Genomic DNA, 67,799 nt, shown 5'->3' with positions numbered 1-67,799 from the left:
GCCACCTCCAAATACTGTACATTTGCAAATGCTGTCTATAAATATTACAGATTATCATGTTTTATATTCAGGAGGCTAATCAGAAGGTGTGAAAATATTTCTGTCCTTAATCATTGATCTGTTTATTCCCGAACAATAAATAAACAGATCAGTAGATGATCACTACTTTTTCCCTGTGTTAGAAATAGACCTATATACATGCCTTACCTAAACATTTCAGTTTATTTTACAGAAAACAAATAAAAAATGTGATTAAAGTAAATATTTGCAATCGTCTGCAGTACAATAATTTAAGTCCACAACATTATAAAATCATGGCTGTTGTTCACAAGTAAGAGGAAAAATGCATGATCTATTATTACACTGGACATTTGTAGATGTCCAAAACATAAAATCAGACTAAAATTATTCATGTATGATTTCCAACATAGTTATTGTCAATTATAATCCCCAAAAATGTAGTTTACACCATACACTACATATTATTTAATTAAGCTTCTTCAATGATCATTTTCACTTGAATATTAATTTTCTGATTTCAAAATGTTACAAACTTAATTTAAAGTCAGTTATAACTTTTATATACATATATATGTATTTTTTTTTTTAAGACTTTCATTTTATTTCATTTTGTATTAATTGCCGATAAATTCATTTTATTAGACAAATCATGTGAAACACAAAGTGAGATAATCACTGAACTCCAAGTGACTCCTGGAAGATGTAGTAAATATTAGGATTCATGTTTATCAATTTGGTAAAAACAAGCTAGTACTTAAAACATTACTATATGCCTTTGTGAGAAGTTATTATTGATAGAAACTGTAGTTGAGTTTGTAAAACAGTGGTTCCCCCTTCAGACTTATTTTAGTGGTGAGAGTCCAGCATTAAGTTGTATTGGAGTTGACTGAGCCTCATCAGTGGATCAGGTATCGTCTATGATAGTGAATGTCTCCCCTTTATTTACAACAATTTGAGTATTTTAATTGGACAATGATATATGTACACACCAGACATGATCCATTTTTGTTGTTTCAGAATAAGAGAAAAAATAAGTAACATATTAATATTTAAATAAATTAATAAGTAGCCCTGCGATGAACTGGGGACACATCCAGGGTGTACCCCACTTTTGCCAATAAGTAGCTGGGCTAGGCTCCAGCACCCCCCCGACCCTCTCAAGGACAAAGCAGTTCAGAAGATGAACGAATGAAATAATAAATAGTTAAAATGAGCTCAACTTTAGATATTTTATATAAGAAAAATGCAACATGCACTCAAATAAAAAGGTAAAATGAATCCAAAACATGCCATATGATAGTAAAACACTGATAAAGAACAGTTTACTGCACAAAGAACACATTGACTTCATATACTAAATATCTACAGTACATAGAACATACTACAATGCTTACATACTTATGGTTATTAATGCAGTATTTTCAATGTTGTATTAGCTCTTTAACTTGGGCAAAGACTCTGAATACTTCTACTGCTGAGCGAAAAAGGAAAAATAGGAAGGAAAAAGGTAAAAACCAAAACTGTTCTAACATTAGTGTTAGGTGGCCCTCTGGTGGATGTAGGAGAAAAAACAAGGTGGTTGTACAGACAATAAGCTATATAAATATTATAAGAATATGAAACAGTGGGCTCAAAAAGAAGTTAAAAACTTTATTAATTTCTTTAGATTAGAAAATAGTCACATCATCAATTATTTTAACCCCAAGTTGCGATTTTTTTGCTTTTGTTTGGCTTTTTTCAAGTGAATATATTTTATAATATCAAAATGAAATGTCCGGTGGGAACATGTTGGAGTATTTTCCTTTCTTCGGGATTTAATCTAATCATGTTTTACCATTTTCACACATTGTTGAAGTTTAGTGGCATCTAAGAACTAGGAGTTGTAATGTGGACGTCGATGGTTCCAGTGATGAATGGAAAACATTCAACAACAGAGTCTTGTTTATGAGCCTGGTTTTGTAGCTGCAACACATGCCTCCTTCAGCTCGACAGGAAGTCCACTGACCCCTAATGTGAGACTCGGACATTTGAATGATCACATCACAAAAAAACAAAAAAAAACACATTCCCATGTTCCTCTAGTGACAGTCATGCAGATAGTTTGGACTTTATTCTCTTCTGGCTCTGTTTGGAGAAGCAAACAGACTTATAACTGAAGCAGCTAGTTTCATTAGATGAGCTCAGAGGGGTTTTAGATAGACTGGAGGCCCGTACATCTGGCTCTTTATGCACCATCTGATTCAATTATTTATAAATATTGCTGATTATGTTTGTTATTTTGCATATTTATGTTGGTTTATTGTGATGTAGATAGATAGATAGATAGATAGATAGATAGATAGATAGATAGATAGATAGATAGATAGATAGATAGATAGATAGATAGATAGATAGATAGATAGATAGATAGATAGATAGATAGATAGATAGATAGATAGATAGACAGACAGACAGACAGACAGACAGACAGATACTTTATTAATCCCGAGAAGACAAAACGGGCAGGTTATAGTAATCACTTTAATCTTAACATAAAGGTTAGTATACACTTAAAAAAATACTTGCTGTACAATACTATGAACAAAACACTTCAAATTTGAAAATCTGTAAAATACTAAATGTATTAAGAGTCAATGTACAGTATTTACACATTTCAAAGGCTCAGTGATTTAAAGTGTTTTAAAATGATCTAAAGAGATTTGACAGGTCATGAGAAAAACCACTGTAGTAAAACTACATAAGGTGCATAGTGATTTGTATGATGTATGCCTTAAAGCTCAGATCTTTAATATTGTGCTTAAAAAAAGAAAAAAAAATGCTTCTAAACATTCTATACATGTGAAAATAAATTGTACTTTGTACTCTTCATTTTCACCCTGGACAGAAGACATGTCCCATTTCTCTATTTATCTCTATTTAGCAACACTGCCATCTAAAAAGAAGTTCATAGACATAAAATAATCTAAAGAATGTTATATAAAACAAATGTATTTTATGTTAAAGTTTTCTGATGTGCTAATACCAATGCACTTAATATCAATGGAATTGCTATCAATGTAGTTAATAAAGAGGTACGAGATTTTTGTTTATTAGGATTGCTTTGGTTTGTGACATTATTTGTATTCTTACATAATTAATGTAACAGGAGGATTAAGAGGTATTTGTATATTAAAAAGACATACATATGCAGAGATAATAATTTCTTAAATCTGTTATTCAGCAACAATTCAATGTTATCTTTCCAGGAAAACAGACGGTCCATTGTTATACTATGACTATATTGTGACATTGTGTGTTATTATGGTCTTTATATTATTATATATTATATATATATATATTTTTTATGTTGTAGCTATTTTCTTACAAATCAAGTAAGACAGGAAATGACCATAAAGTCACAAACAAACATGAGGGTGAATGAATGTTATGTAATGAATGATGCATACTGGGGTAATAAATTAAAATTAGGAATAGTTGAATGTTTCTTATAGTTCATATGTATTTGAGCAGTGGCACATGTGTTGTAATGTTGTGTCTGTTAATTCAAGGGGTTTAACAGAAGTATTATTGCATAAAACCATGTAGGAATTAAACCATTTTGAACATACAGTCCCTCCATTTTCAGAGACTCAATTGTAATTGGACAAAGTCAGATTTTTCCAACTATGAGGACTGGTTTTCATACTGAACATTACCAAACACTGAGTCTCCTCTTAGAGATGCTTTTCCAGGTCTTTGCTACAGCCTCTGCTTGTTTAAAAGAACAATAAGAAGAGTAATAAAGAGGAAATTAGTCCCTCACTATAATTCCAGTCTTGCGCTCCATAGTGATTTTATACAGTCGTGGCCAAAGGTTTTGAGTTTTGGGAATGACACAAGTTTTGGTTTTGCATAATTTGGTGCCTACATTTTTTCCATGTGTTTCTGGGTTACATTGAAGAACAATAATTAGTACTAACTTCAGACTTTTTAATTAGACTTTTGTTGACAAATAAATCACATGTAAGCAAAGAATCCATCTGTGTCATTCCCAAATACACATACATACAAAAATAGGAACACTATACATGCTTTCAATGTGTAGAGAGGTGTCAGAGCAGGTGGGGCTGCCACATGGTTCCACATCCTGAGCAGCTGGGGATTCTGTGCTTTGCTCAAGGGCACCTCGGCCATGCCCTAGTGGTGAACTGGAACCTCTACATCTATCAGTCTATATGCACTAAGTAGGTTATGGGTCTTTGTGCCCTCAGTTTAGTCATCAGTCACTGAAAAGCTGCTCAGTTTGTATCACTGTTCTAATACTTATGGACCTGACTGTGTCCCTTTATTTTTTAACTTTTAACCTTTTAATGTCTGGTATTTTTAATGCATTGTACTTTTGTTGTGTTGTTCTTTTTTTGTACCATTTTTAAGTTTCAGTGGTGATGTTTTCTGTTACCTGCCTAGAGATTACAGATGCAAATTAGTATATTTATCACAATCCAGCATATTTACAGCTGATGTTATTTAACCCACAAAGAGCCAAACCTCCCCAAACATCTCCAAAAGCATCTGCTGATCTAAAATGTTTAATAACTTCTGATCCATTAATCCTATCAATCCATGTAAATAATTGGTGTAAAATGCAGTTTGTCACCTTTCATGGTCATCAGATATGACCCATTTGGACATTCAGAGGCTCCGTAGTGAACGCAGAAACACCGTCATCTTCTACAACATTGATTCACCAGTAAAATCCATGGAGTTTGATCAATGACAGTGGATGGAGACACTTGTTTTTATGCTCAGTTTTTGATATATTTGCTGAAAAGTCACTTTTTCTTGAGTTTTACCCTCAACTTTACTCTGAGCTTCAATGAACAACCACATGATTAGTAAATTAAATATAGGAAAATACAGGATTTACACTGGAAAAAAAGCAAAATAAGGGAGATAATAATACAGTCAACGGTGATAAATCCCTTAAGAAAGGTTAAATATAGAGAAAAATTCATTTGGGAACTGCCACAAACGTAGCACTGGGTCTTTATGGATTAATACAGATGATCATTAATGCACATTGTTCTCACCAAATAAACTAATAAATAAATAAATATTTACTATGATGTAATATGACATATTTCCCTCCTGACCACATTATACCCAAACATTTATATGTAAAAACATGCTGGATTTGTTCATCTTGGAATATGTCATTTTCTTCATGTCAGCATCAACTGTCTATTTAATAATGTTTGAATATTGGTACTGATAAAGAAATAGTTCCAGTGCTGACCAGTGCAAAACCTCTTTTCTACATCCCATTGGTTGGTCAGAAGACAGATTTTCTATGCTGTCTGTGCAGGATGAGGGTCACGTGTTGGACTGGCAGAGACTTGCAGGACTGCTGGTTTTATGAAGAAGATTGAGGAAGACCTTGTCTTACCAGATGTCAATTAAAGAGTGTGAAATCATTGACAGGTGAAAGGACTGGGAGGGCACTGACAGCTTTACTGAGTCTAATAAGACGTTACACCTGGCAGGTGTTATCGCTCACTTTCAACAAAACAAGACCAGTATGTGTGGACTTGATATTTGATAGTATTCCTGACATTCCTTTATTTCTTTTTGAGTGGAGGAAGACTTCCTCAGAAAGGCATAAAGGATCCCTGTGGGTGGGGAAACTATCAGACTGACATGCTCACATACATCGTCTTCAGTCACAGAGTTCACTGATAAAATACTCCGAACTGTTGTTATTGATTTTGATTCATCCAGTTTTATTCATTGCTCAGTGTGATCTGCAACTGCATGGAGAATTCATTTTTACCTTCAGGCGATCTGAGTTTTTAATCTCACCATATTGTATTTCTGGCTGTTCTTTTAGCTCCTTCATCTGCCTCATATTGTAATTGCTTTAATTAACTTCCACTTTGGAACTTTTTCAGGGTTATAAAAAGAGAATCATGAGGTCAAAATGCATCTATCAGACTTCTATCTATCTATCTATCTATCTATCTATCTATCTATCTATCTATCTATCTATCTATCTATCTATCTATCTATCTATCTATCTATCTATCTATCTATCTATCTATCTATCTATCTATCTATCTATCTATCTATCTATCTATCTATCTATCTATCTATCTATCTATATTTGTTTATGTCACTGTTGTTTATTGTTCTTGTGTACAGGGTAAGGGAGACTGCTACGTTAGTAACGTTTGGAATAAATAAAGATTAACTGAAAAATATACAAAAGAATGTGAAAGGAGAAATATTGCATTTTGAAATGTTGCTGCAGATTAATGTGGCGTTCAGTACAATCTACAAATAACTGTTGTCAGTTCTGTCTATTATTCCTATTTTATTCCCTGAATCTGATTTTTTTTCATTCTATCAGCTATTACCATGTTATTACTTTCACTGACATATTACTATTTCTGACTCATCCTTTAAAAGTGCATTAAACAAATAATAAACTATTGTTCAACATCATCTAACTTTGCGCCCATGTGAACATTGAAACAGGTTTTGCTTGTTGGCATCATTCATCAGTTACTCAATGATTAATCAAGAGTACAAAGCACAGGCTGTTTACAACTAAACACCCTTTTTTGTTCCAATTTTGTGCCACATACAATAACTACAGGAGGAATTTGGTACTAAGAGAGGCCATCACCTGTGACCTATCTGACTGAACACTGATGACTGATTTATTCATACAGGGGTTTTGTAGTTATCAACAGACACTTCATTAAACCCACAGACAGATGAAGAATAGAAGGAAAAATCTACATAAAATGTCTCAGTGAAGTATTGTTTTGCTGCTGAAGTATTGATTTGCTGCTGGTGGAATGTGACCAAATACTGCACTTAGGTGAAAATCTGAGATGCCTTTCTAGACTATTTTCATTTTCTGCAGCCTTATGCTTCTACATTTCAGAGGCAAATATTCTATTCTTTTTTCACCTCTTATCTTTAGTTACAACAGATTACAGGTTTTCATCTCAATCCTTAAAAATCATGTTTCTTCAAATGTATCGATTATGAGTGTGATGAAATGAGTGTTCTTTCTTTCTTTCTTTCTTTCTTTCTTTCTTTCTTTCTTTCTTTTATTGATTGATTAATTGAGTTAGTTAGTTAGTTAGTTAGTTAGTTAGTTAGTTAGTTAGTTATACCTGGCCAATAGGCAACATTCAGATGCAAGACAATATAAAATACAGAAAACGGTTTTGCACAAGGCAAAGCAGTTTCAACCCATCTTGTATGACTCTTGGATTTGCTTTACAATGCACTGAGAAATAGCTGAAACAGGTCTGTTTTTCTGAATTCATGAAAAGTTCTCACACAACAGCACGACTGCAAAATTATGATGGTCATTACAGAATACAGTGCATATGCATAGAGAAACAGATTTTTTTTCTACCCTCAGGGGAGAGTAATGTTCCACCAGCTCAAGAAAGGAGAAGGAAACCACATAAAAATGTATTAAATGCTAGAGTAGACTAATGTATTGCACTAAACTACTCATGACTAAATGTAACTAAGTACCTACAGTGAGTATACTACCCACAAAATATAAAGTAGGGTGAATTGTCCTAATGTGGGACACTTAGGCTTTACATTATTATTATTATTATTATTATTATTATTATTATTATTATTATTATTATTATTATTATTATTACATTATCATGTTGGCTTAACATTTTAATATACTACAGAAGTCCAAAATCCTAAAAATGTCCCACATTAGGACAATCCACTATAGTTAAAATCTAAAACGCATCTTAAAACACAGATGGTGATTATTCTACTGCACAGTGACTATTTAAACTTTTAATTCTCAAAGTGCACTTTGCAAAAAAAATAAGAGCTTTTCCCTGTAGTGGAGTTTATTTTCACAGTGTGCATCAGTACTTGTACATAGGTTAAGTCATCTGCCCAGTCCAGTATGTGAATGGGTCTTTGTGTGAAGTCATGATCTCATATGTGAATGTGGAGGAAAATGATGAATCTGTCCCCTGAAGCCTCCGTGTTGTGTTTCTGCCTCAGTGGGACAGTCTGATGCTATTTTCATCTTTGCAAGATACACGGCTCTTCTCGTGCACGCGCGTACCAGGGCATCTTCTCGACGGTGTGTGCGCGCATTATAAAAACCCTTCGGTTCACGTGCGGAGGGAGAGCAGAGGGTGGGGAAGAGGTGGCTTGTGGGATGCGAACTGCGAAGTCGCCGGCGGCAACACAGACGGGCAGAAGGGGAGAGTGACAGAGAGGCGGCCGGAGACCAGACAAGTGCAGCTGGGGAAATAATAACCGGCTTTACGGTGAATTTTTCGCCTCGACGTTCAGGTTTGGCGCAGCTGTGATATTGGAGAATCAGCGGAAGGAAGGAAAAGTTCAGATCCCACGAACCAACGCGTGGGAGTGGGGAAGAAGGATCGTGACTGACTGAGGCAAGCCCCACTGTCTGTCTCGTCATGGCAGGTAATTAAATTAAACACCGCGCACATAAACACCACAGACACACCGGCGTTTTCACAGCTAGCTCCCCGCTGCGAGATTCCGCGACCGTGTCACTGGAGCTAACAGCGGCTAGCCAACTAAACTTAGCCTGTGCTAATGTTAGCCGAGTATCATCGCCCATCTGGCCTGTCTCTACCGGCTAATGCTAACTAGCCAAAGGCTGTTAGCAAAGGTAGCTGTTTACCATTATCGCCGGCCTGGGAGCAGTCATGCAGCTAACTTTGCCTAGCTAAATATAGCCATCATCGACATTTTAACTTCACGCAGCAGTAACGGCTGTTTCTCAGATTTATAACACCCAGGATTGAGTTGACGCACACATCGAGTGACATTAGCTAATATGAGACGAATAGCTGTGGGTCTAGCGTTAACTGGCGGTTCACACTTCATTGCACTCATTTCTCAAACATGCCATGACTGGCTTGACAAGCCCGGCTAGCTAACGTTAGCTCAACTTTTGACATTGCCCACATGCAGGCTAACACACCAGGCCTGCTGCAGGCTGATGAAACTGCTAAAAATTCAATGTGTTTTCTATACTGACAGTCTCAGACGCAAATATTATATATGCACAACTAAACACATCAACTAAACTTAAATTTTCACGGCTTTATTTAGCCCAACGCAGCTTTTTGCTTTCCCCCATTAGCTGATGCAGATGAATGTACAATTAGTCCAAAATGCACGTTCAGTAACTCTTGTGCATCCATTTAGATTGACGGCTCTTTATTTAGCAGAAATGGGTCAATAGTTGTATATTTAGACATGCTTGTGGTCCATTTGGGCGGGGAAATGACAGTGCATATCAATCTGGAGTTGAATTCCATTTGTGGGGTGATTTCTCCATTAGTGCTTCATATGTGTTTTTCTGAGGTGGATGCAGGATGTCTGACAGAGATCTGCAGATTGTCTCCACCAGTAACAGTCCTGGCTTCTTGTTCTTAAACTGTGATTCATGAAACTATGTGCATGATGACTCAGAAGCGTCCTTGATTTGTTTTTTTCCCCTGCAAAGCTGTTCTAGTGTGTTGGACATTTTTCTCAACCACTTTTCACCAAGTGTTATATAAAATATGTGGAGCGACAATTTATTTATTATGCAATAAGCTATGGTGATGGGGAACCTGTTGAGGCTAGTGTTAGAGGTAATATTAACAGAACGGGTAGCATGCTTTCTCTTGTTTGTGTTTTTAACTCTAGATTGTAGTATGAAAGCATCTTTATTTTTATCAAAGTTAGACCACAATACATTTCATCAATCCTCAAGATCTATTTTTTCTATCTAGAAATTGCCATACTTAAGTATAAAATGTCATTTGTGCCCATAGAAAACCCCATCTGGATTCATGTTTGATCTTTTTTCTTTGAGGCCAGACTTGCAGAAGTTGTGAGAGGATGTGTACATATGTATGACCAAGCAGGTTTTGCAATGGGCATGTCTTTGCTGTCATTCCAACATCATTACAGTGTTTCTGATGTGGAGTGACTGGGGTGCTGCTGGTGCACAGCACAAATCTGAAACCTGACTACCTTCTCTGGCAGGTGTTTATCTCAGCCACATAATACATCACGTCAAATGCCTGCCACAGTTGGCTGACGCATGAAAAATTAAAAAAGCATGGGAATTGTGCAACTTTGTCAAAATTTCACCTGAATATTATGTGTCTCTGCAGGACCTGGAGGTGACATGCAGTGGTGCTTCTCTCAGGTGAAAGGAGCCATTGACGACGACGTAGCTGAAGGTACATTATCATTCAGTGCAGCTCATGAAGAGAAGAGTTCTGTATTTTTTTTACTCATAAAGCACAACCATTTGTAGTACACAATCCGACTATACGTTTCCCACATTATGATCAAATTAAAAACTTACTGACGTTATCGATTACTGCCATTTTATTTGGCTTGGTGGATGCCACAGGTTTAACTGCGGTGCCTCTTAATAAAACTCTGTGATTCTGTTACTGCCTGCATTTCTAAGAACACAAAAAGTGAGCTTGAACTTTTACTTTCCAGGTGTGTTGTGGTTCTCCTTACATTGGCCTGTAGGGATAGGAATTGATTTAATTGATTTGTTGAGAGATTTTACAGATACCAGTGCCTAAGGTTCTCGTAACATAACGGTACAGCACTCAGGTGGGAAGAAGTGGCAATTATACTCAATAACCCAGTCCCATGGAATGTAAAGGCGCAGGTACTGAATCCATAATAATCATTTAGTGTTATTTAATGGACAAGACAAATAATCTGTGTTTAGTGTGTATTTTAAATTATTTATGAACAGGAATTGTGAAGGAAGCAGTTTTAGTCATTGAAATAACTGAAAAAAAATCTGTGTGCTAGAAGTAAAACTACCAGTGTACGAGATAGTTGAAAATGGGTTTAAGCATCTCCATAATGCCTCGTTTTTGCAACTTTATTTAGAATGGTCATTTTACAAGCCTTGCAACTGTTACTGTTATATTTCTTAATCAAATGTAGTCCACTTGTTACCAGTTCTTCTCTTTTCCATGTCTCCTTCGTATTGCAAGTATAAATTTGATATCACTGTTTCCAGCAACTGATGGGAGGAAAAAGGCCTGTGTCATTAAAAGGAATTGATAAGCTTAGGGGCATACAATACTGATGGTAAAAACTGGAACCAGTTCAACTGGAACCTGTTCTGGATCCCCATCCCTATGTACCTGTCTTTGCTTTTGAAATACAGCAGCCTCTATTTTTCCGAACAGTATGCTCTGTTGGAGCTGTAATTGTTGTGTATGGTACTGCTAATGCAACACAAACACCGCAGCTGTCGGTGTCTTATGTAATAAAGTGTCCACTGGTGAGCCACATATTACTACAGGAACTGCAGTCTGATTGGTGACTAAGATTAGTGCCTGAATGCTCAGTCCCTGTTGATTAGAAAGTGATCTACACAGCAAATGTAGACTGTTTCCCAGAACTGTGGTAATGTATTTCATAGAGAACATGTATTCAGCTGTGCTTCATAATACATGTGTGGGTTTGAAGACTGATATGGCACGGCATTTGATATTGTAAAGGGTAGATTTTACAAAACATTATACACCACTTACGCTGCCTGCAAGATCATCTACTCTTGCTGTGTGCTTTATCACAGGCCACTTGTGATCAGATCACCCACGATGCATCGCGTTAATGTCAGGTGTGAACAGGGCCTTACTGTGTGTTGGTCGATGATTCTTTCAGCGTAACAGTTCAGTGAACAAAGAAACAGCTCCTTATTCAGAGCTTTTGTTGGATGGAAAATTTCCTTTAATATAGTGTTAGTCACATATTTTTATGCGCATAATAAGTTATTATTAGAGATGCAGTGTTTAATGGGGGACAATGTTTAACAGTTTTGACTAAGTTGATGAGTTATTTCTTAAGCTCAAGCAGCATGTTGTTTGTTTTTAAAATGTGTTGCATTTTGTTTTATGATATTCAGTGAAATATCCAGACTCCAGAGGATGGGTTGCATTGAGGAAGATTATAGGGCTTTTTTTTTCACTGTGTTTTTATACAGTCACCAAATACTCAATCACTAAAGAAAATAATGCGCACATTAGTTGTTCTGTAGAGCCATACATTCATTGTTCTGTTTGTAAGCCAAAATTGTTCAGAGGCTCTGTATGTTTTCTATAAAGGAAAAGGAATTGCATCATGTATGTGTGTAGTGTAGTCTGTTGCATGCTTTTGTGTTGTGCAGTAATGTGGTGCAGCCCCTTTAACACATTCCTCCAGTGGAGTGACAGAATAATGGTTCACTATCCTTTTGTTTGCACACTTTCTCTCACCATTCTTCCTGATCTGCAGAACCCGTGCATAGATTAATAACTAATGCATTTTTTTTTTACTCCTAATTGCTGTGGCCTTTGAATTAGACTTCACAGTTATTCTGTGTGTTTATTTGTTGTAACAAGTTGTGATTACAGAAGGAAATCTGAAGAAAAAGGCAAATATTATCAAAGGGGAAAAATGGCCACACTGCACTTGTGATGAAAGACTGTTTTCTGACATCGGCCCTTTTTATGTCCACACAGTTGTTCGAACAGAGCTGCAGTGCTTGAATTCCTTCGCGTATAGATGCTTCCAGCTATAAAACTCTGTGGTAGATATGATCTCTGTTTCTAGTCAAATGTTTTCAAGTCAGGTGAGGAAACGATGACTGTCTCTTGGAGTTAGTCTTCTTATTCTGTACTTTATAATGAATGTCATGATACCAAACTGCCATTTTAAAATCGGCAACAAAATACAGTCTTACCTGGAAACGGTAACATCAGGTATACAAAGGCTTCAATGAACACAGTGTGAAAGTTCATCTGGCATTCAGCCATACTGAATTCTAACCACAATCATGGTCATCTTCCTCCGCTTTTCTTAAAGTGAGGGCATTATGAGTGATATGACAAAATACGGTTCATGTGACAGGGAGTAAAACAGTAACTTCCTCCAAATCGTGAGTTTCCTTCTTTGTGATGGCCAAAGGAAGAGAAATATAAAAGATTACATTTTCATTTGTTTTTTTGGATTAAGCTGCCAAATCAGGAAGTGAGGATAATTACTCAGCACATTACCAATGACAGTTGCATAACACCCCCATTCTTATTGTTTACTGAAATTTAAGCAGTTCACGTCAACTGAAAGACCTGAAATCAAAGAAAGATATGTGAAAAACTGCTTATGTTACCAAAAAGCTGAAAAATAATCTACATTTAGGGGTTTTACAGAGTTTTTTTTTTTTTTTTTTTTTTTTTTTTTTTTGAAGGCAATAAGTAATGTGGCAAAAACTTAAGTTTTTTTCTGCAGCGGTGCAATTGAAAAAGCCTTGAAAGCTGATTCAGTCTATTGCTACATTAGTTCTGAGTTTTGCAGATCACTTACAAACCTTGTGCAAAACTACTATTCGAATTGAGCCATATTTGGACAATATTGCATGAAGAAAGTTGGTGAGAAAAGGCAATTGAATGCGGGTGGTGTGTTTCCTATAGAAAGCTTCTCACAGGTAGTATCTGTATATGCACACCTACTAAACTCTTATAAATAATGATTTTAAATAACCTGCTCATTAGCAAATGATCCAAGCCTCAAATATTATTAGCAGTAATCTTTGATATTATATATGGATCAATTAAAATGATAACATCTAGGGGCATGTTTTTGTTCCCAGTGTGCTTCTGTGTCAGTTCTATGGAAGAAAGTAATAAAAAATAATAGAGAAGTAGCTGATCTGAGCCTCTGTCTTTCAGATAAGTGACCCCCCGCATTGGGCCTCAGGGAGTATGCTCCTCACAAAGCCCACCTCCTCTAACTGATCGCAGCATTGTCTTTCTGCTTCAATGGACAACAAAGGGTTAAATCGGCGTGTACATACGCGTGCACGAGCATGCATCGGTTTGTAAAGCGGCATACAGCTGCTGGGGGGTGATGTCTAATGCCGTCTGAGTGAGTGAGGGGGAGAAAAAAAAGGGAAAGTAGGTTAGTGATCACTTTCCGTCTGCTCTACATGCTCTGACATCCTCCAGCTCCGGCCTGCGCGCTCAGATTCACAGAAGAGATAAATCCAGGGTTAGTTGGGATTAATCTGATGGCTCCGCATTGTCTTTACTATAAGAGGGCGCTTGTTGTGGGGTTAAATATAGTAGTAATGCAAATGCTAATGTTTGTCTTTATTTTGTCTTTGCAGCTGACATCATATCCACAGTCGAGTTTAACCATACAGGGGAGCTTCTCGCTACAGGAGACAAGGGTGGGCGTGTAGTCATCTTCCAGCAGGAAATAGAGGTGCATGTTTATTCACTTACGCACTTCTCATTTCACATTTCATCCGAAAAGGTCAAAATCCAAACTGAATGAATAATCTCATATTCCAATAAAACTGGTTTAAAACTTTTATCTATTAATCTGGTTCATATCAGTGAAATGTAATATTTCTTTGTAAAAGCAGCTGTCAGTTTTACTTTTTTTTTTCTTTTTTTTTTTTTTTTAATAAAGCTCATCAAATATAGAACAAAAATCATCAGACTAGTTTGTTGTTGTCTAACGTCTGCTCCTCTCGTCTTTGTCTGAATTGTGTCCCGGCAGAATAAAAATCCGCCTCAGTTCCGGAGTGAATACAATGTTTACAGCACTTTCCAGAGCCATGAGCCCGAGTTTGACTACTTGAAGAGTTTGGAAATAGAAGAGAAGATCAACAAAATTCGCTGGCTTCCTCAGAAGAATGCTGCTCAGTTCCTGTTGTCGACTAATGGTACATTATCCTCAGTTATTTATTATTTTTTTGACTATTCTTGTTTACATGTAGGTGTAATTGAACTATGCTTTCACACCTTTGAGGCAAGTGTGAATACACACCACAGATAAAAAAAATTTCCTGTTCAAGGCCTCAAAATGTCTGGAAAAGTCATTCATTCTGTTATCTACCCAACACACAATAGTCAGACTCTGTTCAGCATTTTTCTAGCCCTTTGAATTATGTGGTAAATATATTTTCAGAAAAACAAACGCTCCTCACTCTGTATAAAAGTTTCTTATTTAAGCATTGTCTTAAGAATAGCTGCTTGAGGACACACCAGTCTTGTCAATTTATTAAGCAGAATTAAACTGTAAAGGTATAAACAATAGAAAACTGGATAATTTAGATGAGCAGACTCCTAAATCAGTTTGTGAATAATGTATCTGTTGTCTTTGACACTTTTTGTGCTTTCACAATTTAATCAAACCTATATGCAGAGCGGTAGAAATCTGGTAGTTGTTGTCATCTATATTTTTTTTCCCCTTTTGACAGATAAGACAATTAAGTTGTGGAAAATCAGCGAACGAGATAAGAGACCAGAAGGCTATAATCTCAAAGAGGAGGATGGACGCTACAAAGACCCCAACACTATTACATCACTGCGGGTCAGTGCTCGAATCGCACACAACTTTAAAGTGATGAGATTACTCAACCGGAGCAGTGTTTCCACTAGCGTTGCATAAGTGGAATTTTTCTGCTTGGATATTTTCCCCCCGAGTTAGAAAAAAAAAAAAAAATCCTGTCCACGCATTTTTTCTTTCCATCAAATTTTTTCTCCATCCACAGAAACAATGCAAAAATGACTTGAAATGCTCATACAAGCGTACATTAGATATCAAAGAAGAGCTTGAGTATCTGTAGATGGGTTATTTTCTTGATGGTAAAACAAATACAATAGCAGACAATTGATTTATAGCAGTTTAGCGTCCATGGTTGTGTTTTTTCCTGACACATGGCTTAAGGTACTCAGTTGCAATGTTATAATTGCTGTTGCTAATTACATATAAAGAAACAGGTGTGTTCATTGTTATTTCAAGTTCTTTGTCATTGAATGAAACAACAATAGACGTTTTAGACTGTTTTACATACTAGCCCATACTCTGAGTTCTTAAAAATCCATTCTTAAGAAAAACAAACAAAAAATCTTTGAGTTGCTTAAAAATGTTCGTGTAGGGATGAGATGCCAAAATGTAGGGTTAAAATATCTGAGTTTGGAGAAGATATGATCCTTAAAGCATTTCATTTCACTCCTGTACAGAGCACTGCCTTTAGTGATGTTTTGTTATTTATGTATCAGCTACAATGATGGAAATATGTTATTGACTCCTCTGCCTATATAGAGCTTTGAAACGGATAAAAAAAATTCCACAATGATCTTTAACAGCTTTGCATGAATTTTTTTTTCACTTGTTTCTGGTGAATATTATTCATATTTCAGGTACCAGTTTTAATACCTATGGATCTCATGGTGGAAGCCAGTCCACGGAGGGTGTTCGCCAACGCTCACACCTACCATATCAACTCCATCTCAGTCAACAGTGACAACGAGACTTACCTTTCAGCAGATGACCTCCGCATCAACCTGTGGCACTTGGAGATCACCGACCGCAGCTTCAGTATCCTCAAACATCTGAGTCTGGGAGGGTTTGTCTCCTTATATCCCCAGTTTGTTAAACAGTCAGCTGAATATACACATGAGTAAAACTGGAACTGTGGTGCTTTTGTTTAACTGGGTTCACATGTGTTTCTTTATGAAGATGACATGGACACATTGTCTTGTTTGCTCTGTGGAAGGTTAGTTCCTCTTAACGCGGTTCTCTTCAGACATTGTTGACATTAAACCAGCCAACATGGAGGAGCTGACGGAGGTGATCACAGCCGCTGAGTTCCATCCTCATCAGTGCAACACCTTTGTCTACAGCAGCAGCAAAGGCACCATCCGTCTGTGTGACATGAGGGCTTCAGCATTATGTGATAAGCACTCCAAATGTAAGGACCTGCCTGGTTACTTCTATCCCCACACCCCAGCTGATCTCTGAAGTCAGATCATGTTCTCATGTTGATTATCCTCATCTTTTTTTTTTTTTTTTCTCCTTGTCAAGTGTTTGAGGAGCCAGAGGATCCCAGTAATCGCTCATTCTTCTCCGAGATCATATCATCGATCTCAGACGTGAAGTTTAGCCACAACGGCCGTTACATGATGACCAGAGACTACTTATCGGTTAAGATTTGGGACCTGAACATGGAGAATAGGCCGGTGGAGACCTATCAGGTAAGACCACTAACAGATGATGCTGATGTTTTCTGGCAGTTTGATCTTTAGAGCCGGTAACTGATTATGACAAAAAATATAGCAGTGGCTAAACTTTTTATCCCATGTTCTATATTTATCATCAAATTATTTGCTGATGCCACCAGCTGGAAGAAGCTCAGATGATGCCTTTAGGCTGAAGAAGCATTTTCATACACTGTAACAGCGGATGGAAACCTCTTTATTAAAACAATAGAATCCTGTTTTGAACAAAGTACGAGTCTTCTCTTTCAAGTTTTATGAGTCAGACTTGTATGCAACATACCACCTCTTAGAGGTGTCGCCCATACATTTTGTCATGATTGTGCCATGTTTCCAAGGCCGACACAGACACCATGAGATAAATGAGACCAAAAAGCAGAACAAGGTTTTGTGCACCCTATGTGGGCATTCTTGGTTGTTACTGTTATTTCTTCTTTTTGACAAGCTGAAATCATACCATGTAAAAATGTCCAAAGCTTATCATCGTCATTGTCCAGCCATATTTTACAGTTTTTCCTCAATTGCTTCAATACAGTTCTCAAATAATCGATGATACCTGTAAAAGTATAAGTGCAGTTCTAACTACAACCTAGCAACAGCAGAACACAGTAGGTCATCTGCAAAAGCCCCTAACATGATCAAAATCTTTCATTTATCTGATAAAACTAGTTTGTATCAGTGAACTAGGGCTGGCTGACCATCGCTATCCTCCTTATGAACTCTGATTTACACAGATGCTGGCTTATCGTCAGACTTTGGGACAGTCAAATGTTGCATCTCTCACAGCTGTATGTACAAGAAAATATTAGTGTTTTTTTCATTTAGACATTTTCAATTTTATTATAATGTCGACACAGGTTCATTCTCCAGAAACCAGAGGAAATCTTGTAATAGTTTGGTTGTCACTCACCTACATTTTATATGATGTGAGAAAACTGATTTCAATCATGATTCTCCCTCTTAAGATCGTCATATGATCTTCAGGCCTGATTGCCTAGTCCTACAGTGAACAGTAGAATCAGAATGAGAAATCCCTGTTATTGCTGGATTGTTTTGTCAGAATGTGGAGCCGTGTTGTTAATATAATGGTGTAGAAATCTGGAAAAAGTTGAGATGACTGTGACTGAAAATGCTTGAGGCTGCTCTCTCTCTATTTGGCACATATCAGTTTCAGTACAGAGTTACACATTACTGTATGTGGGAGATTGGACAAGATTCACATTTACGCCTTTGCTGCTTAACTTATCTTGTTACTGTAATTCAGAAAAGAAAAAGACAAGATTGCTTTACAGCATTGGATAGCACAAAGAAAAAACACACAATTACAAATGTACACATTAGGTACAGCCCTGAGGCAGAACAGGAGACGCAGCACTGTTTGGGGAATTACAGTACATGCTTTATACACATCCTCACATTCATGTCAGAGCAATGAAAATATGCTCAACAGACGATAACTGCATCAGACATTTAACATGTAACAACTTATACAGTGAATGGATGCCTTAGCTGTTTTTGCAAGGAAGATGATTCAGCAGTATAATGTAATTTTATGATGTGCACAAGGAACTAGATGGTGTGGAGGTTTATTTAGGTTGGAGCTGCATTTCTGATCTTAAAAAAAGTGACTAAACATAGAATCTAAATTATCATTATTCGTATCAGTACAGACCAAAGAAGGCACAGATTGAAACTAAACACTTGAGTCATTGCACCAGTTGAACCAAAAATAAAGTGGTAATTGACTCTAAACTATCTAGGATTAATAATAAAAAATAGGAGACATGTTGCCTATAATAATATGTGTATGAAGAAAAAAATGTTTTGTGTTAAACTGTTTGACTCAAAAACACAATAATACATTTATTTTTGCACGTTTGAGATGATATTTCCTTTTGTGATATGCCCATTATTTTATATAGCTAAAAACAAACTATTGATTGCACCAAAGTTACTTTTTATATTATCAATCTATTGATTATTTTCTTGAATAACTGTATTGTCTATAAAATGGAAGACGTGTTTCCCAAAGCTCGAGATTACATCCTCAATTGGAATGTGTTCAGTTTGCCTTCGTACAGAGTGAAAGATACTAGAAAATCTTCCCATTTTAGTGGCTAGAATTAGAGAATCTCACTCAAACCGATGAGCAGTCATCAGAAGAGTTGAATGATTTTAATTCTTGGCAAATAGTGGATTAATCCCTGCAGTTCTACACACATTTATATATATTTTTTTTTAGTATTTATCAGTTGGTCTATATGAAGAATACACAGTACCTATAGGAAAAGATAACAAAATAAGCAGCTAATCTGAGTTTGTCGTATCTCTGGTAAATAGAGCTGAAATTGTTAAAATGCACTGTATTTAGGGATATTAAGTTACAGAAAATGGAAGAGAAGAATTGAATCACATGAGTGCATATATTGCTTTTCTGTCTGATTTCTATGTCAACGTGTTTTGGTGAATATGAAAAATACTGATGTCGCTTTGTAGCTGAATCAGACTGACCACACCTTTTTTCCTGAATCATCTCCTGCAATTTCAGATAATGACCGCTAGATGGTGCCATGGAGCTGTTTTTACTAGTTTGCCTTATTTGGTCTAGTAACACACTTGCTCTGAATGGTTGAAGATGTTTCAAGTTAAAATGTGCCGTGATGCTGACAGTGTTTGACAGTTGACCCCTCCCTCTGGTCGTTGCAGGTCCATGAGTACCTGAGGAGCAAGCTGTGCTCGCTCTACGAGAACGATTGCATCTTTGACAAGTTTGAATGCTGCTGGAATGGCAATGACAGGTGAGGACATGCAAAACGGCTACACCTTAGGGTGCTGAAATATGTTCGGAATTGAACTTGTGGTTTTAGGTCTGCTACCCTAAGAATGCACAAATTTCTCTTTTCTTTTTTGTTTTAGAGAAATGCACCTGCACATCTGGACAAATCTGAACGTTTCATTAAACTGTTGGTTTTATGAAGTCATTATATGAGTTTGTACAGATGGACAAACAAGTACAGAACATATATTTACCTACTGTCAGCTAAGTCACAGCTCCGGTATGAGTAAATATTGGCAGAAAAAACTGTTGCGTATACAGTTAGGAGTGCAAATAATAAAAACATGAAGTAAGATGTGCATCCAGAAGGGTCAGTTCAATTCAGGTCTTGCATATTATAAAGTTAAATATAGTGTGACAAGTGACATATAAGATGGATGAAGTTGGAGAGTTCAAATTATTGGATCAGATGTCTTTATTTGTCCTCAATGGGAACACTGGTTTGCTTCTAATTACAGACAATAAAAAAAAGACATTGCAGCAACGCCATATAAAGCCATAAAGACCCATTTGAAACATGATTAATGGATTTTAGTAGATCCATAGCTTCTCTCAGCTGTTAGATTATTAAGAGGAGCCTCTAAATGTATATGTAATGTGTTCAAATGTAGCAATAATATAATGTGTAAAAGCTGTGAAAGGCTATAATGTGCTCTGTAGCTTTCCATTTTAATGCAACAGGTTTCAATAAGACGTGAGAGTTGCTCTGCACCTGTTCGGATTATTATCATGATTGGGTTCGACATTTATTTAGCCAAAACATTCAGAGCATCCATTCTTCTCAGATGTCAGGACTGCCACTTTATTTTTGTTAGAACGTTATAAATAGTACATGTAATGTTTTCGATGGGGCACTAGGGAAACTACTGATCTACTGCCTAAAGGAGCAGATAAATAAGGCCATTTGTCACTTTCATCCAACTGATGCCTTCTTTTTAAGCTCAGTGCCCTGATGTTCACTGGTAATCCTTTGAGTAACTGCATGTAGTAAATAGCCCTGTCACAGTTAGTATATAATCACCTGATGGCGGGTATTTGTACCGTCTGTCGTTATTTTGCACGGTGATGAGACTGATTCACCTGTAGAAGAAACAGCTGGAACAGAAATGTCATTTAATTACAGTTTCCATTTTTCATTGTTGCTAATGTCTAGGGTTGGACCAATGTTTTGTTTATGACTGCATCTTATTGCTCCCCTCCTTCTGCTGATTTAATTAATTAACTGTTTATCTAGTTGTGCGTCATTTCTCATATGATTGATTACATTTCAATGAGCAAACGGGGCACTAATTTAATTTTATATTGCATTCAGTGACAATGAAGTCCCCCTCTTCCTTTTTAAGGTGAATGTATATCACTGAACTCACTCAGCTGATTCTATAATGGTAGCATAATTGTATGTAGTGATAATCATATATTAATCACATGATGATTTTCAAAGTGTTCAAATCCCCTCGTGTCTCCAGCCATTTGGGTTGAAGTTTTTCATTTGAAAAATCTTTAATTTCACATAATTTCTGACCACGTTATTATCATATTTGCATACAGAAATTTGGAAAAGCTTCAGCAAATATGCAAAATGTACAAAAAGTCACTTCATTTTTGATGCTCTCCACATTCACTTTACATTAGTTTAGTACAGTGGTGGCCAGAATGATGTAGGAGCTGCACAAATGTCTTCTAATGGTAATATGAAAACATTTAAATAATTGATTATCATCATCATCATCATTAGTTTTTACCTAAAATACACACAAAGCCACATTATCTGGTCAGATATGAAGTGTTTCTCCAGGATTTCTACATGCCTATCATTGTTTTATGTGACTGTACGCAAGTCATGTTATTAGTCACAATTATTTGACGATCATCATCTAAATTCCATGACCGCCACCACCCTAATGATAAAGACTCACACATTTCTCTTGCGTTTCGCTTTCAGTGTGGTGATGACCGGCTCATACAACAACTTCTTCCGAATGTTCGACCGCGGCCACAGAAGGGACGTGACCTTGGAGGCGTCCCGAGAAAACAGCAAGCCCATGCAGGTCCTGAAGCCACGCAAGGTGTGCGCTGGCGGCAAACGCAAGAAGGACGAAATCAGCGTGGACAGTTTGGACTTCAACAAGAAGATCCTCCACACTGCCTGGCATCCCCAGGACAACATCATCGCAGTGGCGACAACCAACAACCTCTACATATTCCAGGATAAAGTGATCTAAGCGCAGGGTGAGCGTGTGTGATCAGGTGTGGGTTACATCCTGTGAAGCACCCGCAGCCTCTCAGCCTCATCCAGGGTGGTCTGTGGAAACAACCAGCATCCCTGTCCGTCGCTACCGGTGACCAGACTTTGCCACTTTGTTCCTGATGTGGACAGAGGACGCCTCGCTCTTGTCCGTCATCAGTCTGTCTGCAGCAGAGTGACACCTGCCTTGTTGTTTAAGTGATGTTGTGCCAATTTTTTTCTTTTTTGCCAGCCCATCCTGCCCTTTCCTTCCCCAGGGGTAACATGGGTAAATCAATTTAATTTCCTTATAACTCTGAAAACAGACACACTTATTTTTTATATCATTTCCCCTCCCAAAAGCTCTGTGGTTGAAACACTTAATTAGTGTATCCTCTTGTTGTCCTGTGCCATTGTAGTGTTTATTTTTCTAAGAGAGAATTGCCAGGTTTTTTTGTTGTTATTTGTACATCTTTTATTAATTCATCCATTTTACTGTCATGGTTCTGTTGCAGTCTCTTCACGTCAATCCTCCTCATGATTAAAACATTCATCCAACAGCCACAAAAGTCCGGTTCTTACACTTTGCTATCCTCAGTTTGTACCTTTTGTTGTCCTCACACATTCAAAGCCCTTCATCCTGCTCACTGACACTGTGCCTCAGGTTCTGAGTGGCCACATTAGGTCCAGACATTTACTTTTTTTCGTCTCAATTGGCTCTTTGTCTGACATCTTTGTGTACCGAGTCCTCTTTGTTTTGTGTCGAACAATAGTCAGGTATAAGAGATAGCATATTCAAAGATAATTATTATGATTGTCATATTTATATTAAAAAAAGTTAAAAAAAAATGTCACCAGATCTGTTCCGTCCTATTTTGTGAAATGAAGCTGGACCTTGACTTTTTTCTTTGTTTTTCTTCACTGATCTTAAGTATTGTCTTCCCATGGTGCACCGCGGCTCCGAAAAAGCACTTCACAACAGGGAAAACTTTTGATTTAACACTGGACTCTTATTCCTTCACCAACTAAAGTACTTGGATGTCTGTGTTTTAAGTCTGCGGTTTAAAATAAAACATTATTTGAGGCATTAGGGTCACTTAAAATGTTAAAGCTACTGCAGACATGAATACCGCTACTGTATGTGATGGTACAATAAGCTGCACAAGAATCTGCAGCAGTTTGATGTCTCCACTCCTTATTTAAAACGTGGACAATTCAGACTATATTGATGCCTCTAGTAATGTATAACTACAGTTTTAATCTATGACAGTGAAGATGATAATAATAAAGGAACTACTTTTTGCATCTGTGTGATTTTACTAATCATTGAGATATTTTAAGCATCAACAGGTCAATTAGTTATGACTGCTTGTAATTAAGATACAGACATATTTAGCAATCATTTGCTCTGAAAATCCATCAGTTATTAGCCAGTTATAGACCCTTTTCTTTGTTTTTTTTCTAAATGCTTAGCTTTTTTTTTTTTTTGTTACACAAACAAACAAAAAAACAAAAAAAACAACTGCACAACCATTCAAGTTTCCAAAATGGAATCTTGGGAAGGTGGAAATAAAGTAAAATTAAAAAAACAAAAAACAACAATTGTAAAACAGACCATTTTCATTTTACTTTGGTCATATCAATTTAATATTTCAGTGACCATTTTAAACTAATCCATACCCTGACCACATTGGTGTCACTGTATCCTAGAAAGATGCAACCTGCATATTTGGACGTTTTTTGCTTGCAAAAATTATTCCAGGAAAGTTTCCTGACTCATCACTCATGTTGTTGGCTGATACACCCACTTAATTGAACTTTTGATTTAAAAAGTCATCTTTTAATAGAGTTTAGTTTCAGTTTTGGATTGTAACTATAACTTTTAAATTTGTTGATTTCATGTGCCTTCACAGCTCCACTGTACTACATTTAGAGGGAAGAAATGTACCTGAAAAAGCACTTAACCCCCCTCAAAAATTTTGTTTCATATGCATACTTTGGCAGGTTTTAGTTTCAGTGAGTTTCTGTAATGTATTTTATTTTCCCAATTTTTTATGTCCCCTTACAGCTTCACTCCAAGACATTTAGAAGGAAGATACAGAGCAGAAACCACTAAAAACTCCAATAAAAAAGAACTAGTTTCATATATCCAATGGAGTCACACGGTATGGAATCTACTGACAAAGACGCAATTATTGCCTATCAAAATATTTATTAAAAATGAATTGAATTACACAGAAATCAAAAGTTTTGATTGTCTAATTCCTATGTTTTAAATATTACTACACTGGACAAATGAATGACATCTCCTCTTATTGGATTTGAATGTCTCTAACAATTTTGAGGCATATTTTTGAGTCTCATGCACCACAGAAATTGGGAACATTTGGATTGGATTTGATTGCAATAGATTCAACGTTTTGTGAGAATAACTGATGACTGGGCTTAACCCTCCGGTATCCGGGTGCGCTTTTTAGGCACACTTTGCACTTCGTGTTGAAAAACTTCATATTATTTTTCATAATTTAAATAAGATTAGAATTCAAAAGTTGTTCATTTGTGCATGATCTTTAAAATTCTGGCCACCAACTAAAATTTGCACATTGTAAACAAAAGAAATTACAAGACTAGGATCTGTCTCCCAAGTGTGCCTAAAACGCACTGTTTCTTCCATTATAACCACTATTTTTGATCCGAAAGCTATTAAGGCATAAATCATGCTTTTACTGATATCTGGGCTTCATTTGAGAGGTGAGGGTCTAAATTAATTTATTAATGTTGTTAATGTTGCTGTTAATCTCTGACATATGCCAGGCTGCAAAAACCAAATAATATTTAATCCAATTTTTATGTAGTATTTTGAAAACAAAACATATTTTGTATTTTTTGCATAAAAAAATGTAGTGACATCATGATGAAAAGAGATCATTCAAAAAGGTTAAAAAAAAAAAAAAATCTAAAATGAATGATTATTTGATATGTATGATAATTAGGGCTGACCTTGATTTACAAAAGTAAAATCAAATTAGAGCAGAAAAATAAATCAATATACTGTATAATATCTAATAGTTTGATTTATAGGTGTGCCATTTTGGCACACTTTGTGATAGCTAGTGTTTGGTGACAGCTAGTATTTTTGAACATTTGACCTAGCGCCAAAAATAACAATGCAAATTAACCAATTTTGGAATTAACCCTCCAGTATCCGGGTGCACCTTTTAGGCACACTTTGCACTTTGTGTTAAAAAAACCTTCATATTATTTTTCACAATTTAAATAAGGTTAGAATTCAAAAGTTGTTCATTTTTGCATGATCTTTAAAATTCTGGCCACCAACAAAAATTTGCACATTGTAAACAAAAGAAGATTACAAGACTAGCATCTGTCTCCCAAGTGTGCCTAAAACGCACTATTTCTTCCATTTGATATGTATGATTAGGGCTGACCTGGATTTACAAAAATACAATCAAATTAGTGCAGAAAAATAAATCAATATATTATATTTAATAGTTTGATTTATAGGTGTGCATTTTTGGCACATTTGGTGACAGATGCTAGTATTTTTGAACATTTGACCTAGTGCCAAAAATAATAATGCAAATTAACCAATGTTGCTGTTAATCACTGCCATATGCCAGGCTGCAAAAATGAAATAATATATAATCCACTTTTTATGTAGAATATTAAAAAAAAAAAAAAATTGACATCCAAAAAAATGGTTTGTTTACATTACAAACACGGCATTTAAAGGGTTAAAAAAATGTGACAATTATTTAGAATTTGGTATGTTTACTTACAGCTCAAGTTGATGAAATAGAAAAAAGTGTAAAAGAATTAAAAACAAACTGTATGAAATTTTTTTTGACATTATTCCACAAGTGTGCCAAAAAGGCAGTGTGCCAAAAAGGCACACTTGGTGCTTAGTAAGGGCCTTGCTGGACGGGATACCGGAGGGTTAATCATTGTCATATACCAGGCTGCAAAAAATCAAATAATATGTAACCCACTTTTTATGTAGTATTTTGGAAAAAAAAAAAAAAAAAAAAAAAAAAAAAAAAAAAAAATATATATATATATATATATATATATATATATATATATATATATATATGTGTGTGTGTTTTGCATCCAAAAAAATGGTTTGTTTACATTACAAACACGGCATTTAAAGGGTTAAAAAAATGTGACAATTATTGAGTATTTGGCATTTTTATTTACGGCTCAAGTTCATGAAATAGAAAAAAGTGTAAAAGAATTCAAAACAAACTGTATGAATTTTTTTTGGACATTATTCCACTTGGTGCTTAGTAAGGGCCTTGCTGGACGGGACACCGGAGGGTTAACTTGATGTGCTTGTTGGTTTATTTGGTGGAAACGGACTCCTCCAGATGTCATGAATGGAAATTACCCACAGCTGTCCACCCAGGTGTGCGTAATGTGTGAAAATATCCAAACCTCGACGATAAAACCGCTTTCGACTACGTGAGGCTGTAGCATTAAAGACATATTAATATCAGCTGATGTAGTGTCCGGTTGCTGGAAAAACACAAACCACACATCTGCCTCGTGTCTAGACTGGCGTGTGTACGTGAACGGACATACGCCTCTTCCTCCTCCTCCTCCTCCTTCCAGTTCGCACAAACCGACCCATCGCTGTTCAGATCAGAAGGTTTTTACTGTTTACCTCTGATCACATTGTTTTTTTTACACGTTACGTCCTGTTAAGGTTTTTTTTCCCATGTTATATAATTTGACCCCTCTTTTTTATATTGTTATCATCTGACGTCATCAGCCAGCTCCAGGAAGGTCTGAGCGGCTCGCGCCTGCTGCAGCTTCCAGACCTGCTAGCTAAACAGCAGGAAAACAAAACGCTGCGACGCCTCCAGCTCGGCCGGCAGCGCTCCGAAAAGACGGCGCAGAGAGCGACTGGGCTCCGCTGTTGTGATATCGCACGTCTGAATGTGTGCAGATAAGGTACAGCGCGGTTTTGCACTGACTTGAACCTTTTTATGCAACCCGCCCTGATCACCAGGCACGACGATGTCCGACGCTGCTAACGCTACTTCAACAGACAACAACGGAGACTCTGGGCTAAACGGTAAGATAAACTTCACCGAATCGCTTGAATAAATCTGTCAGTGAGTGCGTCATCTGGAGAAGCTATCATGGTGTCTTTATTTCATTTCTGCTAAGACTTATGCAGGAATTTAATCATTAAACTCAGCTGAACAGACGCTGTTGTTCGCTCTGGAACTACTTGGAACGCTATGTTCCGTGTGTTTATTGACACTGTCTGAACCAATGGGATTTCAACAAGCAGCGTTACAGCTGAACTGACAAGATGTGTCAACCAATCAATGAGTTGGGCGTAGAGGAGGAGGCGGGACTAAGCTTTGTCAACAAGGCGAGATGGAAGGATTCAGAACTAGCAAAAATGGGGGATGCCAGGAAAAAAATGATAGTTTTCTTGTAGTTGCTGTGTTGTCATCAAGGAATTACTTATAAATGGAATAAATAGACGCAGTTATCGATATTTTATGCTTGTATGAAGTTTTTTTAGTGACTTGTAGTTTGATCAGTGGAAGAATACTAAGTTTTTGTTACAGTAGCAGCCCCTCTCAGCCCTGTAGCTTCCATTAAAAAATGGAGTTGTTTGCTTTTTCATGATAAGCAGCTTAGTATGGATTTGGTTTATTTTACCCTATATTGTTAGAGCTACAACTGATAAATATGCAGAACTTCAGCTAATTTCAAGCCTTTATGTTAAAAATTGTGAGCTGAATATTCTGGGGCTTTGAGCTGTTACTTAACCAACAAACAAGACATCTAGTTATCTTATAATGGATGTGTTTATTTTTATTTTCTATCATTTACACATCCAGTAATTTAATTACTAAGGTGATAAGAGAATTAAACCTTGGCTGCACATAGCTGTGACTAAGTTCACGTAGCATCGTGTTGAAATGGGATAGGCCACATTTTAGGACTGACATTACATGGTTCATTACATGTAAACAAAGGCGTGTTTATTGCATCTGTGCACTGACTCAGGGGCCCTGAAAACTGTTGTGGTATTAACTTTTACCTCACTATAGGGGGCAATGACTTGGCATGCTATTTATGGCCTCAGTGACGGGGACAGACGTTGTGGACAGAAGGGAAGTGGGAAAGGTGTTACACCACTCAGTGGTTAAGTAACAGTCAGGGTACAAATCAAACTTTCCAGGCATTTTTCAGTTTTATGAGACTTTTCCTGAATATGGATGGGGATAGGATTGCCAGGAGCAGCACACTGCCAAGATTTGGCTGATGGCTGGAAATAACATTCTTCTGGTTTTAGCTATTATTTGTACATTTAGCAGAATGTTGAGCAATATTTTCTGCCTGACATTTGAGCTGCAAACTAGTAGTAACACAACCTGTTAAAGTACATCGATATATATTTTGCATTTTCATAACTTTTTAATTTTATTTCATTTAGACTTTTTTATTTTTGATTTATATAATTTTTTTGTGATATGGGGTATGCGTAAGGTGTGAAACTTAAAGGTCAGAAAACATGTCAGAAAAACAGATCCTCAGTAATCCAGGACAGGTGACCAAACATTCACAGGCTTAGTTTAACAAAGGCAAACAAAATAATAAATTATTGAAGAGGGAAAATTTCTTTACATGAACTGAAATTAAAAAAGAGCCTGTAAAATAGCAAGTGAAACCATGTTGTGTGTTAGAGCTCTAATAAATTCTTTTAGTAGTTGTTTGGTTGGCATCATAACATTTAACTCCAATGGTGTCAGACTAATGGTACTTGAGAAGAATATAATAAACAGTGACATTTATTGATGTTGTTGGTGCACTTGGACATACTGCACTGTGCTAAGATTCTGCTTTAGAGACAATAAGACCTTGTAGTTATCAGATGAAGGGGCCAGCAGTGTGCTGTTATCTGAGACTATGTTATTTTTGGTGTTTCCTGGAGCTCTTGCACCATAAACATTCTTTCCTGATACCTGGGAGCTTCAGGCCAGAGAGTTGAACTTGCCCTGATTCCCCTCTGGTCTGAGTCTGAGCATCAGTGGATCAAAGGGGTCACGTCATGTCAGTCTCTTCTAAACTCATCCAACAGCTGATAACGGCTCTGCAGCCAGAATGTTCTGCGCTTCAGCGCCATAGCAACATGGTTTTAGTACATGGAGCAGAGACAATGGCTTGTCGACAGCAGATTGGCTTGCAGTCCGCCGTGTAATCCGCAGGATGAGAGTGAGTGCTGAGTCGAGGCCTGGTTGGGGGGGAGGGGTGCACCGTTTGGGTTGTGGGTGTAACTGGTCGAGTGCCTGACCTGCGATATTCAACCCCCTGAAAGCTCATGTGAACATGATGTTTACTTAATGTTACAGGGTCACAGGAGGGCTTCCACTTTTTTTTTTTTTCCTCAGTCAGACAGAAGGTGAAAGTGTAGTTATGCTGGTGAGGGGAAATGGCAAAGGGTTTTTGAAAAAATATTTTCTTGCCCTGACAAACCTCCCCTCCCTCCCTTCCTCTGTATTTGTGGCCCAGTTTTGATATGCTGCACCTCCTTAGCTGCCAGTCCATGCCCAAGCTCACGTACAGTCAAAGAGGGTGGCGTCATATATCTCAAGGTCTAAAAACTTCAGCACATGTACTCGTGGATATTTACTGCTCTTTCATCACACAGCCATAAACAGGGCTTTACTCTTGTACTTATGTGACAGTCTCAGTTTGTCCGTCTGACTTGTAGTCTCTTCCTGACTTAGTTACGAGAATAATTTTGTCAGCGCTTCTCTTTCTAATCCCACTGTTTGTTTGACTTGTGAGTCTGTTTGGTTGTCATTCTTGGAGGTGCACTGCCTTTCCTGTAATAGTCAAAGACTTAAATGAGAACTTTTGCTTTTGGATCAGAACTGTATGCCCTCATCCTTTCCCTTCCATCTCTGTTGCCTCCTGTGACTATCAAAAATAGCGGAAAACACCAACAAATATAACTGAAAGAAACCTGTCCCTTTTTTGACACCGGGTATATCCTATCAAGAAAAGTACTGTTTTCATCATAATTGTTTGGTTGAGTGACACCCGAGTAAAGAGGTAGCGCCATTGACTGTTTATCTTGAGGTGCATTACATATAGCCTACTATTTAACCTACAGCACTGATGAGGGTCAAGTGCTATCAATATGACAGATTTGATTTCAAAGTAAAGTACTACGGTGCAATTATGAGTACATTTATGTTGTAGAGAAAATGAAAACCAACTCCCATAACTTGGAAGCGGTTAATAGATTAGTTTTACTGTATAATAATACGATAAAATGAACAGTGACAAGACAAAATAATGTAATTTTTTTCAAAGTCAATCAAAAAAAGCTGTTGGGGGTACCACAAGGTAGCGTCATTTAGAAGAGGCAGTCAAACCTCTATGTATGACAGTTTAGAAAAAGGTACTGAAGTGTGCATAGAGACGGTTATGTAAAATTTTTCTAGTTAGATCAGGTGATTATATAATTGTGACAGGCCTAATCAGGAAAAGCACTCGTGTCATTAGTGATGCTTCATTTAACCAGTCTTAACCTCATTAGGTACATGTTTCTGTTTTGTTTCTGTATTGCACATTTAAAGTCGAAAATAGTCTAAGATGTCCAAAAGCTTCAACAGTTTTGTTTGTGAAAGTGTGCTAGAGACATGTCATGTGATACAACTACACACTTCAATATAAAATACCTCTTCTAATGAGCTGAGAAGAAATAAATGGAAGCTGTTTGCTCACAGTGTCCGTTTTTAAATATATCTCTAATGCTCACTCTCTACATGAACTAAAGAGAAAATAAACACTAGTTTCTGCATAGTTGATAGAACTGTACATGAAGGTGGGAAATGTCACTTCTCCAAGTTTCCTTAGTGGTTGTTATGAGAGTTGTAATTTGCACCAAAAGCATAAGGCTCTGGTCAGATGATTCCTCCATTTGCACTGTAATGGATTTAATTGTAAATGTAAGCAGAAGACTTCCTCCTTAGGGCCTGTTAGGTCTAAGTCTTGGCAGGATGTTGACATATTGGTTTATTGACACCAGCTTCATCTTATCAGTCAATTCCTGATATCTGGACTTAGAAATGGGTGTAAAATGTAGCATATTGTTATCAACCCCAGCTGATAGAAGCTACATTATGAACTGCTGAGTTCAATTTTTAACAGCAGAAGAAAAATCAATTTTAATCAGAACTGGAAAACAGAAAATCACACTTAAATTTACTGCATTTTCAAACAGGAAAAGCTTTGTTTTGATGAAAGTCAGCAGGAAAAAAAAAAAGAAACATTGTGCCTAAGGTACCATGATGCCATGTAACCACAGTGATAGTGTCAGATGAATGAAGCCTGTGTTTGTGTGTCCTTCCCCAGGCTCCTGGGTGGAGTTGGAGATGAACAGAGGCACAGCTGCCTCGGTCCAATCCACTTCCACCGCCGGGCTGGCCTCCGGTCTGCTGCCCCTGCCTCAGGTGGAGGAAGAGGAGGCCATGGTGGGGGGGCTGGAGCATGTCCCATCCTCATCCTCCATCCACAACGGAGACATGGAGAAGATCCTGTTGGATGCTCAGCACGAGTCGAGCCGCAGCAACTCCTCCTGCGACAGGTACGATAACACCAGTTAATGACAACCTCTAGGAAAAAGAACTGAAGTGCAGTTATTAGATTTACCATGCTTTAACTCAGTGACTCGGATCAGAAGGGTTTCACGTACTTCATAATCTGCTTAACATTAAATTCAAATGAGAGCAAGAGAATTATTTCCACTGTGATTGGGGGGTTCAAAGAAAGTCAGGAGTCCTTACAAGCCTGGTTGGAGAAGTTTCAGGCCAAACAGTAAAGTGAAGTTTGTCTGTGTTGTGCAGACGGAGCACTGTCATGATCCTGAGATTCAAGCTGACATTTAATTGTCATATAAATAATGGTGTCTAATGATTTTCTACTTTTTGACCACTGCAACACGATATGCCTAATATAAAACATGAATCTTGTAAACAAAAAAAAATTTAATGTTGATTATTTGTTATGATGTGGCCAGTTTTTGTCCATCTTTCAGTGAGCTCATGCATTTTTATTTCAGAATGCAATCCATGCAAAATAAATCACAATATACTCCATTCTCATAACTTGATTAACTAAGTTTGAAGTGGGAAATTGTAAATTTGGGTGCAGGGATCTTTCATTTGTAATCCAATCAAGAACCATTTAATAAAAATGGAAACAGTGGGTCTGAGCTGTAGGAGAGATCAAACAGCAACTTCATTTAATTTTTCATCCAGATGTTTTCAGCCTAAAAGCCCAGATGGGTGCTCATCTGCTAATAACCGAGTAAAGACCCACTGGGGGAAAGTGTAGGAGATGTTTTAATAGTGTCCACTTAGTTTCTTAAACTTTCAACTTTCCTTCACATCCCAGTGGAAGTCTGAAACGGTCACCGTCTGTGGAGTCACCTCCGGCTCTCCCTTCACAGCTGCTCTGGGGATGTTTACCTCTGAAAATAATGATAAAATGACGTCTGCTTTCACAGTCTTCCTCCCATTTCTCTTGACCATGTTCGAAAATCCTGATCCTTCAGCTCACAGCCTCATCATGTGCTTGTGTGTAAACCTCGAGGCTGCAATAAGGCAGAGCTTATCAGTCAGCTGTCAGTGAGTCACCTGAGGATGTTTGTGAGGATCTGAGCCAAGAACAGTCTCAGAACAGATCTGTAATAAGCAGGATCACAAACTACAGCACAGCACTGTCTTAATAACATTACAACAGCAGTGTGGTCGGATTATGCTGTTTCTTGTTTAGATAATTACTTTGTTATTAACTTGTGTAACTAACGGTATGGACACAGCACTTCACTGTTGTCAAGGACACAGGTGACACATTAAAGGCACTGTAACTGTATGAGAAAAAAAGGAAGTTTATTTAATATAACATTAAAAAAAAACTACACAGCCATTATATAAAAACCTTTGGGATCCTTAGTCTTAGTTCTTGCTTCTTAGTTAGTATAGTCGCTGCTTGGTATTTGAAAACACCGGCAGATCATTTTAAAGAGGCACTTTTTACAATTTGCCTTTTTTAGAAACAATTTATGGATTTGTTAAGAAAATAACTAATAGAGTAATCAGTAATGACGGTAACAGTCACAGTCCTAATGGTTACAGTTACTGAACTGTCAAAGCGTTTCCTGTAGTTGATTAAGTCACTGCCCATGACTGAAACCAGGGTGTTTGCACAGGTCTTGAAATTCTTGGAAAGTCTGGAATTTTGAAACACTGTTTTCCAGACCTTGAAAAGTCTGGAATTTTGTGAGAATGTCTTAATAAACCGTGGAAAAAGATTCTCTCATTGTCAGATTTTAGAGTATGCTCAAAGGCGCATAATCTTGTAAGATAAAAAAATGCATGAAGAAACCTATAACAAACTTGATATGATTTCACTAACCAGTCAGTACTGATATGATTCTAGTGAAACTTGTTTGTGTGATATCCATGCGACTTTTGTGATTTTCATGTGTTTTCCAAACGTTTCTGTCAGTAAAACATAATTTACTGCGACTGATACATTCATTCATACATTTATTAAAATGAACTTTTGTACCACACACAACAGGTACAATCTCGCCAAAAAAAGAAGGCACAAAAGTAGAAAAGTACATAAAGTCAAGGTCTGGGGAAACCAATAGCAGTTTTGATAAAGTCTGGAATTTTTTTTGGATTAAGAGCAAGCAGCCTGTGAAACTCACAGGTCAGTGTGCATTCATGTGTCTTCAATAAATAAAGTAGTCAAAAGCAGGATTTCTTATTTCCAGCTCATCATGAACAAGAAGGAAACAAGTCACAAGTTATTATTAATTAGCATTAGTAACAGTTAGCAAGTTGTTATTAAAAGTACCTTCAATCAACCATCAGATTTTTCTTTAACTGGTTGTCTTTTCAAAGAATTTGGCAGGAGTATTTTTGTGGGTTTGTTTATAAAGCTGTAATTTCCATTGTTCAGAGTTTTTTTTTTTTACTTTTAAACTTTATAAAACATCCTTCTATCTGTCGTAATTAAGTGTTATGAACCTAATCATGTTTTCTTCAAGGTGTGACTTGCGCATCCATAAACTTTAAATCCAAAATTACATCAGATAGTATCAGGCACAGAAAATACTTCATCCTGCCAAGTTAATTATTTTCTTTCAGCTACTCGTTATGTATTTTTCTGATGTTTAGTGATATAAAGGGAAGCTGTTAAATAATTACCAGTTTGTTCTGTCTGTTATAGTTGGTTTTACTAGGGAGAGTTTAGTCATTTATGTTCTGTATGATGATTTGTTTTAGGCGTTGGACCTACACTACATTCACAGTATAAACCTGATGAGCTCATGCGCGAGGATTAAACATGATCAGACTTTACTCATGAAGCATCTGTTTTGTCATTTCTGGCTCCACCCACAGCCCGCCACGGCCCCATAGCCCCCAGGACGAAGGACAGATCATCTTTGACGTGGACGGAAGAAGAGACAGCCAAGTAAGACTGGTTCATGTCCTCTACCATTGGCCTGGTCCCATGGTGTCCACTAGCCCTGGACCGGGTGCATCTGTACATGAATGATATCAGCTGACTGCCTGTGGTTTCTATGGAAACAGTGGCCACACCCACCCGGTGTTGACATGTTTGCTTTGCTCAGCCTATCATTACTGTAACAGCTCTTTTCAATAAACTCTTTTATTCTTAATGACAATAGTTCAGGTCGCAATAGACATGAGGGATCTACTGTACAGGTTTTGTCTGAGTTTAGTTGAGTATTTAACTTATTTGAGACATTTTCAATTCAAACAGAGAGCTTTTAAAGTGACAAACTAAAAGCAAACAAGTTTATAAACTGACTAATTTTCAGTAATAGGAGTCCAACAAAACAATAAGTGCACAGAAATGATAAAAACACAAACAGGCAAACATAACTCCAAAGCAGAGTAGTTCATGATTGTATTAAACCGACCTGTAATATCAAGTTTTTATGTATGTTAAGTCTTGGAGGTAAATTCATCAAAAGAAAGCAGATTTTTCCACTTCTATTGGAACTGTAAACGTCTGTCGATCACTTGAACATGTTGAATTGTTGTGATGACTTTAATAAATATGTAATGTATGGAGGTTTGCTACCATTTGAGGCTTTGTAAATAAATAGACACCGATGTCTGTCGTGTTGACTTTAAAGGAGATCATCCTACCTTTTTTTTCTTCTTTGTTTTTAAATAAAATTCAATTTTGGTTGGTTGATTAATTATCAGTTATTATCAATCCTGAAACTGATCTGGAGATGTAAGAGTGGAGGCAGAGATGTTTCTATTGACACTGTCTGAAAATGTGTTTTACTTTTATGCATGATTTGTTGTGTTCAGTTTGAGAGCATGTGGGTTTATAAATAACTTGTCGGTTCGTGATAATCACATAATCGTTTACAGCTCTTACTCCTTTCTGTTTTGTGTCTGTCAGTGTCACAGATGTGGAGGGATTAAAGTGTTATGTATGTGTGTGTCTGTTTGTGTGTCTGCAGTCAGAGGAGGATGCCTTGGATAAGGAGAGGGACATGGACATCCTGATGAAGGACGCAGACTGGGTTGCTGACTGGTCCAGTCGACCAGAAAACATTCCCCCCAAGTAAGTTTCGGCGTGATGTTACCATGACAACCAGACACACAACACAGCTGCTTGTTTATCCTCAGTCATTAGATAAGAAGACACTAAATGAATTTCAAAGCACAAACATGGAGCCAGTTGCCGCCACATAAAAAACAGTCTGATGCAGATGTCAGCCTTAAAGGGGAGGGTCACTGTAAAACAGGAGTTAAAACAACAGTTACATACCAATTAGAAGGATTTGCTGATACTAAAATAACCCCTACAGAAGTAGTTTCATTATTAGGGGGACTTTTGTAAAATGTGTACAGAATTATTGCACAGGGTTTCAGAGTGATTTTTTTTTTTTTTTTTTTTTTTTTAACCAGTCAAAGAATTGAATTTTTGGGAAAATTTTGTGTTTTGCCGGTCACATTTCAATAACGGTGTATGTTTCAAACTCATAATATACACTTTAGGAGGGTTTTCCCTTGGAAAACCCACCCAAAGTCATTAGAACACAGGTGTCAAACATGTGGCTCGTGGGGCCAAATCCGGCCCCTGGGATGAACTTTTGAAATGCAAAATTTACACTGAAGATATTAACAATCAAGGATATTGAAATCATTTTAGGTCATTTCAGTCTAAAGTGGATCAGACCAGTAAAATACTATCATAATAACTTATAAATAATGAAAACTGGAAATTTGTCTCTTTGTTTTAGTGTAAAAAAAGTTAAATTACACAAAAATGTTTACATTTACAGACTAGCCTTTTACAAAACGTGAATATCTGAAATGTCTTAAGAGAAGTATGTGGAATTTTAATAATATTCTGCCTTTTATTTAATGTTTTGTGTATTTGTAGATCCACTGTGATCTCTAAGTTGTGATTCACATGTATAAATGATAAACTAAGGTGTAATATTGTTAACATTGCACTTATTTTACTAAAAACTTTTCAGGTTGTTCATATTTGTTCATGTTATGTTCAAGTACAATTCGTAGATGTAAACATTTTCATTACAGAATTTGCTTTTTTCACTCAAAAGTTCTTATCATATTATTTATATTATTTTACTGGTCCGACCCACTTTAGATCATATTAGGCTGCATGTGGCCCCTGAACTAAAATGAGTGTGACACCCCTGCATTAGAGTATTTTAGTTAGTTGGTATTTAACAAACTTACCCTTTATAATGTCATGGAAAAATCCTGCAGGTTAATGAAAGAACAGTGCTGGCTCTGATTGGAGGTTGGATTAGCCACAGGAGCTGACTTGTACAAATAGGCTAACTGACATAAATATAAGTGCATACATTTCATCGATGTTAATAAGTAGCGCGTGGGCTTGGAGCGTACTTTTTCAGGAAAACGTACTGTTGGTATGTTGTCAAAACATTTATGTGCTGTTTAGAGATAGCCTTTGTTAGAGCTGCACTTTGAGTGCTTAATTTATTGTATATTTTGTGATAAATTGCCAGATAAACAATAATAATTACTGTCTAAAAGGAACCCTGTGTAGAACACAATGCCAGAGTGAAATGACAAATTAATTACAATCTCTCTAGCTTAATTTGAACAGATCAACACATGTGCATTTATCTTCTTTGTGTTCTTGGCTGTACTTACAGTCAAGGTTAAAATTTGCTGTGATTTGTAAACAAACCATCATTTCATGTCCTTCGGTGTTTTAGTCTCGCTGCGTTATAATAACTGCCTGTCGTCACGTTGTCAAAACAGCTTATTTCTCACAGTTTTAACTCTTAAACAGCACCAACAGTTCAGTCCTTCTCTGACAGTTTGTTAAGTGAAATCAGGGTTGGTTTCCTCCATGGAAACGTCTAACCTTAGTGTGATTTGTGCAGGGAGTTTCATTTCCGTCACCCTCGACGTTCAGTAACTCTAAGCATGAGGAAGACCGGGGTCATGAAGAAAGGAGGAATCTTCTCTGCTGAGTTCCTCAAAGTCTTCATCCCCTCGCTGCTACTATCACACATCCTCGCTCTGGGGCTAGGGTAAGAAAAAACACCTCTTCTTCTTGGGCATCTTTTCTTTTTCTTTTCTGAATGGTATTTTCTGGCTCTCTTCTTTTTTTCTATGATTCTTTTCTTTTACTTTTTTTTCACTTGAATTTGTTCACTTTGTTTAATCCTCTGAACCTGTCTTTACAGTGCAAGGTTTTCTAGGAAATTTGTCTGTTTTTACTCAAAATATATTCAATCTGTGTAGATAAATGTCAAAATAGGTTGTAATACTTGTTTTTCTTGTCTATTTAATGATTTAGACAGATGGAGTCAGTGTGGAAAATATTGTAAGGTACTGACTTGAGAGTATTACATTCTTTAGCGCATATCTGACACACCACCACCTCCGCTTATTTCCATTTGGTTGTAACAATGTCAAATGTTCCTGTGAGCCCAGCAGGGGGAGCTGTGACACCTCTTTTCAGTTTTATAAGCGTGATAAACGGACAGAGAGCAGCTGCTGAGTGAAAGACCGCACACCTGCCGTCTGTCTCATACTGCGCTCCGACACTCCCAGGAGCCCCTTCTGTTTGTGATAACACATGTTCCGATAATCCCGGCTCCTCACTCTGATAATGTCAGAACAAGTAGACCCCAGGCAGCTTCACTGGTACATGACAGTATTTCAACAAGTACCGCTGACAACAGTCGGAATCACAGTGGAGTTTATATAATTACATCAATGCACTGTGGGTTTTTAGACCCTGAACCTGTTTTTTTTTACATTTAGTGGAGTGTTGAACCAACATTCATTAAGACGCCTCCACTTCCGATTACTTTTATGGCTTGTTATTTTGTCGATAATGACTAGAGACAGTTAGGCTTAAGTAGAAAAATTTACTATGAGAGAAAATAAGAACTCAACATGTAACAATCTAGTGTTTTTTTTTTTTATAGTTGGTTTCAGATTTATTGATTAATTTACTATTTAGATTGATGTTCTGTGATTCACATTTGTTTGTTTCTGTGTTTCATTTAGATCTGTGAAGGTTGTTGCTCATTTTATAATTTAAAGTAAGACTTAATCCTACAAAAACAAACAACAATAATTCTGTAAGGCTACAAAACCAGTGTCACCTCAAAATCAGAAAACAAACTTGTGTCTCCTCAGTGTTGATTACTGTCTTACAATAAAACCACTGAGGGACTTTAAATATGGAAAGATTTTACAAATGGAAGAGGACAGAAGAGGCAGTTAGGCTAAAGAAAATAACAACTCGACAAGTAACAATCTAGTGTTTTTTACAGTTGGTTTCAGATTTATTGAATAATGCACTATTTAGATTGATGTTCTGTGATTCAGATTTGTTTGGTTTTGCTTTCTTTCATTTAGGTGTAAATCACTGTGACTCAGATATTTGACACTGATCCAGTTTCTGATGCAGTCAAAATGCATATTGTATCATATTAGAGATATGATTAACCAGTTATCTATCTTTTCTCCTTAGAAACCAACCTTATTGTAGGCCGTTAAAAATCTGCTATCAGTCAACTTTAAATAATCCATCCTGTTTGTCTACAAAATGTCAGACTCTCTGGCCGCTGCTTCCAGACATTAAGAGTAGGATAAAAATGCTCATGTATGAGAACATATGTCTGTTAAAAATTCAGTTTTCAGTAATTTTTCTTGGCTAAATGTTGTGAACCAATATTGTATAGATCAGGGGTCTGCAACCTTTATTATCAAAACCGCCATTTTGCCCCCTCTTCCACCAAAAAAATAGTCTGGAGTCGCAAAAAAATAACAGAGCTTATTAAACTTATAAAAGTTTTAAGCTTTTTTTACATTTTATCTGTTACAACCACTGAATACAACAAACAGAATTGCAGTGTGGAATGGATTCTGGAGTATGATTACTCAAAAAGTACACAGTAAAAATATTTCATAGTATTTGTGCTAATAGTATATGAAGTACTAATACAAAAATACCAAATTCACAAGGTACTTATTGGAAAAATTAATTTTATTCATTTTAGTCTTAAAGCCTATTTCAGATGAAAAAACAAACACTTTTGGAGCTTGGAAGGGATTTTTGAGTATAATTACTCCAAAAGTACACAGTAAAAGTAGTTCATAGTATATGTGCTAATAGTACATGAAGTACTAATACCAAATTCATGAGGTACTTATTGGAAAAAAATAATTTTATTCATCAGTGAATTTAGTCTTAAAGCCTATTTCAGATGAAAAAACACATTTTTGTAGCTTGGAAGGGAATCTCTTGTAGGATTACCCCAAAAGTACGCAGTACTCATACTCATACAGTTGCGCTATGAGAAGTATCACTATTTATGGAAATGATTCTCTTCAAAACTCAACACTGCCTCCGCAGTTCGCAGTTGTACTGCTCCATATTCTCCATCTGGGTTCACATCTGCAAGCTCCCGGAAAACAGACAGAATTATGTGAGTAATATACAAAAGAACAGACAGAACCCTCCGTCCGTCTGCGTATTTAGCGTAGAGCACAAATGAGCCCTTACTTTTGTTGTCCGGAAGGCACATTCGCTCCATGCAGCTCATCTACCATAACTGTCGAATGAGTAGCGCACAAGAAAAATGCTAGTGGCTGGCTTGACCATGCAGAGGAGAATCGTGGCTGGCTTGACCGCAGTAAAGGGAGCTACTACAAGGAGGCTGAAGAGCTGCATGCAGCTCCGGAGCCGCAGGTTGCTGACCCCTGGTATAGATCAACCGAAAGACAAATGATTCAGAAGTCTGAGTCTTATTGGGATTAATTTATTGTCTAAGTCTCTTATTATTGCCATTTCCCATATGTAAATAAGCCAAAATACCTTTTGTAACGATGCCTTGAACTTTTATGCTGAATTTCCACCTGGGGATCCATAAAGTTAATCTGTATAAAAACATCAAACTCCATAATTCACCAAAATATCAAGATTAAGCAACAATACACAATTCATTAGAAAATATCATTAACATATAGATTGACAAGCACAAGTTGAAATGCATTTAGTGAAATCAGTGTCATAAATCTTGCGTATATTGTGTTACATACAGGATGATGTATTTTGATACTCTCATGGAATAGTGAGTTGGCTCATCCTGTTTCATAAGAACTAATGAATGAGGAGAAATGAGTGAGATGAGATTGAGATTCTGGAAAGTCCAAGTCATGCGATGTAGATATTTTTACATGAATATGCAACACTGGCACATATTCATGTTAAAACAACTCGCATCTTTTAACTTAGATAATCATTATCAGACATTTCTTTGGATTACAAAAAACTTCATAGACAGGTAGGATAAGTGGCCCCATACAGTGTTATAATAAATGATGGAAGAATACATGGAAATATCGGCATGATTTATCAGTAAATGAACTGAACTCAGGATAGTAGGATATTTTGTCTTTTTTTAAACATTATTAAATATCCTCTTAACTTCTCATCAGCTTCTTATGTTAACAGTGTTCAGTGCAATTAAGATGTCTCAACAAATGTGGAGCTGAAACGACATACACACAGGGTTCGACGTACATGTTATGTCATTGATGGTTTCTGTGTCACTGTGTACATGTTCTACTGCTGTTGTCAAACCATCGATGAAACACTGAAAAGGAGACGACAGAAAAATAGCCCTAACTTGATCACTCGAGGCTCGGTTCCTGCCTTCAGGCGGAGGCATCCACACTTTGAGCTTTTCTGGGAACGTGATTTGCTGTCGACGTGATGATACCTTACACATGTAGTTGATAAACCTCATCAGCCTCAGGAGCAGATGTGTAATGGTCTCCCCCCTCCTCCTCTTCCTCCTCCTCTTCCTCAGGGTCTACATTGGAAAGAGGCTGACCACGCCTCCTGCCAGCTCCTTCTGAACCTGAACCTGAAGAAAAGTGCCTGAGAAGTGGCCACGAGTTGTTGAGGAAAGTTTTGCTGTTGTGAGAAGAATGTGTGTCTCCTCCCTCTGCCCCGCCTGCCCCCCCCCCCCCCCCCCCCCCCCCCGCCCCCCATCCCTGAGATACGACATGTTCTCAGGTGAAATGCATCTGTTTTCTTCTTCTTCTTCTTCCTCTTCTCTTTCTCCTTCTTCTCTCTTTCTTGAGCTGTTCTGTCTATAGATATTCCCCTCTCTCCCCCTCTTATATCCTCTCATTTGTAAAAGCTTTTCAAGGAACGAATAAGGTCATATTTTCCATTTTTTTTTCTCTGAGACTGGGTTTAAGTGTTTCTAGCGGATGGGTTTTCAGGGAGGGTTGCAGCATCGAACCAAACTCTTTGCCCTTTGATCCGAAAACGGGGAGGACTGTCCAGTTTGACCACAGATTGTGCCACCTACACCAGTAGCCCAACACTCGATCTCGACAGAACGGGGTCGACTAAATTCACAGTTGGCTACACGAACTGAAAACGTGATCATGCCTTTTTTTAGTAGCCATTTTATTTTAGATAATATCATCTTTTCTATTTATTTTACAACAGCGGGCTTTTACTGAAAGCTGTAATGAGTTACCACAGTGGCCATCCCAAACCACAAGTGTTCATGAATTGCACTGGGGGAGTCTGGTTCTGTCTGATGTACGAGAGATAAAGAAGTTCAAATCGGTGAATATTCGGCAAAGGGACAGTAGCTGGAGGTCAGGGTGTAGACTAGTAGATTAGATAGCCCTCTCAGTGTGTACACTAACAGTATTGTGTGGTTGGGGTCTTGGTAACAGAGTTGGGGGGGAGTCCACGAAGTTTAGCGTCTGTCCAAACCATGTGTGTCTGTTGGTGTTGTCGTTCCAAAGCCTCCTGGTTCGTCTGCTACATATCGTAGAGCTAGTTCAACCCTGACCGCTCATTTCTGCTACTTTTACTCCCGATTGGATCTGAATATCATCTGTGCTGAAAGTTTACGATCGGTGCATGTTTTTTTAAGTAACCGAGAATAATTTGGGGTAAAAAAAAAATGTAAGATTTGATGCATTTATTTTGGCTATCTTTGAGTGGCTCTTGTTCTAAAAGTTGTATCCCGGAAGATTTATTTTCAAGATTGTTTTATGAATCTCTCTTTGCGTTCTAACACTCCAGGGTTCATTTGCCAAAATGTCGATGAATCGACCCAACTCCAGGTTCAGTGCGTTTGGACAGACTGAAGTTATGGAGCCTTTCTTTCGCTGTAGCAGCAGCTTCTGATCGACTGAAGGTAGATTTATTTCAACATCAGAGGCTTTACTTTTGAACACACGTACTTGGTGAGCGGCTTGAGTAAAGTCGTGTACTCCACCAGCGTGGAAAGCTTTATCAGACATCTGCTTCACTGCGGTATTTCTGAGGCCAGACGCTGCTTTGTTTCCGAGTTGAATCTTATTTCAGTGGATCTTATCAAACACCAGCTCTCTAGAACTTTCGACCTAGAGTGTTATTCTACTGCATGAGACTTTTGTAGCAAACTTTATCCTGTGAATAAAATAATTTCTAGAGACCTGGTGTTCACATGGAGCTGAAATCTGACTTTCTTTCGTTGATTAGTTCTGGCTTAGTTTGTTAATATTTTCATTACATTAACTTTAATATTTATTAAATGACTGATAATAAAAATACTGAGGTTGAGCTCAGTTTTGGTTTCTATTTTGTCTTTTGCAGTTTGGTGTCATATTCAGGAGCAAGAAAACAGGAAAAGCTTCAACTGTGATCAGTGTCTTTATGAAATAATCTGCGGCAAATGCTTGTTTCTGCCAAATAATAGATGAAATATGTGGAAAAAAATACTCTGTCAAAAAATGGAAATGCAGTGAATTAAGAGTAAACCTGCGGTATGTCTTTATATTTAGAGACGCTGGACCATGCAAATGAAATACTCTGCAATATTTTAATCATCATTTCTTCTCTATTATGGATTCACTTAAAGATCTGTTTTAAAGAAAAACCTTAATGTTAAGACCTGGTGTGTGTTTTTTCAGTGGTACAACTGAAACCGTTAGTAAATAAAATGCACGATCCTGTCGGTCCTCTCAGGTTTTTATCTCCAGCTCCGTGTTTTTCTTCTCATGAGCCTCAGAAATACCGCACTGTCGTTTATGCAACGTTAATGCTTCAGCCTCGTTTGTACATGTAGCTTTGGAAATCCACATTGTGAATTTTTTTTTTTTTGTTTGTTTTTTTTTATGTCGGAGAAGGATAAGGATTGTAAATCCACAGAGCATTAGTTCTTAACGCTGAACCTGAATCAAGTAAAATTTGTAAATTAAAAACTGAAATCCCTGTCGTTGTCACAGTCGAAGGCCGGGTCGGATGTAAATGTGAAATGAAAGGTGTTGAGAGAGATTCCCCTCAGACTGCGATGGTATAACAGTAGTTATTGTAATGAGACATTTGCTTTAATTTTCTGTTTCCCACTACATTGGAAAATTGAAAACCATTTTTGTCATTAAACATGACCTGAATGAAACAACTGAGTGTGAGTTTTATTCAGAAGTCGACTCTATTCATTAACATATAGTAACAATTAAAATAACTACATTTGTCTCATATACAATTGTGTGCAATAAATTTGATGGTATTTCTAAGGGGTATCTTTATTTGTTTTGGGTAGAGCTGATATTTTCAAGGAATTTCAGCAATATACACAAAATTGACATTAACACATTAAGTTATTCTACATTATTCTATGAAGTGAACTATTACTAGAATAATCCAAGAGAATAAAGGTCTACACAGAATGATAGAAAACTGACTAAAAATAACAAACTAGACTGTACTGAAGACCCATGTAGAATATTTACACAATGCTCCTTTAGATTTACAGTTTTTTTCTAAATACTACACAATACACTAAATACAACCACTTTGGTTTATAGAGGCTATTTTTCCCTGAAACTTTTGTTTTTCCTCCAGTACATACTTCACATATATCCAGATTAGATCTTAATACAGACACTGACAAATGCATATGTGTGGTCATTAGAACTTTACTAAACCAACAAACCTAATGTCACACCAGGACTTTTACCCAGTACTGCATATACCTATGAACAGAAACACGATACATTTTAAACTAGAAAAGCACTCGGAGAGCGCAGACCTCCGCCAAGGCAGATCAGTCCCCCTCCCCCGATCACAACCAAAATGTAATAATTGGTTCCTTGTGCCAATATCAGTATTTCTTGAAAATTTCATCAAAATCCTTCCATAACTTTTTGAGTTATCTTGCTAACAGACAAACAAAGAAAAAAATCTGTCACCCCCCCCCCCACCCTCCCGATCACCACCAAAATCTAATTATTTGTTCTTTGTGCCAGTATCATATCTACATTTCCTGAAAATTTCATCAAAATCCGTCCATAACTTTTTGAGTTGTCTTGCTAACAGACAGACAGACAAACAAACTTCGATAAAAACATAACCTCCGTTGTTCCTTGGCGGAGGTAATTAGTGTGTTATTGTAGAATGTATGAACAATTTGATCTTGTCAATGTCACCCATGACCTTTTGACCTCAGATTCTATGGGTGACCAGGGCGTTACCCCTGAGTTTGATCATCTGAGCTCTATTTGTTATCAGGTTGTGGTGTGACTCAGCCCAGCTCTGTCAGCCTAGAGAACAATATGAGTAATTCTGTATTTCTGTCCTGATAAATTTCTAGATGGTGAGGTAACACATCTGACTTATAACAGTGAGGCTGTAATTTGTTGTTTAAAGCTTCTAAATGTAGACAGAGACTGCAGACCTTCACCCACTTGGATCATATCTGTCACACTATATGCTGTAGATACACTAAAAGAAATTTTGCAATTAATTCTTTGACATTTCTCTCATCAGTTGTAAAGTTACATGTGATGGAATGGATTTTAGTGTCAAATACTGTCAGGTGAATATGAACAGGGACTGAACAATGAGTGTAAAAACCAAATATGAAGCTACTTTGCTCACAATTGAGGTCAGAAAATTAAATATTTAAATTAAAAATGGCAGATTTACAAGTGAAATAAAAGCTTTACTGAGTTGTGAATCAACAACAAATGAATGAATATTTTATTTTGGACGTATAAAAAGCACACTACAACTAACAAAATTAAATGCCCGAAGCAAATTATCAATATAAGACAACCTAAACAAAAAAAGTGAGTTATACTAGTACATAAGAGAAATGTTTAATGCAATTTTAGTGTTATTTACACATCTGAAAATGGATTGTGATCTTTGGAGCAATATCTGTCTTAATTTCTGAGGAAAACGCAAAAATGTCAAAAAGTTTCCAATGGTGATTAATCCTTTTAGAACCTCTAGTATCCAGATTTAGATCCAAATACAAAGACCAAGAATACTGAGATCTGCCTTCTATAAAAATTTTCAATCCTAATTATATTGTAGTTTTCAAGTTCCAAGTGTAGACAGATGGAATAACCTGATTACTGTCCTCATTTAACCTTGGGACCAACTTTTTCTCAACCAAATGTCAAATCTTTGCAGCATTTTATCTGCCTTTTTGAAGGTTCTTACTTTCATTCAACCCATTTCTACATATTTTGATCATCTAGTTTACCTCGAACAGTTTTTCTTTTTTCATTTGTCCACTGGGTTTGTCTCATCCTCCGCAGCCACCACCGTCCACAGCCGTTATGTTGGACGTGGTTCAACTGATCTGCATCGGCGGCAGCTTTGTGTGCACATAGCTCCTACCTGAGGCGTTGAAAGGAAATCAGACGTTTCCCAACATGCTTAAAATGCCTGCCAGTTAAAATTCACCAAAGTATGAAGCAGCACAGATTGACAGCTGAAGGACTTCTCTGGTGAAATCAGTTTCTTTCAGTTGGTAAATTCACAAATGATGCACTTTGGACACTTTAATAAACATTTTATCCTATGAAATGTCTAATTCAAACAGCAGCACTTGTTGATTTCAGTTGTATATCAGTCCTTCCTGTCAGATTTAACTGTTCTGAGAGTCTAAACTTGTTTGTTCATCAAATATTTGACATTTTAGCTGAAGTAGAAACTGCAGGAAGATGTGTCAGGCCTGTCAACCTGAATAAAGTCACCTCTATAAACCCACAGTCTGGCTCTCCATCACCTCTCCACCTGCATCCTTTTCAACACTGGGATCTATAGTTTTACTTGACATGAGTATGTTTTATGCCTTCACTTGTCTGTAGGTGCACCTTAATTTGCTCAAACCGTTCACTGTCACATTCTCATCGAAGTTATCTCTTTTTCTGCTTTTAGTGCTTTTCCATCTGTGGAAGTGAGGCTTTAAGTCAGTGGTTCCCAACCCTTTTTGGCTCATGACCCTATTTTAACATCCCAAATTTCTGGCAACCTCAGACATTTAAAATGGAGACTTTTTTATTTTTCACTAAAAATGTTTTTGATCATGTAATAGTTTGCTATACTATGTTACAAATAAACATTAATTGTAGACAACATTTAGTCTATATAATGTACACTAGTCAACATTTGCTAGGGATCAGGACTATAACTTTGCTATATTCGGGGGTGTAATTCTGGAAACTTGAAAATTTATTTTCCCAGTGGAGTACAGCCTGCGGATGCAGATGGTGGCCACACACATTATTGACATCACACCGTATGTGTTTCAGAACATTCTGAGTGGTTTCAGTGAAAACAAAATTGGAAGAGTAATTGTTGTGAACTCTAATTTCTAGGGTTGTATCACCCTTTTGCCTGAAAGTGCAATAAAAAATTATGTTTTTTTTTTTTACCTTTTAGTCCATTTTTCTTTACATGACTAGCCAAAGTACACACATAATATATGAAGTCACCCAAAATATTATACAACCTCAATTACTGTGCAAATATAAAACTGATCCTCCATCCATATTATTATGGATGGAGGCAGAAAAGCCAGGTGTAGATTACTGCACAAAGTGAGAATTTTATTTTCCTTGGTCAGGATATGTACAGTCAGTCCAGCTTGGATTTACAAGGCTGACAATTAATACTGAACAAACAAGAACTCAAACTGAATTATGAAAGAGCTGCAGCATCTGAAACTGACCACAATGAACATTTGAAAAATAAACAGTACCACAGTGCTTCAGTTTCAGGTTCAGTTTGTCATGTCTTTTATGGATTGGTATTGTCTCTGTCAACTCACCATATATTTTTATTTGTAAGTTTTTATTTGTATTTTTATCAATTACTAGAAATTTCAGGTGACCCCATTTGAATTCCAGGCTACCCCACGTGGGGTCCCGACCCCAAGGTTGAAAAACACTGACTTTAAGTGTTTCTGACCTTTGAGCACAGGTTATGTTTCATAATTCTGGTCACTTCAACGGAGCAGTGAGTATTTAAAAGGCATTAGAGACTGCAGTCACTACATGTACAGCAATTTGGGCAAAATCTGGATGAGTTAACAGGTTGTAAAAACACATTTTATGCAGCTTCTATGGGGTCTCCACCCACTGTTTAGAAACTACTGCCTCTTGGAGTCATTTGAGGTGCAGAACTAAGACAGAAGTGTCTTAAGCATGTGTGGAGGTTCACCTTTTATGTTATTTTTGTAGCACTGACAAATAGATGTGAAAAATGATGAATAATATCATAACTATATGCACAGATCAGCCTCAGTCATGCAGTGCAAAGCCTCTTCTCATTAGTAAACTAAGCTCATCTGTGCAAAACAGACATTGAGGCTTTAATTAACAGCACTGCATAATTAAACCAGGCAAGACAGAGAATGATAAATGAAGAAACAGATGAATAAAATGAGAAGCTCAATTTTATGTTGAAACAAATGCTAAAGATCAATGGATTGGATTTATGTAATAATGAATAAAAAACTTGAAATGTTTTATTATATACTCTGCTTCACATTCATTAATTCCTGCTCTTCCTCCTCCTCCTCCTCCTACACCTTCCCTATATGGACCCTCGGCACACCTGTTCACAACCAATCCGGACACAGTCAGACACTTAGCTCCTCCCACTGCAGCTGATGGCGTTACCATGGGTTACAGGGTGGTGGCTGTCTCCGTCTCCATCCTCTCTCTGATGAGGAGACTCAGCAGCACCACACACTGCAGCATCTCTGATAGGAAAGATAATGAGCAAAGAAACATGAACCAATGACGACACATGAAAAAAGTCCGTTACATACGAACTGATTTATTTAACAGCTAATCACACAGTTAATACAGTGAAAAAAACTGAAAAGATGCTTCATTTTGTTCATATTTGCAAGATGTAAAACTAAATGAATGAACATGACATCCTCTATTAAACACTGATTCAGGTTGGTGTATTTGCACACATCACAGTCATACTTAATGTTTAACCCATGAAGACCAAAATGATTTACTGATCTAAAATGTTAAATAACTGTTGATCCAATAATCCTATCAATCCATATAAATAATTGGTGTAAAATACAGTTTGTCATCTTTTCATGGTCATCACATGTGACCCATTTGGACGTTCAGAGGTTCCCTACAACATTGATTCACCAGTAAAACCCATGGAGTCGGGTCAATGACAGTGGATGGAGACATTTGTTTTATGATGTTAATGATAGATTTTGCAGAGAAAGATACTTTTTCTTCAGTTTTCCCTGTCTCTGATATAATAACTCTCAACTTTAATCTGAACTTTAATGAACATCTACACGATCAATAAATTAAATATAGGAAAATACCAAATTTTCACTTAAAAAAGCAAAATACAGAGCATAATATCAGAGTTATCAAGAAAGGTTAAACATAGAGAAAAATTCATTTGGAACTGGCACAAAAGCAGCACTGGGTCTTTATGGGTTAATTTAATTTTCTCAGTAGCTTAATGGTAGTTTAATTTGTAAACAGTTCTAATTCTTTTTCACTACTGATTTGTCACCTATGTGTACTTTTGTGTCATTAGCTCCTAAATCTACAATTTTAGGGTCATAACAATGAAATTAATTATACCTTGTGTGTATTTTACCTTTACTTGATTGTAACTGAACCTGCTTCGACCAATTTCATACATGTTTTTAGGTTTGTTTGTTTTTTATGTAGTTTCACATGTATATGGTCTTTATAGTTTTAACTCATGTTCACACTGCAGGCAGGAGTGATCCACATGTTATTTCTTGGCTGATATGTGACTCAGGTCTGTTTGTTTCATGACAGTATAAACAGCACCACTCACATGGAATCTGACCTTTTCTGATCCGGTTTGGTTCCATGTGTGGTCCTGAAACATTTATATTACTTTAAACGGAGATTTGTGGAGGGAGGAAGTCACTCACATGCTATAAAGTAGTGAAAATGCATCACACACAGCTCCTCCCAAAAACAGTCCTTTATACAGAATTCCATTGGACTGCCTGTATGTTTGATTACAGGACACATTCACCATGAAACCATTTAAGCCTCACTACCCTTATGCAGTGTCACTATAAATGTCACACATTTATTTCCATCCATAATGCATTATTTTTTGACCCAGATCTTGTATTGGTGGTGTGAGATGAACCCATAGAGACCCAGTACTACTTTTGTGGTAGTTCCCAAATTAATTTCTTTCTCTATTTAACCTTTTCTCAAATGATCTATGACTATTTATCAGACTATTATTTGTTCTATTTTGCATATCTACCCCACCCCCCAAGGGGAGGCAAGGGGTATTGTTTTTGGTTCGGTTTGTTTGTTTGTTTGTTTGTTTGTTATCACTCTAGCAGCAAAACTATTGGTTGAATTCCTACCAAATTGGGTTTATAGATTTCCAGTGACCCAGAACAGATCTGTTTACATTTTGGGGAAAGTAGGTTAAAGTTCCATTTTTTCTGATTTTTTAAAATCTTTTTTTGCCCCACTTACTTACATTGGGTGAAATTTCAAATGTCTATAAAAAACATCAATTTTGTTTCAATTTACTTCAAACTTGGCACATATATAGAGGCACTTAATATGCTGACATCCACATATGCATAGACATGATGACATCAGCTGGATCGATGCCAAAATAAGCTACAATACATGCGAGGGGCGTGGTTTGTTGTGCCTGGCACCACTTGTTTGACTATGCTTTTGGTCACTGGTGGATATTTGGGTCTTTATGGTTAAAGTCTTCTCCATCACATCCCAAAGACTCTCTGTTGTGTCTCCTGCTCCTGAACCAGTCTTTAATGATCTGATCCTGTTGAATCCTGGTGTTGTCTAATGTTTATGCTGTCTATCAAACTGATGGTTCTTTATCCCATAAAGACCCAAATTTCCACCAGTGACCAAAAGCATCTGCTGATGTAAAATGTTTAATAACTTCAGATCCACTGACCCTAGGGTGACCAGGTGCTTACGAGCCACATGTGGGACAAGGAATATGTTTATGTGGGACAATGTGGGACACGTAACTGTAATGCTGGAACAACGTCTAGATTTTTAAACAATGTGCATCTTATTATCGAGCTTAAAAATATGAATAACAACAATTTCATTTGGTGGCACACAATATGCATATTTTTGCACTGGGCATTTATTTTTTGCTTTTTTTGCACAGGTTTCAACAACTTTTTTTGCTTGTGAAAACAACACAAAAAATCTACTTGTAAAAACTCAAAAAAGAAACCACAAGTTTCAAATATTGTGATTAAACACTTAAATTAGCTTTTTTTTTTTTTTTGAGTACATGTTTTCAACCCTCAAAGGCAAATTAATCCATATGCAATAAAACAAAAAGACATTACTGACAACATTAGAACAGCTGTTTCTACTTCCAGCCAACTTAAAATTACTTGGACCAAAAACCTTTGTGCATCCAAACAGAACAGTCAAACATTTAGCATTCTAACATAGTAATAAAAATAGAATAAGATAAGATAAATATCTTGTGGAATTTTCAAAAAAATAAATATCCACATACTTAACAAAAGCATATTGGTTTGTTTGTTGTCTCTCAGTTCAAACTCCAAACCAGTGACAGATTGATGGACTCCTGACCCCACGTGTATGTTGGTTGATTGACAGCAGACACAGCCAATGGTGATCGCGCTGTCACTGCTATAAAATGAAAGTCATGTTGGACTGTCCTGCACTTTGGAGAGCCAGAGCCAATCAAATGTGGGACATCGTCTCAATTTGCGGGACTTGGAAAAAAAAGGCCATAATGCTGTGCAGTCCCACACAAAGCGGGACACCTGGTCACCCTAAACGACCCTATCAGTACATGTAAGTAATTGGTGTAAAATACAGTTTGTCATCTTTTCATGGTCATCAGATATGACCCATTTGGACGTACAGAGGCTCAGTCGTGAACGTGGAAACACCGTCATCTTCTACAACATTGATTCACCAGTAAAACCCATGGAGTTGGATCAATGACAGTGGATGGACACACTGGGTTTATGTTCAGTTAATGACAGTTTTTCCTGAAAAAGTCACCTTTTCTTCAGTTTTCTCTCTTTTTGGTATAATAATCCTTAAAATGTAGTCTCAGCATGATGATTAAAGTACATGATTATTAAATTTAATATAGGAAAATACCTGATTTTCATTGAAAAAATGCAGAATAGAGAGGATGATATTCCGATAAATAGTGATAGATCATTTCAGAATGGTTAAATAGAGAGAAAAATTCATTTTGGAACTACCACAAAAGTAGCACTGGGTCTGTACAGGTTAAGAAATGAAAAGCTCCTCACTGCATCAGTTAAAGAACATGTTACAGCTGGAACATATTAATCACTGGAGTACTTATCCAATAGGAGGACGTGAACTATGAGCATAGATAAATCCAGGAAGGGATGTTTTATACGAATGCAGCAGTACCACGAATCGTAAACGTCACATATAACAGTAAAACAGTAACATGATATTACTAGCACTTAATATTTTAGCTTAAAAGTAAGTTTTTGCTTGATGAATTTCTAGTTCAGGACCTGGTCACTGTGGAATCTGGTACTGAGCACATTAAAAAGAAATGTGAACAGCCAAACAGTAAAGTCCAGTTAATCAGAGGTGAGCACTAAAGCTGTCACTGTGAAAATATATTTATGTTCATGTATCTTCAGTTCATCAAACTAGATTTCTCCCTCGTGCATTTAGTTCTTATAGTGTTGTGTATGTGACTGTTTTATGCAGGTTTTTGTCAAGTTTGGTGGACAAAAAAGTTCTATTTCTTCTGAAAAAACCGGTCCTTGACTGACCATATAATAACTCCAATAAACATTGCAATACATTTTAACTATAACTTATTAAGCTATATTAACCTTTTCATAAGCCGTGATTTTTGTAAAAGAAATATTATAATAAGATAAGGTGCAACGCAAAACATTTATAAATGTGACGATTAGAATGAACCAATTTAATTTAAAATAATTTATTGAAAGTGCCACAAAAATCAGTCATAAAAATCCAGTAAAAGTAAAGACAGAATTAATCACTATATGAGAAACTGGACTTACAGAAAACATATCATGAATAAAAGTTCCTAAAAAGCTATCACAAAAAGTTATCACAAGCATGTATGTTTAGGAATCTTAATGATGAAAGATTCAGTATTTTTACAGCAAAATGTTACAGGAACAACACCATCTTTATGGCAAGAATAAAATAACTGACTAATCAAAAGGGATAGTGTCTAAATTAATGAGATAAACTTCTAAATGTGTCATCAAAGCTCCTTCAGGAACAGAGAAGCAGACAGTGGCTCATTATCTGGTATCTTTAGACTCAAACAGCTGTATAATTACCCTAAAAAGACCCAGAACTATTTTTTATGGTGACTTTTTCTCTACATTTAATCATTTCCAAGGGATTTATCACCATATATTGTAATATCTTCCTTTGTAGTTTTTCAGCGACAATCAGATTTTTTTATATATTTGATATACTGACCACAGAGATGTTCATAAAAGCTCACAGTAAGTAAAAAAGTTATTTTATCAAAACAGAGAAAAGTGAAGAAAACATGACTTTTACAGCAAAATCTATCAATTTTATACAAAACAAATGTTTTCAACCACTGTCATTTGTTAAAGTACATGGATTTTATTGGTGAATCAGTGTTGCAGAGGATGTTTTTTTTTTTTTTTTTCTAAACCTGCCACCACCACCCCTTTTCAGAGGACAAATTTATTTTTAATCACAGTTCGTGTTTAAGCAACAATCTCGAACTTCATATTCACATGTTATATTTACATATACATAGAGGGAGGATGTCACACAGACGACAGTGTACAGGGACAGGATGAGACAAGACAATGGGACAAAACAGACATAGGACAAGACAGTGGGACAAGCCAGCTAAGTGGCTGCTGTTGAAAACATAAAACATGTGAGAGACATGGGAACAAGTAGGACAAGACAAAAATAGATACTGTTAACATATTCATCATTATACATTGGCGTGTGTGTGTGTGTGTGTGTGTGTGGAGAGGGAACCAAACGGAGAGGGGTTCTACTGCTATTTTTTATGGTGACTTTTTCTCTGCATTTCATCATTTCCAAGTGATTTTTCACCATATATTGTATTATTTTCCTTTATAATTTTTCAGTGACAATCAAGTTTTTCCTATATCTGATGTACTGACCACATAGATGTTCATAAAAGCTCAGAGTAAGTACAAAGGTTATTTTATCAAAACAGAGAAAAGTGAAGAAAACATGTCTTTTTTTCCAAAATCTATCAATTTTATACAAAAACAAATGTTTATTACCACTGTCATTTGTTAAAGTGCATGGGATTTATTAGTGAATCAGTGTTGCAGAAGATGATTTCTGTGTTCACCACAGAGACTATGGCTGCATCCAGTGCTATTGAAAAGCTGACAAACATCATTTTACCTGAAATTTTTTATTTATTTATTTATTTTTTATTTATTAGTGATAGTTAACAAGACAATGTGGACAGAAAAACAACACATAAAGGGGAAATCAAACAAATAAACAAACTAGAAGCACTCGGAGAGCGCAGACCTCCGCCAAGGCTGATCAGTGCCCCCCCCCCCCCCGTGGGCCCCCCCATGCCAAGGAGGTTATGTTTTTGCCAGGGTTTGTTTGTCTGTCTGTTTGTTTGTTTGTCTGTCCGTTAGTGTGCAACATAACTCAAAAAGTTGTGGACAGATTTTGATGAAATTTTCTGGTCTGCGCCCCCCCCCGTGGGCCCCCCCACCCCCGATCACCACCAAAATTTAATCATTTCTTCCTTATCCCATTTCCAACAAACCCTGAAAATTTCATCCAAATCTGTCCATAACTTTTTGAGTTATGTTGCACACTAACGGACAGACAAACAAACAAACAAACAAACAAACAAACCCTGGCAAAAACATAACCTCCTTGGCGGAGGTAACAAACCAAAACCAACAACAATGACAGATTATTGACAAACAACATTGACAACATCATATTACAATGAAAAGGATCATAAATGTAAATAGCAGCTAAACAATATAGCTTGGTTAGGGGCGATAGGGAAAAGGGGAAGAGGGGAGTGTGAATGAAAGTGAGAAAGAGAGAGAGGGGTGTGAGGGGGAAAATAATAACTGTTGTAATAATACAAAAATACATAATAATAATAATACCAGTAGCCTAATTTGCTAGTATTATTCTGTGCCAGGACCTAAATTATTTGATGATGATGATGATGATGAAATTCTGCATTCAGTCATGACATAATAATACAACCAGTGTCAACACTACAAACATTACCAACAGGTTAATGACTGAAAAGGTACAGGCAGAAGCAGAATGCTTATATTAATGCCTGTCCTACAGAACAAATTCAGCTACCCAGCATTCAGTATAGGAAAAAGAAAAAACAACAATGCATACAACCAAACAAACAATCAAAGACATAAAAAGTGAAACTAAACCAGAAAAATAGAAAACTTAACCAACCAAAAATTAATGGTAATTTAATGTAGAATCAAAAATAAATAATTTGCCTATTACTTATTAGATCTTAATTGTATCCTTCAAAAATTGCCTTTACCATTTTTTTAAATAGCAAAAATTTCACTGTATTGATAGGATTAGTGGTTAAAAATGTATAATATTTTAGTTCAGCTGATGCTTTAGGGTCTTTGAGGGTTAATGTAGTGATGCTGATTTGACTTTTTCACATTTTGGACGGTGGGTTCATGGTGGTTGCCAGACTGCTGTGTATCTGGGCAGTGTCGTGGAAATTTACCGTTCAACTGTTAACTCACACAAAGAAAAAGGGAGAAAGTTAGAGTTAAAATAATAAATGCATTTATTGAGAAATCAATCACAGACAAAGCTCTGTAAATGAAGTCTGCCTAAACAAGAGAAAACTAAAGATTATATAGAACCAAATCCAACCCCCTCAAACTATGCTGTCATTCCTTACGTACATCGTACCACCCCATACTACTCCTTCTCTGCTCCGTGAAGAGGTCATGAGGACCTCTTCACTCTAACCTTGCTTGAATACAGGCGCCATCCTCTATCTACACATTCAGACATTTAGGTGTTTGGGTTTCAACTCAAGGTAAGAACTTCGTCCCCAAGTCGGGGTTGCTACAGAGTGGTAAACATCACACATAACAATGACTCAGCATGTACTTAACAGTATAACATATTAAAAGAGTATAAAATATAAAAAGTAAATTTTTCCACCACATTTCCTCCCTTTTGATTATTTATCCAAATCAATCATGTAAAAACATAAAATTTACGAACGAGTATCAATAATAGATTATAAATGATCATCAAACCATAAGGATTACAGGATTACACATTGCTTTCTTCGTCATCCTCAAAATCATCTAAGTCATCAAAATCACAATCGTTATTATCATCATCAATCACTTCATGCAGTACCATACTAAAAGTACCAATCACATTGCTGATCATTGACCGTATTATTGGAATGATGCAACAGGATAATACAAGGAGTAATACAAACACACCAAAAATCATAGCAACAATTTTCATCAACATTGTCTTCCATCCCCCAGACATCAGCCAGCCCCAAAAATCCCAACCTGTTGTAGTGTATGCAGTGTTTTCCTCATGTAGGACCCGTCTAAGGTGATCAAGCTGATTGTGGACATCTGACATGTTAGCAGTAACATCAGGTACATAGGTACAGCACTGATCGCCAATAAGATGACAGACACCTCCCTTTTCGGCCAATAGGAGATCCAAAGCTGCCCTATTCTGTAATGTGACAGTGCGGAGAGCCTTCATCTCACTGGTAAGAGCATCAAATCCTCTTTCAACTGACGCCGTGAGATTTTCTAGCTCCACTGAAAGCTCCTCTATGTACCAAGATAAACGAGCAGGGCCGTACATGGGAATAATACTGATTGCAAACTTATGGCCACCTGAAATCCGGTCCCGTTTTACACGGGTGTGAGGCGGTGACATAACTGGACTGATGGTCAATTTGGAGATAGCTGGAACCAAATAAGAGAGGTGACATGTGCCTGCCCATTTTGCTGGGAGATACAGATAAGAGTGTTGACCACACGTCCACACCATATCTGTAGGACAGACATACCCATAATCAGAAGGAGTTAAAGCTAGTACGTCATTATATGTAGTCGTAACATTAGTCTTAGAATCATAACGTATCAGTGGGGACTTACCTAATAATGCAGTGAGATTATAAACGACGATAAATGGAGAAGGAGAGAGTGTCCCTGTTGTTGGAAAAGTGTATTTATCAGTCCTGTTTTCACAATTTGCTAACCCACATGCTACCTTGAGAGTAATGTTACACCCAGATGTGTGCCCCAAATTATAACGTGTGTGTTCTGTGACTGGGGAATGGAAGCACAACTGTGGAATGAAAAAAGGATTAGACATGTCTCTCAGCCGAAAAACAACATTTTTCTGCACCATAGTAGTATTAGTATCTCTAGAGAAATTTCTGGGATTTCTGAAGGTCATGTTGGGTTTCCACCTCAGCCAGGGATACTCTTCGACAGACGGCCAATCACCCACTGTCCACTTTATCATTGTCAACAGTGTGTGATTGATCGAGAGAGGATAAGGAGCGAACAGAGTATCTTCATGTGAGCTGTGTGGCATCAAACTGCACACATAGCAAGACTGATTAGTGACACATCGTGTCAGATCACGTGTCACTCGCCACCATGTGTTATCGCTATAGTCGTGGTGATCAATGAGGTGGAGGTCACGGCCGTGACGTCTCCGAAGCTCTTCTGACCCTGGCTGTCCTCCGACAGACCAGGGCGCAACAGGAATGTGATGTGTTGGTGAAGGATCAGATACCTGATAGAATGTGTCCATGTACCACATGTACAGGCACAGGAGGGTGATGCAGGTGACAGCTTTGATCACCTCCATCGTCATCGAATCAGTGTATGTGTGGGGCAGGGGGTCTTCAGTCACTCGCCAGCGACCAGGCAAAGGATAAGTGTATATGAGACGTCACTGGGGTCGTTACCACCGCTAGGTTTCAACCAGTGGGTCTTGTGTGTGTGGGTGCGTGATACAGCTGTGTCCAGCTCCGGTGTCCAGTCGTCCAGTCTACGCTGTCGATCGATGCTCCGGCCCGTCCTCGGCTGCAGCAGTTGGCGGTTCTCCCAGAAACCGCTTACAGTGGGTTGCGTGGATCCACGTGGCACGTTCAGCAACCTTGACCGCTGTGTGCGTCGTCAGGAGCACCTGGAAAGGTCCTCGCCACCTGCGCTGCTTCCAGTGCTTTCGCCTGAAGTCCCGGACCAGGATCCAATCCCCTGGCTGCAGCGGATGGAGCGGCCCCTCTGCAGGAACCGGTAATGCTGATTTCACCAATACCTGTACTTGAGATAGTTCAGAGGAGAGTTTCCTACAATAAGACAACATGTCATGCTCCAACAATGATGTCATCCCGGTGCTTAATTGGGGGGCCTGGAGACCTGTATATGGGGGTCTCCCAAACATAATCTCAAACGGACTCAGCCCACTTCGAGTCCTACGTCTCATTCTCATTTGCATGAGAACCAGAGGTAGGGCCTTGACCCAGTTAAGGCCTGTTTCCTCACAGCATTTAGCTAGTTTTGATTTTAGGGTGCTATTTTCCCTTTCAACAGCCCCCCCTGATTGTGGATGGTATGCACAGTGTGTTTTGAGATCAAAACCTAGCATTTTCCCTAACTCAGTTAGTGCTGTGTTCACAAAGTGAGTACCGTTGTCTGATGAGATCCTTTTTGGGATCCCCCAACGAGGCAAAATTTCAGTTAACAAAGCCTTAGCCACTGTGGAGCTGTCTGCATGTTTTGCAGGAAAACATTCAACCCATTTGGACCACATGTCTACCATCACCAGACAATACTTTTTACCCTCAGCTGGAGACAGCTCCACAAAATCCATCATAAGGTGGTCAAAGGGGAGGTGTGGTTGCTCGTGACCTGCTGAGCGACATGGGAAAGACTTTGTAGTGTTATGAGCAGCGTGAACCAATACTGTGCTATAGCATCTAACATTCCTCCCTTAGACACATGATCTACGCCATGTGTCAACTTAGCAAACCAGGGGAAGAAATGTTTGGGTAGACAAGGTCGCCCATCAGCAGCACGCCACACAGAAGAAGAATCCAGTGCACAACCACACGAGGCCCAAACACGCCTTTCATCAGGAGTGGCAAAGGACTGTGTGTCAGACACTGACGCGGGAGGGGCCCCTCTGACTGCTGAGACAAGAAGGAGGAGGCGGCCTCCAAGGACGCAGCAGCCCTGGCAGCTGCATCTGCTCGGGAGTTCCCCTGCGTGACGTCAGTGTCTTCCTTCTGATGCGCCTGACATTTCACAACTGCAATAGCAGAAGGGAGAAGAACAGCATCCAACAGATGTGCCACAAGAGATGCATTCAGAATCGGCTTACCATCGGACTTCAAAAATCTACGGTGCTTCCACAGGGCCCCAAAGTCATGCACCACACCAAAGGCATACCTGGAATCAGTAAAGATAGTGACAGAATGGCCCTCAGCCAACTTACAGGCCTCCGTCAAAGCGACGAGCTCAGCCGCCTGTGCTGAATAGTGTGAGGGCAAGGGGCCTGAGGAGACCGTGTCGACGGACGTGCACACCGCAAAACCAACCCTGTTTGTGCCAGACGCGTCCCTAAAAGAAGAACCATCTGTGAAGAAAACAAAGTCAGGGTTTGACAAGGGCACATCAGAGATGTCCGGGCGAGGGGAACATGTCTGCTCCAACGCGGCCTCACAACAATGAGGTTCTCCATCCTCAGCAGTCGGAAGTAGTGTGGCGGGGTTAAGCGTCGTACAGCGCTTCACAGTGACATTTGGCATGTCCAGCAGAACGGTGGTATATCTGCGCCACCGGGCTGCGGACAGATGTGAGGTCTTCTGCTCTAAAAGAATGACAGAGACAGAATGTGGAACCAACACAGTCAAAGGGTTATACCCAACAATGTCACGTGATGCAGCCACAGCCTTTTCACATGCAGCGACGGCACGGAGGCAAGAAGGAAGACCCGCAGCCACAGAGTCAAGTTTAGTGGAGAAATACGCCACCGGGCGTAATCTGTCACCGTGAGCCTGCAACAAAACAGAAGACATAAACCCACGTTTCTCATCCACAGTCTGTGTGAATGGTTTGGCCGGGTCAGGGAGGGCCAAAGCAGGGGCAGAACCCAAGGCCATTTTGAGAGACGTGAACGCCTGTTCAGCCTCAGATGTCCACACAACTCTATCATGTGCATTCAGGCCCTTACCATGAATACATGATGTCAGAGGGTGCTCGAGCTCAGAATAATCAGGAATGAACGCCCTGCAATAACCAGTCATACCTAAAAATGACATCATCTGCTTTTTCGTGACCGGCCTAGCAATGTTCTGAATGGCTCGAATCCGTTTAGGATTGATGAGCCTTTGGTTCTGAGAGATCAGGTGCCCCAGAAACACAACCTGCTGTTTACAAAACTGGAGCTTTTTTGGCGCTGACCTTATGACCCTCCTCCCCCAGGTGAAGCAACAACGACCTTGTGGCCTCGACACAAGCCTGTGAAGAAGGACAACAAAGGAGAAGGTCATCAACATACTGCAAAAGAGCAACACCTGGTGGGAGGTCAAGGTGGGACAGCGACTCAGCCAAAATGGAATTGTAAATGGTTGGGGCCTCACAATACCCCTGAGGCATGCGTGTCCATGTGTACATTTTGTTTTTGAACTGAAACGCAAACCAATATTGGCTATCTGCATGCACAGGCACAGATGTGAACGCGTTCGACAGGTCAATAACAGAAAAGTGAGACGCAGATGGCGGAATTTGTGACAAAATTGTGTGTGGATTTGGAACCGTGGGCACGCGTGGAACCACGGCTTTGTTTACTGCCTGCAGGTCTTGAATAAACCGCCATGTGTCTGGGTCAGGGGGGGTCCGTGCCTTTTTCAAAGGAAAAATCGGGGTCCTGACCGGTGAATCAGGACATGGGACTATAATTCCCGCATTCAAATAAGCTTCGAACACGGGAGTTATGCCATCGATTGCTTCCTGCTTCAGAGGATACTGTTTCTGACATGGCCTGTAGTCAGATCGCGGGGTGACGATGACCGGTGGGCAATTTCGGACGAGACCCACATCATGAGGACCCGCAGCCCAGACACCAGACGGGATATCAGCCAGTTCGGGTGGCACAGAGGCGGGAGGGGGATCTGTGGGAGATGTAGACACACATATGAGCGTTTCATCATCTACTAACTGTACAGTTTTCTGACAGTGAAACACTGATGTCATGCTCTGCCTGAATCCCCCCAGCCGGGGGGAGAACATGACGGTGGGGTCAGCAGTGGCACGCCAATCAGACACCCACAAGGCCTTTTTCATCCATGAGCCCACGTGTTTCCAATCCATACCACGTGGCTTGGAAAGTGCAATGTGCGGTGTGTCATCAAGCCTGTAGAAAAGACGTTGGTTATCAGTCAGAGACACAGACAAAGCACAACACTCTGAATCCCAAAACATATACCCAGCTGTGAGCTTATCAGAAGTTGTGTGGAAAAACTTTTCCTCGTATGTGGAATCAGGGCCACCAGGACTAAAATGAGAGGCGCAATATAAGTCGTCAGGGGGTGAAACATGGGCGCCAGGCTGAACTCTGTTGGCGCACAGTTCGACCCATTTTTGCGTAATTTGGGGAGAACAGACCCTCCACTGGTATGCATAGTCTGGAGCCCCAGCCGCATACCTAAGCATTGTGTGTGCATACACAGAATGCGAGTGGAGGCCTGTGCCCGCGACAGTGTTTCCCTGAGTTATCATTAACCCCTCTGGACCCGATTCAAGTTTTACCCCCAATTTACACATCAAATCCCGGCCGCACAAATTAATGGGACAGATGGGTGAGAGTAAAAACGAATGTTGGAATGAACATTCCTGTGAAACACATGTCAACGGAACAGTAAAGCACTCTCTGTCCTGTTTACCCCCAGCCGACACAGAAACAATAGTTTTTCCACTCAACTGTGGTGTAGGTGTTAGATCTGCATGCCTGATAACAGAATATGTAGCCCCACTATCTACTAAAAATGACAAATTGACACCATTAACAGTAAACTCAATCACTGGGAGTTTCTTAAAGGAGTCAGTAGTTAGCTGAGCGTATGTGTGTGTGTGTGTGTCTGCTATCATTGCATGTGTGTGTGTGTCACCTCCTCCTCCCTGAGGCAGAGCTGCAGACCCAGCAGTGGGCGTGGAATCCGAGTCTGGAGGTCCGCCCCTCAAGGCCGCGAGTCAATCCCCGCCCCTGTTCCCTCTTCGTGGCTGTCTCCTCCTCTTCCTCTGTGGGCAGTCCCGCTTCCAATGTCCTTGCCGGCCACAGAGGTGACACGCCCCCTCACGTGACGGTGGACCACCCCTTCCTCCGGCAACAGGCAGCCCACGGCTGGTTTCCGGTCCCTTCCCCCCTCCACGCCGCTCTCCATTGTTACGCGGCATGGCAAGCAGAGTCAAAGCAGAGGAAAGAGATTTAGCTTGTTTGTCATCTCTGTCTTTCTGTCTCTGCCTGACGACATCCTGGGCATGATGTGCGTGTCGCACCAGCTCTTCCAGACGACAAACTTGCGCCATGCCCACGTAGTGGGAGCGAATGACAGTCCCAATGTCTTTCAGAAAGCCGTCCATCATGGTCTGGCAAAGCAGTTTCTCCCATGGGCCTGCGCTGTCTCCCAAGGGGGAAGGGCGGGCCAAGCCGGAGTTTTTGGTGAACTCCTCTTCGGCCCTGCACACAAAGTCTTCCACTGCCTCATCAGGCCGCTGTTTCAGGGCTCTCAAGGCCGTCAGTGAGCCCCGGGAGGGAAAAACCTCTGTCAGTGCGGTACACAGCTTTTCTACCGCCTCCCTATAGACAGCGTTCTCGGCATGTGCCCACTCAGTCTGTTGAACCCTCAGGTCGTCCCTGGGGATCTTGTCCCGGATCTTTGCCAAGTCACTAGGGCCCATCTTACCCCCTAGAAGACGCCTAAGCTCGACCCCGGTGGGCCTGTGTTCTTGGCAGAATGTCCACAGCTCAGTGGCGAACTTCGCACCGTCATCTACTGGATTAGGCAGAAAAGCAGCGTTCTCCTTTAGGTCAGCAAATGTCCATGGTCTGAACACCAAGATGGGCCCGTCCGGCCCGCTGACTTCCACCATGGGCATCTGTGAGGTCGAAGGCCCCGCCGGGCCTCCCTCATGGTGGTATGCTCTTCCGCTTCTTGTCTTAGACGTCAGACTTTCATCAGCAGCCCCACCCATCAGGGCGGGGTCAGTCGAGTCGGGCATGCGCAGTGGAGAAGATGGGAGGACCCCGGCCCTGGGGGCTCGTGGTGTCGGTACCGGATGGGAGGTATCGACCGAGAAAACCTGGAGGGGATGTGGGTTGATGGGGCGGCGCGGCGGGCAGACGTCCAGATCCGGGTCCACCTTTGCAGCCTGCACAGAGACACAAGGGGGAGGGGAAAGCAGTGTATTGTAAAGCGGCGGCGGAGCCGAGGCATTGTCTGTTCTACCTATCACGGCCCCGCCTTCATCTCCCGCTCCTGCCAATTGTTTACCATTCTTTCTCCTATCTCTACACTCAGCCTCCTCCAACCACATTCCAACACATTTGCTACAAGACTCCCATTGTTTATAATCCTTAACCTTGATTCGCTTATCTTTTTTCTTAGCCTCCCACTGTTTCTCTAATTTTTCCTTCATCTCATTCAACTTCTGTATGCTTAAAGTCCCCGTTTTAGGAAAAATGCCCATGCTTACCCAATAATCAGCACAGTCAAGCACAATTTCCCCATATTTTTTACTCATCATTTTTGGAATTGGGGCCTCCCTGTCCACACCCCCGCCACTTTTCACCAGCTGGTTTCCCATGTTTACACTTAGAACGTCTCCTAAGCGGTTTTTGTTCCTCGGCGAACAAAATACTAAAAAACCCTTTTGATTTTTCTTTTCAGTTGTCAGCGAAAAAATCACTTAAAACGCTTACAAGTTTGTTATAAACTTTACCCTACTGTATTTACATACAGTAGCAACCTTATACGATTTTTCTTTTTTGGTTGAAGGCAGGCGAAAAAATCTCCCAAAAACACCTGTACTCTATTGCATTTGCCTACCATAGCAACCTTATACGATTTTCTTTTTGGTTGAAGGCGAAAAAATCTCACAAAAACGCCTGTACCCTATTGTATTTGCATACAATAGCAACCCGACTCAGGTCTATATATATTTTTCCCTCTTCTTTTTTTTTTTTTTTTTTTTTTTTTTTTTTTAATATATATATAAACCCGAATCGCACACCACTATTATTTCAGTGACGTGCCCAGTGACGTGAGTTTGGACCACAGGGAGTACCCCACCACCCCCAACTGTAACTTTCTCACCGTGTGTTGTGTCGTTGAACTCAGTCTAGATTCCAGTGGTGAGACGGGCGGGGCTCGGAGCCGGTCCCCCGTCCGCGGTGTCGTTTTACCACGGGGCTACAGCCGCTTTTTGGCCCGTAGGATGATCAGTCCACCAATCTCCGTTCCCCGTCCGAACACACTCACGGAATCCTGCCGACAACGCCAATTTGTCGTGGAAATTTACCGTTCAACTGTTAACTCACACAAAGAAAAAGGGAGAAAGTTAGAGTTAAAATAATAAATGCATTTATTGAGAAATCAATCACAGACAAAGCTCTGTAAATGAAGTCTGCCTAAACAAGAGAAAACTAAAGATTATATAGAACCAAATCCAACCCCCTCAAACTATGCTGTCATTCCTTACGTACATCGTACCACCCCATACTACTCCTTCTCTGCTCCGTGAAGAGGTCATGAGGACCTCTTCACTCTAACCTTGCTTGAATACAGGCGCCATCCTCTATCTACACATTCAGACATTTAGGTGTTTGGGTTTCAACTCAAGGTAAGAACTTCGTCCCCAAGTCGGGGTTGCTACAGAGTGGTAAACATCACACATAACAATGACTCAGCATGTACTTAACAGTATAACATATTAAAAGAGTATAAAATATAAAAAGTAAATTTTTCCACCACAGCAGATAGTTTAATGGGCCTCTGTTTTCATCAGGACAGTCCACTCAGAGCTGCTCTCAGTGCTTGTCCTACATCTGTTCCTGGATGCCAGGACCGTGCCCTTCCTGTCCACAGGCCAGCGTCCTCCCCCCGCCTGCTCCAACTGTTTATCGGGCACCCTGCCAGGCTTTCCCTCTAATTATCTAACACCCACCCCCCTCTTTCCTCTGGGCGGGGGGCGTTTGTTTTGCCTTCTGGAGCGTCTCAATTCAGTGAAGAGGACACTGTCTGGACTGGTGGGCGTGGCTCTGGCTTCGGCATGTCCATTATCCTCATACCACACACATCCGACTTCCACTCACCACATGTTTGTCCTGATGCCTCGTGTCTCAGTGACATAATACATTCCTGAGCTGTTTAGTATCACAAAGACATGCCTGACTCTAAATGAAACCCAGTCCAAGCCCTCCAACGGTTCTTTGAATCTGGTCTGGGAGATGTGATCAGAAATGGTTAGAACAATTGATGTTGAGGTTGTTTGCAGTCATGTGTTTGTGGTAACATGTGAAATTCAGACAGAGGAAAGGAAATAAGAAGCAGAACAGAGCAGTAAATTATTAACAAGATCCTGAGCTGAAAGTTTGTCCTGTTAATGACACAATAGAAGAAACCGTTCCAGACGACAAATGACAACTGGGGATGAACCCTCAAAGACCTAAACAACCACCATTGATTAATAGCATCCACTGATGTAAATTTTTTTTTTTTTTCATTCAAATTTTTATTTAGAAAAATATGAATAAGTCAGTAGTCTGTCAGTAGTACAAAGTGCACTTTTATTTTTTTTTTAATGCTCACTGAAAGGAAGAAAAAGAAAGCAAAAAAAAAAGTAGAATAAATAAAGTAACGGCCTGATCACAATCAAGGTGAACAAGTATATTTGCATCAGTTATTAATCAGTATTGCAGAAAGATACCCCCAAAAACCATTCCCAAAATGTTTCTTTGGCCATCTTATTACTAGATCTTGCAATCCTCCAAATTTGAAGAAAATCAGATAAAAACTGATAAAATGGCGACCCAATGAGTGTGAAAACGTGCACAATTTTATTGTTATAAGAGAGCAAAATTATTGTACATAATGTTTTGTAACACAATAAATAATTACTACTCAACTCCTGTGTCTTTTTTATTACAAAATACACACATCACATTGCTTTTCATTTATTGATCATTTGTGTTGAACAGCTGTTTGATTATCAATTCTTATTTTCAGTATTAAGACAATCAACCATTTTGTTCTGAAAACCCTTCTTTTACAGCCCTTTAATTGTAATAATAGAATGGGAACCTGTTATTTAAGTATTATTATGACTAAATATGCACAACTAGACAGATTTTGGTATGCTCCCTGGCTGCAGAAAATTTGGGAACAATGTGGTAAACAGATGTTTTTGTCGAACCGCATGTTTTCAATGGTGCGTTGTTCACCAAAATTCATGTAGTGTTCGTACACCAATATACTTCCATCAATAATATCACGTATATGCCTTGTAGATTTATCGTTATAACTTGTTCACAAATGTTTATTTCCTCCTGTACCAGGAAGACTTAGTTACAGATCTAACAGAGATGCCACCATGTGGTAAACCAGATTTCCATTCCAGTCTTGTAGAGTCCGTACACCAAGTAGTGTCCGTACACCATATCAGATATGTGGGTCTAATTTTATTGTTTCTGTCAATATATGGAATTTTTCAGCATGCATGCTTTGGATATGACATCTATGCAATAAACAATGCATGATTAACCTGAGTGCTGAAACATTTGTATATCTTTGTAGGCATTAAATATGGAGGCTATTAGGCTGGAGTGTCCGTACACCCAAGAATTTCTGATTTGACAGGGGCAAGCCTGCAAAATTTTTAGTAGACGCCATAATACAAAACTATTTTGGACTTTAAAAGAGAAATATCAGACAAATAAAATGGCCTGTCTGATTTTTTGATAGAGCATTATTATTTTTTATCTATATGTGCACCCTTTCTGGTACCGTTGATTGTAATCAGGCCGTAAATAAGTAAAAAAAAAATTGGGTAATAATAATAATGATATTAACAAGTTTGTACACATAGCCAATCACACTTTTAGGACATAAGACAAAGAAAATTATGCATAAATAGATATTTATGTATACACACAAAGTAGTAAATGTTTAATAACTTCTTGACCACTAATTCTGTCAATACATGTAAAAAAAACTGAGGCAAATTGCAGTTTGTCATCTTTTCATGGTCATCAGATATGACCCATTTGGACGTTCAGAGGCTCCGTAGTTACCGTGGAAACACCATCATCTTCTGCAGTGTTGATTCACCAAAAAACCCATGGAGTTAGATAAATAACAGCAATCATAGATGCTTGTTTTTATGTTAATTAATGATATATTTTGCTGAAAAAGTCCATTTCTCAGCTTTTTCCTAAATATAGATTTATATAGTGGCCCCTCTTTAAGTTTTGTGCCATCTCCTCTTGACAGAACTCTGATTAGTGCCTTGATGATAAAAATGCCATTTCTTGTCTTGCTG

At 38.4% G+C, this 67,799-nt stretch overlaps 3 protein-coding genes across 3 annotated transcripts; 2 read left to right on the top strand and 1 right to left on the bottom strand.

Annotated features, from left to right (window-relative positions):
* Positions 1-8,192: 8,192 nt before the first annotated feature.
* Positions 8,193-23,485, top strand: ppp2r2ab (protein phosphatase 2, regulatory subunit B, alpha b). Its single transcript, XM_030149673.1, has 10 exons — positions 8,193-8,493; positions 10,206-10,274; positions 14,219-14,316; positions 14,617-14,782; positions 15,320-15,432; positions 16,266-16,443; positions 16,652-16,816; positions 16,930-17,099; positions 19,827-19,918; positions 21,899-23,485. Exons 1-10 carry the CDS (start codon positions 8,487-8,489, stop codon positions 22,176-22,178), a joined length of 1,338 nt encoding a protein of 445 aa, XP_030005533.1. The 5' UTR covers positions 8,193-8,486; the 3' UTR covers positions 22,179-23,485.
* A 3,329-nt stretch (positions 23,486-26,814) lies between these two features.
* On the top strand, positions 26,815-44,240 carry bnip3lb (BCL2 interacting protein 3 like b). The gene is made up of 6 exons (XM_030149681.1): positions 26,815-27,278; positions 31,592-31,823; positions 34,654-34,726; positions 35,757-35,860; positions 37,686-37,835; positions 41,637-44,240. Exons 1-6 carry the CDS (start codon positions 27,221-27,223, stop codon positions 41,683-41,685), a joined length of 666 nt encoding a protein of 221 aa, XP_030005541.1. The 5' UTR covers positions 26,815-27,220; the 3' UTR covers positions 41,686-44,240.
* Positions 44,241-59,474: 15,234 nt separating this feature from the next.
* LOC115429108 (uncharacterized) lies at positions 59,475-61,906 on the bottom strand. The gene is made up of 5 exons (XM_030148359.1): positions 61,869-61,906; positions 61,690-61,758; positions 61,333-61,617; positions 59,652-60,722; positions 59,475-59,511 (listed from the first exon to the last, which is right to left on the bottom strand). The coding sequence occupies exons 1-5, from the start codon at positions 61,904-61,906 to the stop codon at positions 59,475-59,477; spliced, it is 1,500 nt and encodes a 499-aa protein (XP_030004219.1).
* Between the last annotated feature and the right edge of the window lie 5,893 nt (positions 61,907-67,799).

The sequence above is a fragment of the Sphaeramia orbicularis genome, chromosome 12 (assembly GCF_902148855.1).
Source record: "Sphaeramia orbicularis chromosome 12, fSphaOr1.1, whole genome shotgun sequence".
NCBI lineage: Eukaryota > Metazoa > Chordata > Actinopteri > Kurtiformes > Apogonidae > Sphaeramia > Sphaeramia orbicularis.
The sequence above is the reverse complement of the archived record's forward strand: the minus strand, read 5'-3'. Positions and strand labels throughout refer to the sequence as shown.

Excerpts from the sequence above, each read along its gene's own strand:
- bnip3lb (XM_030149681.1), top strand. The coding sequence starts at position 27,221 with ATGTCCGACGCTGCTAACGCTACTTCAACAGACAACAACGGAGACTCT. Across the intron at positions 31,824-34,653 it reads AGCAACTCCTCCTGCGACAG|CCCGCCACGGCCCCATAGCC; the intron begins GTACGATAACAC and ends CTCCACCCACAG. Across the intron at positions 37,836-41,636 it reads ATCCTCGCTCTGGGGCTAGG|GGTCTACATTGGAAAGAGGC; the intron begins GTAAGAAAAAAC and ends CCTCTTCCTCAG.
- LOC115429108 (XM_030148359.1), bottom strand. The coding sequence starts at position 61,906 with ATGCGGCTGGGGCTCCAGACTATGCATACCAGTGGAGG. Across the intron at positions 61,759-61,868 it reads ACTATGCATACCAGTGGAGG|TCCTGGTGGCCCTGATTCCA; the intron begins GTCTGTTCTCCC and ends CTCTCATTTTAG. Across the intron at positions 59,512-59,651 it reads ACTATCTTTACTGATTCCAG|TTGTGAAATGTCAGGCGCAT; the intron begins GTATGCCTTTGG and ends CTGCTATTGCAG.
- ppp2r2ab (XM_030149673.1), top strand. Across the intron at positions 14,317-14,616 it reads TCTTCCAGCAGGAAATAGAG|AATAAAAATCCGCCTCAGTT; the intron begins GTGCATGTTTAT and ends GTGTCCCGGCAG. Across the intron at positions 14,783-15,319 it reads GTTCCTGTTGTCGACTAATG|ATAAGACAATTAAGTTGTGG; the intron begins GTACATTATCCT and ends CCCTTTTGACAG.